General features: G+C 43.9%; 1 protein-coding gene across 1 annotated transcript; it reads left to right on the top strand.

Moving 5' to 3' along the window:
- The first annotated feature begins 28,297 nt into the window (after positions 1-28,297).
- On the top strand, positions 28,298-33,529 carry LOC127300715 (bZIP transcription factor 1-A). Its single transcript, XM_051330874.2, has 13 exons — positions 28,298-28,478; positions 29,632-29,758; positions 29,849-29,917; positions 30,271-30,357; positions 30,783-30,863; positions 30,966-31,025; positions 31,094-31,278; positions 31,404-31,458; positions 31,631-31,670; positions 31,770-32,002; positions 32,617-32,694; positions 32,795-32,920; positions 33,011-33,529. The coding sequence occupies exons 2-13, from the start codon at positions 29,702-29,704 to the stop codon at positions 33,089-33,091; spliced, it is 1,152 nt and encodes a 383-aa protein (XP_051186834.1). The 5' UTR covers positions 28,298-28,478; positions 29,632-29,701; the 3' UTR covers positions 33,092-33,529.
- Positions 33,530-72,089: the final 38,560 nt, after the last annotated feature.

Genomic DNA, 72,089 nt, shown 5'->3' with positions numbered 1-72,089 from the left:
TAAAGAATAGGACCGGGGTCCACAGTTCACTAGAGGTGTCTCTCCCATAAGATAAAAGCATGTTGGGTGAACAAATTACAGTCGGGCAATTGACAAATAGAGAAAGGCATAACAATGCATATACATGATATGATAAATATAGTGAGATTTAATTGGGCATTACGACAAAGTACATAGACCGCCATCCAACTGCATCTATGCCTAAAAAGTCCACCTTCAGGTTATCATCCGAACCCCATTCAGTATTAAGTTGCTAAGCAACAGACAATTGCATTAAGTATGGTGCGTAATGTAATCGACAACTACATCCTTAGACATAGAATCAATGTTTTATCCCTAGTGGCAACAGCACATCACAACCTTAGAACTTTCTCACACCGTCCTGTGTGTCAATGAAGGCATGAACCCACTATCGAGCATAAATACTCCCTCTTGGAGTTAAGAGTAAAAACTTGGCCAGAGCCTCTACTAGTAACGGAGAGCATGCAAGATCATAAACAACACATAAACAATAGATTGATAATCACCATAATCATAGTATTCTCTATCCATCGGATCCCGACAAACACAACATATAGTATTACAGATAGATGATCTTGATCATGTTAGGCAGCTCACAAGATCCAACAATGAAGCACAATTAGGAGAAGAAGACCATCTAGCTACTGCTATGGACCCATGGTCCAGGGGTGAACTACTCACTCATCACTCCGGAGGCGACCATGGCGGTGTAGAGTCCTCCGGGAGATGAATTCCCTCTCCGGCAGGGTGCCGGAGGCGATCTCCTGAATCCCCCGAGATGGGATTCGCGGCGGCGGCGTCTCTGGAAGGTTTTCCGTATCGTGGCTCTCTGTACTGGGGTTTTCGCGACGGAGGCTTTAAGTAGGCGGAAGGGTAGGTCAGGGGGGCTCACGAGGGGCCCAGGGGACAGGGTGGCGCGGCCAGGGCCTGGGCCGCGCCGCCCTATCATCTGGCCGCCTCGTGGCCCCACTTCGTTATCTCTTCGGTCTTCTGGAAGCTTCGTGCAAAAATAGGACCCTGGGCGAAGATTTCGTCCAATTCCGAGAATATTTCCTTACTAGGATTTCTGAAACCAAAAACAGCTTAAAACAAAGAATCGGCTCTTCGGCATCTTGTTAATAGGTTAGTTCCAGAAAATGCATAAATATGACATATAATGTGCATAAAACATGTAGGTATCATCAATAAAGTAGCATGGAACATAAGAAATTATCGATACGTTGGAGACGTATCAGAGGGCAAATAGATCTCGAAGGTTTCAGCCGAAAAGTACTCGACGATTGTAAAACTAGGGTTGTGCTGACAGTAGATTCGATCCTCTCTTTGTCCCTCGACTCCCCCTTATATAGGAGGCGGAGCCGAGGGATTCGTAATACACAAGTTTACAGAGTCCGGGAGGGTTTCTACCCCGTCCCGTAGAATTACAAGTCTCTATATTTCCTAATACAACTTTAACTTTCCTTAATACTAACTGGGCTTCCGAACTTCATATTCTTCGACTCATGGGCCTTCAGTAAAACCCCGGGTAGCATCTTTGGTAGGCCCATTGGGGATGCCTATGTCACCCACGACACAGTGAAGTGATAGGAGTCGTGGCTTCCCAACGTAAGCATCGTGGTTATCGTCAGCAGCGACGTCACACCATAAAGTTTCGACTGCATTATGAAGGTATAGCGGCAAAGAAAATATTGGGTGTTCCAAGAAACAAAAATGGGAGCCTATGATCAAATGCAAGCATCTGTTTATATGCTCGGGGGCTACTCTTATCAAAAGTATTGTTTATACTTCTGATAAGAGGATTATGAGGAAGACAAAAACATAGAGTTGTTCAAAAGTAACAAAAGTTGAGCCTACAACCAAGTATAAATACTCGACTGTAGCCTCGGGGGCTACTCCCATCGGGAGCGCTAGTCGCGCACCCGATGAAATAAAGAAAGAGAAAGAGAGCAACAAGTCTGATTTAAAAATATAGAGTGAAGGAACAATACAAATTGAGCCTACACCCAAGTGCAAACACTCGGCTGTAGCCTTGGGGGCTACTCCCATTGGGAGCGCTGGTCGCGCACCCGATAAAATATGTGAAGGAAAAGAAGGAAGAGAATGACAAGACAAAACATAAGGCGAGGAATTATCGCCGTACATCTACGAGTTACATATAACTCGTCATGTACTACCATCGGGAGAACAAGATATTATCATTAAGTGATTCGAAAAAATTGGCAATTCCAACAGCCGATAAAAGTACTCGACAATATATTCCCAGAGCGTGTCCGCCGCGGTGAAAACTCTGGATGCCGTAATACTTTACGAAGGTAAGTCCCCAGGATATGTCCTGTGTGGCGTGGTATCGCACCCGAATGCACTCTGCTACTTTATTCGTATCAACAAATGCGAAGAAAAATCCTAGCGGATGCGCTACTGATCTCATATATATGTCTAGAATTCGGTTCATGATTAAGTCCTTAAACGGCGCATGTCGAATTACGCCAGTATCCCGGGGTCGTGTCCAGGGACTTGACCTTGAAGTAGGTTTTTGCGGGTTTGCCACGAGAGCAGTTAACTGGTACCTGATCCGTCAGATGAACCAGCCCCATTTACCATTATCCCTGTACAAAATATATATATCCCGAGTAAAATGTTATGATGATCCGAAGAATTTATGGATTGATTGTACGGCGGAGATTTTACTCGACTCTACGATTCAAGCTAAATCTCGGAGGCTACTGACATAAGCATCCCGAATGGGCCTGCCGAATAAGGTACCCGGGGATAACTGAAGGACCACAACCCGAAGATTACAAAGTCCGGAAGCCCAGTAAACATCGATATGGAAGATAGAGATAGATTAGGAAGTAAAGAGTTCTGTATTGGTACGGGACAGACTCAAAGAGTCTCTCGAAATTTTTAACTTGTACGATACGTAAACCTTGGCTCCACCTCCTATATAAAGGGGAGACGAGGGAGAAAGAAAGGATCGATTCATTGTCAACACAAACCCTAGTTTTTAGCAGTCGAGCATCTTTTCGGCTGAAACCTTCGAGATCTACTTGCCCTCTACCTTCCGTGAAACCCAAGTATACAATCTGTAGGCATTGACAAGTTAAACTCTTGTCAACGGCTCTAGGAGGAGAACCAGGCGGTGCCATGGCCGAATGCGAGCGGCGCGCACTTTGTAATGTTCCCTACCCCCGCACGCCCGGTACTGGCAACACCGGTACGTGCCTTCGTCCCCGACGCGTCCCCGGGCCTGGCAAGCTCGGACCGGCGCCTCGTCTTCATCGGCATCGCCTCTACGACTGTCTTGACCGTGTCACCGCCGAGTTCTTCTATGCGTACTCGGTTCTGGCAAAACCAGAGTATGCCTTCGTCCCGACGTGTGCCTGGTTCTAGCAAAACTATGGTTGCACTTCGTCCTCGACGGCTCAGACTGCATCAACTTCGGCATCGACCATCTCCACGAGTGCCTCGACGCGTCTCCGTCACTCTCCTCGCACACCACCTCGCCTGCGGCTACATCAACACTGGCAGCCGGCCACGACATCGACTACGGCAATCCCTCACGAGGCTCCCTCGACCAAGGTTGCAGCACCCACACTCTCAGCTACCTCGACATCGGCACAATGGGCTATCACCTCGCATGAGCACCTCGGCTTCTTCTACAGTCCAAGCATCCGCGACGCGACATCGTCCACGACGCTCATGCTATGACTGCGGGGGAGTGTAAGCCCGTTGGTTCCTACCTTCGGCTTCTCTCCAGTCTGACCGTCCGCGACGTTACTGTTGTTCACGTCACTACCGTTACGACTGCGGGGGAGTGTTAAAGATATATTTGGTATATGTGTATTTGGTAGTATATGATTTTTAATCATCTCCTGCCTTATCTCTAGGATAGCCTTCTTGGCTCCCAAGACTTGTACTCCTATATATACTCGCCCGAGAGGCTCAATACAACATAAAAATCCAGAGCAGCAGCGGCGATGGCGATGACAGCCAGGCCACCTGCGGAGACCGCGACGGTAGTCGGGGCTCACCTCCGATCGTGTGTTCACGTGCCCGGCCGGGGGCACTGTCAAAGGGGCCGAAAAGCTGCGGGAATTTCTTCGCGCCGCGGTGCACGCAAGGAATCCATCCATCGAGGAAGGGAGCAGAACGAATGGGAAGGAAGGGTTCATATTCCAGCTGGGCCTAGGGTGCGTGCCCATACACGCGGAGGACGGACAACGGAGACAGCCGGGAGGCGGAGGCGGCTGACAAAGGATTAACTTGTCAATGCCTACAGATTGTAGACTAGGGTTTTGCTAGAAGTAGAGGGCAAGTAGATCTCGAAGGTTTAGGCGAAAAGTACTCGACGGTTATGAAAACTAGGGTTATGTTGACAGTAGATTCGATTCTTTCTTTGTCCCTCGACTCCCCCTTATATAGGAGGTGGAGCCGAGGGTTTTCGTTTTGTACAAGTTACAGAGTCCGGGACGGTTTCTAACTCATCCCGCCAGATTACAAATAACACTTCCTATTACAACTCTAGCTTTCCTTAATATATCTTGGGCTCCCGAATCTTCTTATTCTTCGGATAGTGGGCCTTCAGTAAACTCTGGGTACTATCTTCGGCAGGCCCATTTGGGATGCCTATGTCAATAGCCCCCGAGATTTTGCTTGAATCGTAGAGTCAAGGGAAATCTCGACTGTTTATATTTATTCGAGAACTTTTATTTATACTTCTTCACATAAAATTCTACTTAACTGCTCATCTGACGGATCAGGTACTAGTTAACTGCTCTAGTGGCAATCCGCAAAAACCTACTTCAAGATCACGTCCCTGGACATGATCTCGGGATACTGGTGCAAACTTCGACAGGTGCCGCTTAAGGTCTTACCATTCTGTCGAGTCCCAGTCAAATTTATCGGGTACCTAACGCGTCCGTTAGGATTTTTCTTCGTATCTGTTGATACGGATAAAAGTAGCAGAGCGCAGTCTTTGGCGATGCCACGCCCAGCAGAACGGATCTGGGGTCTTACCTTCGCAAATTTGCGGCATTCAGAAATTGATCGCAACTTTGGCGTTCTGAGAATATATTGTCGAGTGCTTTTCGCCTTTGGAATAGCACATTTTATCGAGTCATATTTGATGACTTATTTTGTCTTCCCAATGGGAGTATTTGTAGAGTTATCTGTGTAACTCGAAATATACTCACTTCTGTTTCTTTATTTTGATAAAATTCATCGGGCACGCGAACAGCGTTCCCGATGGGAGTAGCCCCCGAGGCTACATCCAAGGACTTGTGCTTGGATGTAGGCTCCACAGATTAGTATCCATTGCCACTATATTTATAATCTTTCTCGATAGTTTTATATTTATCGGGTGCGCGACCAGCGCTCCCGATGGGAGTAGCCCCCGAGGCTATGAAAAAATGCTTGCATTTGGTCATAGGCTCTCGCCATTTCTATCTTGTCATACTCGAAATTTTCTATTTTTCCAAAGTAGCCCCCGAGCGTTTGGGCAAAAACTTGTATTTGATCAAAGGCTCTCGACATAATCTTTGTGTTGTCGATAAACTTCTGAAACCTCATAGTCGAATTTTTCTTTTATCTTGATGACGTCATTACTGATGATAGCCACGATTTTTATTTTGGAAACTGACCATTACCGCTTGTTTCGCTGCCTTGTGGGTCCCAATTCCTTATCTGACGGATACGTCGTGCAAGTGGGGGACACATGTTCTCCCCTTTTTCTGGTACGTTCTGTAACCTCGTCGATGTAGAAATACTTTTTTACCCTCGTCTCCACGTGGCTATCATCTCCTTCACACTTTTTCCATCCAACGGTGCAATGCTTCGCGTGATTCCTATATAAACCTTTCTTCAACCTCGGTTCACTCCTTCGCTTGCGCCGCACATTTGTTCCTCTTTGCAAAAACTTCCCCTGCGCCCAATTCTCTTCGATCTGCCGCACGCACGAGCATTGCTTTTCCAGTGCCATTGATGCCACCGCGCACGCGACTCACACGCCACAGTACTCCAGAGTCCGAGATGGCCGCTGAAGATCTTGAATGGGAGAGATCTAAAATCTCCAACCAAGACCTCAACATGATGAAGAAGCTTGGCCTGATGAAGAAAGAAGACGCCATCCGCTTTCCCAGCGAAGAAAGCTACCCCAACCCTCCAATGGAGTACCGGGTTAGTTTCGTTGATCACCTCATCCGCGGCCTTTCTGCCCCAATTCACGATTTCCTCCACGGCCTTCTTTTTGTTTATGGGATTCAACTGCACCAGTTGACCCCCAATTCCATCCTCCATATTTCCATTTTTATCACGCTGTGCGAATGTTTCCTTGGAGTCCCTCCTAACTGGGCTCTTTGGAAACGCATTTTCCTTCTCCGCCGCAATGCCTCCCGCAATGCCACTTATAACATAGGCGGCGTTGTTATCTGTGTCCGAATTGACGTTGATTACTTCGACGTCAAATTTCCTGATTCTGTCCAAGGGTGGCGCAAAAAGTGGCTCTACATTCACGAAGAAAGTGCCAACTCTGTGGAACACAACATAATCCCCTTCGACGGAAATGCCAAAATTCAGCGCCGCCGCTTCTGGGATGCTGAAGCTTCCGAAGAAGAGAAAAAGGCGACAGAAGCACTTATGTCTCGTATTCATCAGCTTCAAAATACTCGAGGCAAAGAGCTATCTGGTGTTCAAATCACTGCCTACTTTCTTAGAATTAGAGTGCAGCCTCTTCAGGCTCGCAAAAATCCCCTTTGGACATATGCTGGTGGAAACGACGCCAATAGGCTCTCCAGTGATCTTTCTGCAAAGGACTTGGAGAAGCTAATTCGAAGAATTTCCCGTTTAAACAAGAAAGATCCTGTTCCTTCCTCCTGTCGCGTGGAACCATACAGCTCCACCAATCCTCTCCCCGAGGTATTTTGTCTTCTCGAATTTTTATCTTGTTCCGAATGTTCCCTGCATCTCATTGTATTGATATCTCGCTAATTTTTCTTTTGTCGCTATTTTTTGCAGAACCATCCTACTATGGCTTCTCTTCCTCCCCTTCCTGAGGATGGAGAAGTCGAAGAACAAGCTATCGTTGCCGAAGACAATCAAGGTTCTTCTCTTCATGAAAGTGAAGTCGCAGGTTCTCACAAATCTGCGGCTTCCCATGAAAAAGAAGTTGAATCTGAAGCCAGCGAGTCGACGCAATCCCTTCCTCCTGCTGTTTCCCCAAAGAACAAAAGGAAAAGGGATGACGCCGAAGCTTCCGGCACCTCCAAACCCGAAGAAGCTGTTCCTTCTCATCCGAAGTCAGCTTATGATCCATACCTCGAGACTCTCATCAGTTCGTAAGTACCATCTCCCTGTTTTTTTGCACTTTGAGGATTTTTTGTCTATCTTGCCTTTTATGTTGTCGACATTTACTCGTAGTGATGATGAAGTAGTACCAAATGTTGATGTGGCTGCTCGAACGAGTACGTCACATACATTAATCGCCTCGGAGACGCCAGTCGAAGGAGAAGAAACGTCGCCTCCTCGACAAAATGTCGGCACTGCGACTCCTCCGTCAAGCCCCCTTGTCCCTTCACCAAAAAGGGCAAGGGTTGAAACAATTCCGGAGCCTACTCTTCAATCGAGTAGCTCTTCTAACCCTCTCTTGGATGATGTAAGTTTGTCGATATCTATGTTTCCTCTATTTTGCTTTTTTACGCCTTCACTTTTTTTTATGCCGATGCTTCTCTTGCTTTGTTCTTTTTTGACAGCCTATGATCAAAGATCTTATCCGCATCGGATCTCAATTCATTGGGTACCGAGAATATGCCGGCAAGACTGAAGGTAACAATCTTTATACTTGCCGTTCTTTCTGACTTTTTGCTCCTGTTATTTGTCGCAATTTTTGATCTTTCCTCTTTTTTTTATCTCAACAGAGAAACTCGCAGAGGCCAATAATCGTGCCGACGCACTTATTCAAAAGCTGGAACAAAGTGAGGCGGCCCGCCAGAAAGCCGAACTTGTTGCTAGCGAAGCCAAAACCGAGGCTGATGAAGCCAAAGCAAAAGTCGCTGGTGTCGAGGAACTGCAGAAAAGACTTGAGGATGCTGAATCTGCTTTAAACGAGCATAAAACTGCACAAGCTGCTCGTGAGGAGGTGATCCTCAAGCGTCTGAAATCACAGATTCGACGTACTGAAAGTAATATCATCGATCCATTCTATTTTGTAATAGGCTTCCTGTTTCTTATTTTTTGATTGATGTTTTGTTTCCTGCGGCAGCCCAAACGAACCAAGGTTTTGATCTGGAGAATCCCGTCAATGACCCTCTCCTTGACACACTTTCTTATCTGGAGCTTCATGGGTCCGAAATTCGTGAAGGCGTGGCAAATGCTAGTGCAGGCTTGTCGACGCTGTTCCCCTACTTCTTCCCGAAGAAAGAGGAGCCCCCGACTTTCCTTACCCTTGCCAAGAGCTTCAAATCATCAGAAGACCTTGGACTGAAGATGCGCCAGGAAAACATGAAGGTTGTTGTCGAAAGCACTGTTGCCCTGGTTGCTGACAGCCAACAGACTGTTGATTGGATGAAAGTTGGCGACACCGATCAAATAGAGCAGTCAAGGTGGAGGTCGCTGATTAAGGCAGCCAAACCCAACACGAAGAAAATCTTGGCATATCTCGGGATCAAGCCATCTTCGACTCCCAGCTCATCAAGGCCGGAGGTCTAGTTTCATATTCTTTTGCTTTGTTTTTAGTTTCCCTCCTCCTTTTGGTATTGTCGCTACAGTGCTCCTGGAGATGATTAGGTCTTCTAGAGGTCCTTTTTTTGTAATAGACATGTATATATTATAAGAATGAATGGAAATCGAACTTTGTCTCAATGATTGATGTCGACGTTTTTCTATTTTTCAGTTGATTTTTGACAACTATACGTCAATTCCTGGTCCTCCCGAAGTTTTTCCTTCGTCTCTTTCGAAGAAGTCTTCTGTCCCTGTTAACCTTGATGATTCTTCGAGTATGGATCTGACAGAGGAATTGAAAGAACTTCGAGTACAACTCCAGTCCGTGAAGAAGCAGTCGCTTATGCTTATGGAGCAATCTCGAGAATCTTCTCAAAGGGAGAAAATTGCGCTCCAACAAGCTCAAGATGCCATGACTGAAAAGGATGCCGCTGTTGCTGAAGCTGCTGCAGCTACGTCTCGAGAAAATTCTATGCTCCAGCTACTAATAGATGCTAGTTTGGATATGGCGGGTAAGTTTCATTGTCTTTGCCTTGCTTCTCCTTTTCCTTTGCTGCTGGCCTCTTTACTACCCCCTGACTTGTTTTATGAAACAATAGGTGCTTTTTTGGATACTGCAACTGAAGATGAACGTGTCGAGGCTCGTTCCAATGTTCTTCTTCGGCTTGCACGTGAACATGGGTCAACTTTTTGGGGCACACCTGAACGGACTCACCAGATCGTGAGATTTCGAGATCGCGCACTTCAGGTTCGCGAGTATCTTGACTTCTGTACAAGGACTTTGTCACTGGTTTATGGTACCATGTTTCCTCGCAATAAGATGCCAGACACCCTTCCTGCGTTGATGGACAAATTTCGAGATGCTCCTCGCATCCACGGCTTTGTACGAGCCCAACTAGCTGCTGGCGCAAGGTTTGCGATGATCATGATAAAAATCTGCTACCCGAAGTTAGACGTAGGGCAAATTGTCCCAAAGTGCTTGGAGAAGATGTCGAAGAAGAAAAGAAACTTCGGCAAATATGATGACATTGTTACTCCTGTTGCTGAAGATATGATGGATGAACTTCTCCGGATGGATTCCGAATTCTTCGTGAAGGGTAGCTACGCTGAGCATAGTACTCGCGCTGTAAATAATGAGCGCTTGACCATAGACAATATATTGGGAAATCCTTGAAGACGAACTTATTCCAAAATTTGTATCCTGTGTATACGAGCTATATTGTAAAGTCATTATATTTTATTTTTGTCGCCAAGCCCCCGGGCGTTTTGATTGCAATATTTTTTGTTTATTATAATGCGAGGTTGTCCCAAGGCAAGATAATATACACTGTGTACTATTTTTTGCGGGTGCAAGCCCCCGAGCTTTTTGTTGATCACTATTTTGTCGATATCTCTTTTTACTTTGGCGAGGTATTTTTCTACCAAGGCAGGATGCTTCTTTTGCGTTCATCGACAGTGTGTGTATATATATATTGTATCTTTTAGGGGGAATCCCCTGATCCTGTCGAGAAAAAGATATATAATTCCACTATCTTTATTATATTGCAGCACCGCGAGCCCGCCTCATTAAAAACCTTCTCCGGCCCCACTCGGTGCCCCGAAAAAGGAAAAGAGTGCGTCTGAAAACTCGCGGGCGTTTCACTACATTGTATGTTTACAGAGGAGACTATATTTCAGCATCTAAGCGTAAAAACGCCTGAGCTGTGCCACGTTCCAGGGATTTGGCTCAACAATCCCTGTCTTCTTGTCTTTGATTCTGTATGCTCCTCCTTCGATTACCTCTGTGACGATGTAGGCTCCAAGCCATGGTGACTCGAGTTTTTCGTGACTTTTTTGGTTGAGTCACAGAACTAAGTCACCAACTTGAAAAGACCTTGGGCGCAATCGTCGACTGTGGTAATTCTTCAGGTCCTGTTGATATTTGGCGACTCGTGACAGGACTTCATCTCGAGCTTCGTCAAGTGCATCGACATCGTCCTCCAAGGCTTTTCTCGAGGTTTCTTCATCATATTCTGTGACTCTTGGAGAATCGTGCTCTATTTCTATCGGCAGGACTGCTTCGGCGCCATGGACCAGAAAAAACAGCGTTTCCTGTGTCGCCGTATTTGGTGTTGTTCGGATACTCCATAATACACTTGGCAGCTCCTCCGGCCAAGTATGCCGAGCTTTTTCCAGTGGTCATAGCAGGCGTTTCTTGATGCCATTGCAGATAATGCCATTGGCTTTCTCGACTTGTCCATTGGTTTGTGGATGTGTGATGTCTACGGGTGCTTCTATTCTTGTAGACAGTGTTGGGCCTCCAAGAGCAGAGGTTTGTAGAACAGCAGCAAGTTTCCCTTAAGTGGATCACCCAAGGTTTATCGAACTCAGGGAGGAAGAGGTCAAAGATATCCCTCTCATGCAACCCTGCAACCACAAAGCAAGAAGTCTCTTGTGTCCCCAACACACCTAATAGGTGCACTAGTTCGGCGAAGAGATAGTGAAATACAAGTGGTATGAATGAATATGAGCAGTAGTACGGCGCCAGAAAAGTGCTTGGCGCGTAGTTGATGAGGGAGGAAAAGTGCTTAGTTGCCGGGCAGTTGATGGTAGTAATATTGCGGGAAGTAAACATGTAGTAGTAACGCGACAGAGTAACGCAAAGAAACAAAGAATAAGCAAAGTGATAACAGTATTTAGGAACAAGGCCTAGGGATTAGACTTTCACTAGTGGACACTCTCAACATTGATCACATAACAGAATAGATAAATGCATACTCTACACTTTTGTTGGATGATGAACACATTGCGTAGGATTACACGAACCCTCAATGTCGGAGTTAACAAGCTCCACAATAATGCTCATATTTTAGTAACCTTTAGTGTAAGATAGATCAAAAGACTAAACCAAGTACTAGCATAGCATGCACACTGTCACCTTCATGCATATGTAGGAGGAATAGATCACATCAATATTATCATAGCAATAGTTAACTTCGCAATCTACAAGAGATCATGATCATAGCATAAACCAAGTACTAACACGGTGCACACACTGTCACCTTTACACACGTGCAGGAGGAATAGAACTACTTTAATAACTTTGCTAGAGTAGCACATAGATAGTAGTGATACAAAACTCATATGAATCTCAATCATGTAAAGCAGCTCATGAGATCATTGTATTGAGGTACATAGGAGAGAGATTAACCACATAGCTACCGGTACAGCCCCGAGCCTCGATGGAGAACTACTCCCTCCTCATGGGAGCAGCAGCGGTGATGAAGATGGCGGTGGAGATGGCAGCGGTGTCGATGGAGAAGCCTTCCGGGGGCACTTCCCCGCTCCGGCAGGGTGCCGGAACAGAGACTCCTGTCCCCCAGATCTTGGCTTCGCGATGACGGCGGCTCTGGAAGGTTTCTGTGGGTTTCGTCGTCCGTAAGGGTTTTCGATGCAGGGGCTTTAAATAGGCGAAGAGGCGGCGCAGGAGGGTCGAAGGGGCGCCCACACCATAGGGTGGCGCGGGCCCAGCCCTGGCCGCGCCACCCTATCATCTGGGGCCCACAGGGCCCCCCTCTGGCGGCTCTCGGGTGTTCTGGATGCTTCCGGGCAAAATAGGAACCTGGGCGTTGATTTCGTCCAATTCCGAGAATATTTCGTTACTAGGATTTCTGAAACCAAAAACAGCAGAAAACAGGAACTGGCACTTCGGCATCTTGTTAATAGGTTAGTTCCAGAAAATGCATAAATATGACATAAAGTGTGCATAAAACATGTAGATATCATCAATAAAGTAGCATGGAACATAAGAAATTATCGATACGTTGGAGACGTATCAGCATCCCCAAGCTTAGTTCTGCTCGTCCCGAGCAGGTAAAACGATAACAAAGATAATTTCTGAAGTGACATGCTATCATAAACTTGATCATATTGTAAACATATGTAATGAATGCAGCGATCAAAACAATGGTAATGACATGAGTAAACAAGTGAATCATAAAGCAAAGACTTTTCATGAATAGTACTTTCAAGACAAGCATCAATAAGTCTTGCATAAGAGTTAACTCATAAAGCAATAAATCAAAGTAAAGGTATTGAAGCAACACAAAGGAAGATTAAGTTTTAGCGGTTGCTTTCAACTTATAACATGTATATCTCATGGATATTGTCAACATAGAGTAATATAATAAGTGCAATATGCAAGTATGTAGGAATCAATGCACAGTTCACACAAGTGTTTGCTTCTTAAGGTGGAGGGAGATAGGTAAACTGACTCAACAATAAAAGTAAAAGAAAGGTCCTTCAAAGAGGAAAGCATCGATTGATGTATTTGTGCTAGAGCTTTTATTTTGAAAACATGAAACAATTTTGTCAACGGTAGTAATAAAGCATATGAGTTATGTAAATTATATCTTACAAGTTGCAAGCCTCATGCATAGTGTACTAATAGTGCCCGCACCTTGTCCTACTTAGCTTGGACTACCGGATATTTGCATGCCATGTTTCAACCAAGTGTCACAAAGGGGTACCTCCATGCCGCCTGTACAAAGGTCTAAGGAGAATGCTCGCATTTTGGATTTCTCGCTTTTGATTATTCTCAACTTAGACATCCATACCGGGACAACATGGACAACAGATAATGGACTCCTCTTAAATGCATAAGCATGTAGCAACAATTATTATTCTCATATGAGATTGAGGATATATGTCCAAAACTGAAACTTCAACCATGATTCATGGCTTTAGTTAGCGGCCTAATGTTCTTCTCTAACAATTTTGCATGCTCCAACCACTAAGGTGATAGATCCTTCAGACAAGACGGACATGCATAGCAACTCACATGATATTCAACAATAGTTGATGGCGTTCCCCAGAAGCATGGTTATCGCACAACAAGCAACTTAATAAAAGATAAAGTGCATAAGTACATATTCAATACTACGATAGTTTTTTAGGCTATTTTGTCCCATGAGCTATATATTGCAAAGGTGAATGATGGAATTTTAAAGGTAGCACTCAAGCAATTTACTTTGGAATGGCGGAGAAATACCATGTAGTAGGTAGGTATGGTGGACACAAATGGCATAGTAGTTGGCTCAAGGATTTTGGATGCATGAGAAGTATTCCCTCTCGATACAAGGTTTAGGCTAGCAAGGTTATTTGAAGCAAACTCAAGGATGAACAGGTGCAGCAAAACTCACATAAAAGACATATTGTAAACATTATAAGACTCTACACCGTCTTCCTTGTTGTTCAAAACTCAATACTAGATATTATCTAGACCTTAGAGAGACCAAATATGCAAATCAAATTTTAGCAAGCTCTATGTATTTCTTCATTAATGGGTGCAAAGCATATGATGCAAGAGCTTAAACATGAGCACAACAATTGCCAAGTATCACATTATCCAAGACATTTTACCAATTACTACATGTAGCATTTTCCAATTCCAACCATATAACAATTTAACGAAGAGGAAACTTCGCCATGAATATTATGAGCTAAGAACACATGTGTTCATACGAACCAGCGGAGCGTGTCTCTCTCCCACACAAGGATGAACTTATTCAGAGAACTAAGATAACAAAACAAAAATAAAAGCACACAGACGCTCCAAGTAAAGTACATAAAATGTGACCGAATAAAAATATAGTTTCAAGAGAGGAATCTGATGATGTTGTCGATGAAGAAGGGGATGCCTTGGGCATCCCCAAGCTTAGACGCTTGAGTCTTCTTAAAATATGCAGGGGTGAACCACGGGGGCATCCCCAAGCTTAGAGCTTTCACTCCTCTTGATCATAGTATATCATACTCCTCTCTTGACCCTTGAAAACTTCCTTCACACCAAACTTCAAGCAAACTCATTAGAGGGTTAGTGCACAATTAATAATTCACATGTTCAGAGGTGACACAAACATTCTTTACACTTCTGGACATTGCATAAAGCTACTGGACATTAATGGATCAAAGAAATAAATCCAACATAGCAAAAGAGGCAATGCGAAATAAAAGGCAGAATCTGTCAAAAACAGAACAGTCCGTAAAGACGAATTTTAAGATGGCACCAGACTTGCTCAAATGGAAAAACTCAAAACTAATGAAAGTTGCGTACATATCTGAGGATCACGCTCGTAAATTGGCAGATTTTTTCGAATTTTCTACAGAGACTTGTGCCCAGATTCGTGACAGACAGCAATGCTGTTTCTGTGCAGCGATCCCAAATATAACATCAACTTTAACATAGAAACTTTACTTGGCACAAAAACATGATAAGGAGAGGTTGCTACAGTAGTAAACAACTTCCAAGACTCAAATATAAAACAAAGTACTGTAGTAAAAAAAACACATGGGTTATCTCCCAAGAAGTTCTTTCTTTATAGCCATTAAGATGGGCTCAGCAATTTTAATGATGATGCTCTCGCAAGAAATAGTATTTGAAGCAAAAGAGAGCATCAAGAGGCAAATTCAAAACAAATTTAAGCCTAACATGCTTCCTATGAAAAGTAATCTTGTAAATAAACAAGTTCAAGAAGCATAATGCAACAAGCATAGAAAGATAAAACAAGTGTAGCTTCAAAAATTTCAGCACATAGAGAGGTGTTTTAGTAACATGAAAATTTCTACAACCATATTTTCCTCTCTCATAATAACTTTCAGTAGCATCATGAGCAAACTCAACAATATAACTATCACATAAAGCATTCTTATCATGAGTCTCATGCATAAAATTATTACTCTCCACATAAGCATAATCATTTTTATTAGTTGTAGTGGGAGCAAATTCAACAAAGCAGCTATCATTATTATTCTCATCAAGTGTAGGAGGCATAGTATAATCATAATAAAATTTACTCTCCATAGTAGGCGGCACCAAAAGACCACTATCATTATAATCATCATAAATAGGAGGCAAAGTATCATCAAAGTAAATTTTCTCCTCAATGCTTGGGGGACTAAAAATATCATGCTCATCAAAACCAGCTTCCCCAAGCTTAGAATTTTCCATATCATTAACAACAATGGTGTTCAAAGCATTCATATTAATATGTTCCATGGTTTTTTTAATTTTCGCATCAAACCATCCATGTCTTAAATCAGGAAATAGAATAAAAAGCTCATTGTTGTCCATTATGCTTAACTAGTGTAAACAAGAAACCAAATGTCGCAATTGCAGAGTCTAAAGGAAATAGCTTCGAGCACACACACAATGGCGCCAGAAAAGTACTGTTACCTGGAACCGGAGTATGGGTGCCTTTTACCTTTCCTCCCCGGCAACGGCGCCAGAAAAGTGCTTGATGTCTACGGGTGCTTCTATTCTTGTAGACAGTGTTGGGCCTCCAAGAGCAGAGGTTTGTAGAACAGCAGCAAGTTTCCCTTAAGTGGATCACCCAAGGTTTATCGAACTCAGGGAGGAAGAGGTCAAAGATATCCCTCTCATGCAACCCTGCAACCACAAAGCAAGAAGTCTCTTGTGTCCCCAACACACCTAATAGGTGCACTAGTTCGGCGAAGAGATAGTGAAATACAAGTGGTATGAATGAATATGAGCAGTAGTACGGCGCCAGAAAAGTGCTTGGCGCGTAGTTGATGAGGGAGGAAAAGTGCTTAGTTGCCGGGCAGTTGATGGTAGTAATATTGCGGGAAGTAAACATGTAGTAGTAACGCAGCAGTAACGCAAAGAAACAAGAATAACAAGCGGTGATAATGTATTTAGGAACAAGGCCTAGGGATTAGACTTTCACTAGTGGACACTCTCAACATTGATCACATAACAGAATAGATAAATGCATACTCTACACTTTTGTTGGATGATGAACACATTGCGTAGGATTACACGAACCCTCAATGCCGGAGTTAACAAGCTCCACAATAATGCTCATATTTTAGTAACCTTTAGTGTAAGATAGATCAAAAGACTAAACCAAGTACTAGCATAGCATGCACACTGTCACCTTCATGCATATGTAGGAGGAATAGATCACATCAATATTATCATAGCAATAGTTAACTTCGCAATCTACAAGAGATCATGATCATAGCATAAACCAAGTACTAACACGGTGCACACACTGTCACCTTTACACACGTGCAGGAGGAATAGAACTACTTTAATAACTTTGCTAGAGTAGCACATAGATAGTAGTGATACAAAACTCATATGAATCTCAATCATGTAAAGCAGCTCATGAGATCATTGTATTGAGGTACATAGGAGAGAGATTAACCACATAGCTACCGGTACAGCCCCGAGCCTCGATGGAGAACTACTCCCTCCTCATGGGAGCAGCAGCGGTGATGAAGATGGCGGTGGAGATGGCAGCGGTGTCGATGGAGAAGCCTTCCGGGGGCACTTCCCCGCTCCGGCAGGGTGCCGGAACAGAGACTCCTGTCCCCCAGATCTTGGCTTCGCGATGACGGCGGCTCTGGAAGGTTTCTGTGGGTTTCGTCGTCCGTAAGGGTTTTCGATGCAGGGGCTTTAAATAGGCGAAGAGGCGGCGCAGGAGGGAAGGGGCGCCCACACCATAGGGTGGCGCGGGCCCAGCCCTGGCCGCGCCACCCTATCATCTGGGGCCCACAGGGCCCCCCTCTGGCGGCTCTCGGGTGTTCTGGATGCTTCCGGGCAAAATAGGAACCTGGGCGTTGATTTCGTCCAATTCCGAGAATATTTCGTTACTAGGATTTCTGAAACCAAAAACAGCAGAAAACAGGAACTGGCACTTCGGCATCTTGTTAATAGGTTAGTTCCAGAAAATGCATAAATATGACATAAAGTGTGCATAAAACATGTAGATATCATCAATAAAGTAGCATGGAACATAAGAAATTATCGATACGTTGGAGACGTATCAATGTGCGACAGACGCAAAACTTAGCTTAATGCCCACTTCTGCACAATATGCTTTGAACTCCTTGGACGTAAAATTGCTGCCGTTGTCTGTAACGATGCTGTGAGGAACTCCAAATCTGAAGACGATGCTTTTCACGAACTTAATCGCCGACGCACCGTCCGGTGAATTTATCGGCTTTGCTTCTATCCATTTTGTAAATTTGTCGACAGCGACCAGCATATACTCATATCCTCCTGGCGAGGCTTTGTGTAATTTTCCCACCATGTCGAGACCCCATTGAGCAAAGGGCCAAGACAATGGGATTGGCATAAGTTCTGCTGCAGGAGAGTGAGGTCTGGCGGCAAATCTTTGGCACGCGTCGCAAGTTCTCACTATTTCCTTTGCGTCTTCAATTGCTGTTAGCCAATAGAATCCTGCTCTGAAAACCTTAGCCGCGATAGCTCGGCTGCTCGCGTGGTGCCCGCATATTCCTTCGTGCACATCTTTCAGGATGATTCTTCCTTCTTCGGGTGTGACACATCGTTGTAGCACGCCCGAAATACTTCGTTTGTACAGCTCCCCTTTTACCACAGTGAAAGCTTTTGATCTCCTGATTATTCGCCTTGCTTCGACTGGGTCGTCGGGTATCGTTTTTCTTAGGATATATTATATGTAGGCCTGCATCCATGGAACTTGCACCATCATGACTAGCTCTTGCTCTTCTTCTTCTTCTGCTGTATCTTTGGTGATACTCGAGGTTTTCTCTTTCTTCTCCTTCTTTGTTTTGGCTGGCTTTGTTGATCTCTCGCTTATCTCTTCCCAAAACACACCTGGGGGAATCGCGAGACACTGTGACCCGATGTTTGCGAGAACGTCGGCTTCATCATTGCTCATCCTGCTAATGTGGTTTACCTCGCAACCATCGAATAACTTCTCGAGCTCATTGTACACCTCTTTGTATGCTATCATACTTTCGTTGACTGCATCGCATTGGTTCATGACTTGCTGTGCCACCAATTGCGAGTCGCCGAAAATTTTCAGTCGGGTTGCACCACAAGCTTTCGCCATATTCATCCCGTGTATGAGAGCTTCATATTCTGCTTCATTGTTAGACGCGTTTGGGAACGTCATCCGCAGAACATACTTCAACTTGTCGCCTTCAGGTGATACTAATATCACGCCTGCTCCAGCACCTTCCAATCTTTTGGACCCGTCGAAGTTCATGGTCCAAGTTCTCGATAAATCTGGGGGTCCCGTGTTTTGTAGCTCCATCCACTCTGCAATGAAGTCTGGTAAGACCTGCGATTTTATTGCTTTTCTTTTTTCATACGTGATGTCCCGAGGAGAAAGTTCTATTCCCCAAAGGGAGACACGTCCTGTAGCTTCTGGATTGTTCAGTATATTTGATAAGGGAGCCTCGTTGACCACTATTATCGGGTGCGCCGAAAAATAATGTCGCAATTTTCTCGCTGTCGTGAATACTCCATATGCTAGTTTTTGATATTGCGGGTACCGCTGTTTTGAGGGTGACAGTACTTCACTGATGAAATATACTGGCCTCTGAACTCCATGAAGCTTGCCCTCTTCTTCTCTCTCGACTACTAGGGCCGTGCTGACCACCTGAGGTGTGGCTGCAATGTACAAGAGGAGAGGTTCTTTCTCTTTCGGTGCCACCAGTATTGGTGGTGTCGAAATTGCTCGCTTGAGGTTCTCGAAGGCTCTGTCTGCTTCCTCGTTCCATTGAAATTTTTCCCCTTGTTTGATCAATGCATAGAACGGCAGCGCCTTTTCTCCTAGCCTGGCGACGAATCTGCTTAAAGCTGCGACTCGCCCCGTTAACTGTTGTATCTCCTTCAACTTTGTTGGCTTTCTCATAGTAACGATGGCCTGTATTTTTTCGGGGTTAGCTTCAATCCCCCTTGCTGATACTAAAAACCCGAGAAGTTCTCCTGCAGGAACTCCAAAAGAGCACTTTGTCGGGTTTAGCTTGAGGCAGAACTTGTCGAGGTTTTCGAAGGTTTCCTTCAAGTCTTCGATCAGAGTCGACCCTTTCTTTGATGTTATTACGACATCGTCAATGTAAACTTGTACGTTTTTTCCAATCTGTGTTGCTAGGCACTTCTGCATCATCCGCTGATATGTTGTTCCCGCGTTTTTCAGACCGAAGGGCATTGTTTTGTAGCAAAACACGCCATAAGGTGTGATGAATGCTGTCTTGGCTTCATCTTCTTCTTTTAATCTTATCTGGTTATAACCAGAATATGCATCCAGGAAGGAAAGACGTTCGCATCCTGCCGTGGAGTCGATGATTTGATCGATCCTTGGGAGGGGGAAGTGATCCTTAGGACAATGTTTATTGAGACACGTAAAGTCGACGCACATGCGAAGGACTATTGTGTGTTTTTTCGGCACCATTACTGGGTTAGCTACCCACGTGGCTTCGGTAGATATTTCCCTGATGAAACCAGCATCTTTGAGTCGATCTATTTCAGATAACATGGCTTTGCGACTAGGCTCCGAAAAACGCCGCAAAGGTTGCTTGACTGGTCTTGCGAGAGGATCCAAATTGAGGTGGTGCTCGGCAAGTTCCCTGGGTACTCCTGGCATGTCAGCTGGACACCATGCGAAGATTTTCCAGTGCTCACGGAGGAACTCGACGAGCGCGCTTTCCTATGCGACATCCATGTTTGCGGCAATGGACGTCGTTTTCTTTGGATCTGTCGGGTGGATCTGTACCTCTTTTGAATCCTTAGTTGTATTGAAAGTTGGCTCCTTAGAAGATCTCCCTACCTCTGGCAAAGACATCATAATCGTGAACCTTGGCGCCGCATATTCTGCTTGCATCCCGAAAGTTTCTGACAGTCGATGAAAATCTTTGTCGCATTTATCGGATAATGCAAAACTTCCTTTGATTGTGATAGGTCCCTTGGGCCCAGGCAACCTCCACAACAGATATGTATAATGCGGCACTGCCATGAACCTGGCATACGCTGGTCGTCCCAACAGAGCGTGATATTGCGACGGGAAATCGACAACTTCGAACTCCAAATTCTCTATCCTGTAGTTTTCTCGGGTTCCAAACTGAACGTCGAGGTTAATCTTGCCCAATGGGTAACTTGGCTTCTCTGGTGTGATCCCATGGAAACGTGTGTCAGTTGGTTTCAGATTTGCTAGGGATATGTTCATCTTCCTCAATGTATCTGCATACATGAGGTTTAAGCTGCTGCCTCCATCTATGAAAACTCTCGACACGTCGAAACCAGCGATTACTGCGGGTAAGATGAGTGCTGATTGTCCTGGTCGAGGAACTTGCTGCGGATGGTCTGCGATTGTGAAACCAATGTCTTGCCCCGACCAATTTAGGTACTCGACTGTTGGTGGAGGCATCTTCTCTGCCATGAACACTTGTCGCGAGATTACCTTCTGCGCCCTGTTTGATGGCCTGGCTTTCTGAATCATCGAGACCGCACCGTTAGAGTTGGGGTCAACATATGGAGGTGGATGTGGTGCTGCCGCAATTCTAAGCTGGTGTCGATTTTCTTCGGTAATTGCGGGAGGAGGTGGAAGGTGGATCTCGCTCCTTGGCTCCCGAGGGTTTCTGTTATTTGCTTGGGCATTTGCAATTCCTGCGGCTCGCAACATTGCCTGAAAATTACGGCAGTCTTTCTGGAGATGTCCTGACTGTCTCTTTCCATTGTTGTCGAGGTAAAAGTGCATTTGACACGGACCGTTCATCATCTCCTCGGGAGACACGTAAGGTCTTTGAGTCCTTGGTCCACTATTTTGCCTGTTGCCACGAAAATCACCTCTATTGTCGCCTTATTGCTCATTACTCCTTTGATAATCATCTCGACTATTTCCTCCAGGATTTCCTCGAAAACCAGCCGATATATGGCCGGGAGCATCGTTGTTGTAGAACTGGCGAGAAAATCGCCTTCTATTTTGATAATTTTGACCGCGATCCTCTTCTGGCGACCTGTGTCGCTTGTTGTATATTGCGTCTTCTCCATCTGCCCATTTATTGGCTATCTCCATGAGTGCTGATATGGTCTTAGGGTTGGTTCTCCCTAAATCCTCGACAAAATCTCCTCGCCGGATTCCTGCCACGAACGCATCTATTGCCCTCTCGTCAGATATATCTTCTGCCGAGTTCTTTATGATGTTCCACCGCTGTATGTATTTCCTCATCGACTCGTCGTGTTTCTGTCGACACGCTCTTAACTCTTCCAATGACGCAGGTTTTTTGCAGGTGGATCGGAAGTTTTTCACGAAGATGTCCTCGAAGTTATCCCAGCTGTCGATGGAACTTGGGGGGAGTTTCTTTATCCAAGATCTCGCGGCACCGCTCAAATGAACTTGGATACTTTGCATAGCTGTTGCTCTGGTTCCTCCTACCAGCTTTACCATCTCAAGATAATCCACGAGCCAATCCTCAGGATCTTGCAGACCGTCGAATTTCTTGAAATTTTCGGGTAGCTTGAACCCTTTTGGAACTCGAGTTTTTCGGACTCTTCTCGTAAAACACGGGAGTCCACACATATCTTCGTCGGCGACTTCTGGTGAGTGCTGACGCTCCCTTCTTTCTTGTCTTGCTCTGTCCACCCTTACTTGGACTGCTGTGTCTCTTGCTCCACTTGTTCTTGGGGGGTCTTGAACTGCTGTGTTGGGTCGTGGACTGTTTCGCCTAGGATTTTCTTCGGGAGGCGTTGTTGCAAACGCTGTTCCCATTACTCCTACTCCAGCCATCGCCATATTGAACAATGGTTCTCTCGGGTCCCCAGGAGGTGGTCTAGACGCAAGGATGTAAGCTTGTGTTGCCATGTAACCTGCTTCTGGAGTTTTTGGGATGATGTTTCCTCTTTCATCAATCGACATAAAGGACATGTCGAGATTTTGGATTATGCTTCCTCTTTCTGCTTCAGGTATGTTTTGGAGCCGAGACATTGCTCTCCTCCGAGCTTCTCTGTGACTATCTCCCGAAGTTCCTGAAAGTCGACTTAACTCCGCTCGGCGTCTGCTTGATGCAGAAGCTGCTTCTTTCCTCCTGTTCAGGGATGCTGTCTGTTTTTCCAACTCTCTGCTTACCCGAGCAAGTCTATATTGATATGCCTGTAACTCTTGTACGGTAGCAGTAGTATTCATTGGTTCTGATCCATCCATGGCTCTCGCAGCCCTATCCCACGCAGCTTGCGGGAGTTGGACTTTTGCGCGAGTTGAAGATCCGGCATATTTAGTGCCTAGACCTGTCCTGAGATCAACGGGATCGACGTATGGATTTCCCAAATCGTCGAAAGCCTCTGACGTTTGTGGTTCTGATGTTCCTGCTTCTTCTATCGCACAGATCTGGTGGTATTTTGTGTATTGATTTTTCTCAAGGTTGGTGACACCATCATATAGAGTGGTGAAGACCTTTCCGATGGCGACAGATTTGTCGATGAAGTTGAAGTTGTCGACGCTTTCGGAGTCGCTGCTTATAAAGGAGTCCGCAGACGACTCGAAGGATGTGTTGCTGAAGATCTTGGCGAGCTTTCCGCTTGCCTTGCTGTCGACGAACCGTGGCGACGAAAACTCCTCGTCACTCGACGAAAAGTTAGAATCGACCTCTGAAAATTCCGACGGGATCGGAACTTCGAGACGGTAGGATCCTTCCTTGTTGACGCCAAATCGGAATTCTCCGAACGTCATGATGATGGGCTCCTCCAGATAGGCACATGCATCCATACGGGAGGGCGGGTGAGGAATAAAATTGAATAGATCAGTTTTTTCCTTGTTACCTCGATCCATCGCGTTGCTTGCTGTCGATGAAGTCGAAGATCTTGAACGTGCCATCGAGATCAGCTCCTTGCAACCTCTAATTCCCACAGACGGCGCCAATTGACAAAGGATTAACTTGTCAATGCCTACAGATTGTAGACTAGGGTTTTGCTAGAAGTAGAGGGCAAGTAGATCTCGAAGGTTTAGGCGAAAAGTACTCGACGGTTATGAAAACTAGGGTTGTGTTAACAGTAGATTCGATTCTTTCTTTGTCCCTCGAGGTGGAGCCGAGGGTTTTCGTTTTGTACAAGTTACAGAGTCCGGGACGGTTTCTAACTCATCCCGCCAGATTACAAATAACACTTCCTATTACAACTCTAGCTTTCCTTAATATATCTTGGGCTCCCGAATCTTCTTATTCTTCGGATAGTGGGCCTTCAGTAAACTCCGGGTACTATCTTCGGCAGGCCCATTTGGGATGCCTATGTCAGCGGCGCCAGGTTTGATGAGGAAGTTGGGAACAAAAGGTATACACAACCCTAGATCTTAGAAATCTCTCTACCTGCTTCTTTGTTGCCTTCCGCGGCGCCCGGATTAGGTCGGTAGGTTTAACAGGTGGGCTTGGGTGGCTGCCGTCGCCGCCAGAGTGATCATCCTGTGGTTCCGACATGAGCTACGGGTGGAGGACATGTTTCAGTTGTCAGATCCGCTTTGTCTAAGGGATTTGGACTTCTGGCACCGGAGTTCGTCTCACGCCAATCTGGGGGCCTCTAGCTGTTGTTCTCTGCATCTGCCCTGCCGGAAAGAGGTGCTCGTCGGGAACAGATTAATCCCATGAGTTTATGAAATGATCATTTGGTCCAAGGATGGTTTGGTGAATAAATGGATGATGATGAGCATCTCAGAGACGTGGTAAAGATGTGGTGAGGTTGCAAAATATTAGGTGAAGTAGACATGATGATCATCATTTGAAAGTAGGGTCGATCCAACAATTTCTAGAAGTGTCATGTGATGATAGATCATAGAGGTATATTTCTTGACCAAACATTGACATTTAAATTTAAATGAAATTTGAGTTGGTAGTCTACTTCTTCATCATTAGATTTGGTGATGGCATTAACTTCGGTATTTTCTTTACCCTTCAAGATATTTAAAAGGTCATCTACCTTTGAAGTAAGCTCTTCATTGTTAATTTCGGTGATTGAATTCACCTTTTTTGAGGAGGATCTTTCTACATGCAATCTGGTATGGTTGCTTTGCATATCATCTAAGAGTCTTCTAACAACTTCAACTTGCTTCATCGTGAATGTTCCTCCAACTGCAGTATCAAGCTTAGACTTTGATATTGGGTTAAGGGCATTATAAAATAAGTGGATAATTAACCATTCCTTCATTTCATGACTTGGATAGCTCATGTTGGCTCCCTTCATCCTTTACCATGCAAGCGCTAGTGGCTCGTGGTCTTCTTGTCTAAAACCTATAATATTAGATCGTAGCTGCGCAGTCTTAGTTGGCGGGAAAAAACTTATATATTAGTTCATTCAACCCATGAAAAATAGTGCCTTTACGCAAAGCTAGCAACCAATATTTTGCTTTTTCCTCTTAATGAAAAAGGAAACAAGCGAAGTTTTACAGCATCAGGGTTGACATCTTTAATGCGCATCATATCACATATCTCAATAAATATATTCAAGTGCATACCTAAATCCTCAACGGCTGAGCCTCAAATTGATTGTGTTGAACCAAACTTAAAAGGTTAGGCTTAATTTCATAGTTCTCTGCTGTGACAACGGCTTGAGTAATATGTGCACGAATAAAATCATCATTGGGGATAGCATATTCCCCAAGCTTCGTTTGTGCCATGGTTCATATCTTTTTGGTATTTTGATTATAACAAATAAAAGAACAACTAAATTTTTTGGGTTCTCAAATAGATAATAAAAGGTAAAATAATTAAAATAAATAAAACTAAAACGAAAATGAAACTAACTAACAAGGTCTCTAGTAACCTTACCGGAATAGAGAAATTGCTTACACGGCAACGACACAGGAAAAAGGGTTGATACCTTCGATCCGGATTATGGAATGTAGTATTGTAACCTTTTTCCCTAGAAGACCTAGGTTGAATGGAACCTTGGAAAGCTGCTAAAGTGGTGTAAAGGAAACATCTACAAGACTTGCTAGTTGATTTAATTTTATATTTACATGACCTTTATAGTTTACTTTGTTTTATGTTGTGTTCAACGGATGGAAATAGGACAACGTCAAGGATTCTCCCGCAACAATGCATACATATATAAATGAAGTACATATGTGTAGTAAATAAAATAGTGATAAGAGATTTATGAGCAGCACATCCGTAAATACTATTGCCCCTAAATCTAGAGGTGACAAGAGTCTCTTGGTCTAACCATTGTTCCCACAGTCGCGAATAACAACAATTATTAAGTAAATGAATAGAGACCAAAGCATTAAGATAGATTATTGTGTCGTTGATCCTGAGTGAATCACTAAACGTGTACATTTACTTTCCCCTTTATGTCACCAAGGTTTCGTGATAGCACGCCGTTATCCCCTCATCCCACCTCTTCCCTTGATCGATCCGATAGACATGGGTACCTGCAGATCATCGAATCGAGGCAAAGAGACAATGATACAAGATTGAAAATCTCCTATTAAATTCCTTCACATATTCATGAGATTAGATGCATATAAACGCTGCGAGGATTCACCCCAACCCGCAGCCCGTGAGGACTACTCACACATGATATCAAGATCAAAGATATAAATCATTGTTGCAAATACTTGGTTTGAAATCACAATATTCTTACAATGGTCGCCAATTCTCAAGAAGATCTCTATTACAATGGTGATGTCTATGACTATGGAGGAGATGGAAGATGGAATGGATGTACTATGGTAGTGGATCTCCTTCGGTGTGGTGTAGATGGATCTGATGGGTGGCGGCTCTGTTTGGCGACGAATGTCTCTCATTTTGGCATGTCTCCCTTCATAGAACTTATAGGGTTTGACATTGGGAGTGCTGTGGCGCACCGTACGGGCGGACGGTACGGACGGTGCCCGCTAAACTCCCTGGAACTGACTTTTGACCTCTGGTCGATTTTGTTGCACTTGTGACGAGATTTTCTTCAGTAATTGCAGACTCATTTGCCATTATAACCTGATTTCTGCACACCATTCAAAGATAGAAAAGATTGCACACCTTTGCAATAACTAGTCATAGCTAAGGGTTTAAACGTGAGGAAAAGTGGGCGTATTTCACAACCATCAGCAATGCGTCCATGGATCGATCGGAGCCGGAGTGCAGCTAGGCAACGAGCTGGAGGAGTGGATGATCGAACCTAGAGTATAACTAGGTAATCGACCTAGAGGTGAACGAGCTCGGCGGATCGATCGGACCTGGACTGGAGTTCAGCTGGGCGATGAGCCAGTTTATCGATCGAACGATCAGAGCTGGATGCGAACGCGTGGAGAAGTCACACGCACCTCCCGGATGGGGAGGATCTATTCCTCCTGGGGGAGGAGTTGGCTAGGGGAGAACATGGTCGGGGAGGATTGATTTCGGTGGGGATGAGAAGCTGGCTGGTGGAGAAGATGGCCGGGGATGAGCGATTCTGGTGGGGGACGACGTGGGATGTCTTTTCGTACCTTTTTCACCTGGTCGGAAAAACTCCCCAGCGTCTTATATTCTGCACGGAGGGAGTAGACTTAATTTTGTAATAATTGGAGACAGGTTGGTATTGATTTTAAAAAAGATAACGTCTAGGCCTAAATGGACAGATCCACACACACGCACTGTGCTAGGCATTGCCGCGCTAAGGGCATCTCCAACGGGCCGACAACGTCCTTTGCGACCGCGTAGTCGAAAAATGCGTATGTACCCCAGCCCAGCGGCCCGACGCATAGTGTCCGACCTGACATGTCCGCCCATACGCAAACGCGGCCCAAATATGCTCCGCGAATGCTTCTTGGCGGACGCTACACGATCAACATGGGCGTCCACGCGCTTCTCACACGGGCCCGCCTGGCATCAACACAAATGCTTCGTCTTCAGCGCGGCATAACTGATGGGCGGCGCGTTGCAGCTTTCTACGCCGCGTTAATAACACGCCTCGCATTTCGCGCGCCTACGCTGGTGGGCGGCGTCGCACCGGCTTCCATGGTAGTGTATTGAAGGCGAGTTGGCGTCCGAGGATTTTTGAGGACAGCTGGCGGCGCCCATTTTCTGGACCACGCCATTGCCAGAGCCCGACATATCCACACGACCGACGCCATGGGCAATGGCAGATCTTGACCATAATTGTAGAAGGGGAAAAAAGACATTAGATGAAAGCTGAGGGGGCAAATCTTGCTGTTTTGTATGGTAAAACATGGCAAATAATAAGTAGTATTGTGCAAATTTTCATTGAGTTGGGGGGGGGGGGGGGGCATGGCCCCTTTTGGCCTCCTCTAAGATCCGCCACTGGCCATGGGAAAGGTTGGCCGTACCGCAAGACGAAGAACGACTACGAGGCCGGCGGCTCGCGGTGCGGTAAAAAGCCGTGGGTAGGGCGGTAGTCCGCGTCGACTTCGTGCGACGGCTCTAGGAGGAGAACCGGGTGGTGCCATGGCCGGATGGAAACCTACCGGGAGGAGACTGGTGTCTGAACTCTAGGCGCGTGTCGATCCCTTCCGTGCCACGCGAGGGGCAAGAGCGTCTCAACGAGGTGCGCCGCCGCCGAACCATCTTGCCGGTGGACCTGCTAGACGATCCCTAAGTGCAAACGGACTAATGAATTTCAACCATTTCTCGGTTCGACACAAAGGGGCAAGGAGGTGAGTTTTGGCGTTGAATTCAATTTGCGTCGACCCACCGTAACAAAGTAGACAGCGACTCGAAGAGGAAGCACCATCCGCAACCAACGAACGGTACGGCTGACTGAGCTGGCCTGCCTAGCTAGCTAGCGCAGAGTACAGCACTGTATCCACCGAGCCTAGTCGCAGCTGCATCCTTTCCATCGTGTCCTCGTCGTCTTCCTCTCCCCGTCCGCCCTCGCGCCACGCCACACCCGCTCACACTTTACCCTCCCTCCCGCCGCTTTACTCCAGATCTCGAGGTCTCCCGGCCGTCCCACCACACGGATCCACTTGCCGCCTGCCCGCCCGGCCTCGCTGTCGACAGAGGTACCTGCCTGCCAATTGAATCCCCCATCTAACCGGATCTAGCCGCCGCTATTTTGAAATTTGTACGCGGTGTGTGGTGATTTCCCGGGTTTGGGACTCGGGAGCTTGGGATCGAGGAGGAGGAGGAGAGGTTGTTAGGGTTTAGGTAATAATTGTTAGCGCTTTAGTGGCTGACCTGATGCGAGATATTTTTTCCAGGAGCACAGCCCTTTCCAGATTAGGCGTTGGATTTTGAATCTACGATGCTAGGGTTTTGTTAGTTGTAGCTTATGGTTAGCAACTGGCCTATATAAATAAATATAGTAGGAAGCCTGACAGCTTCTGTGATGCAATGGAGTCCAAACTTGGGATTCGGTTAGGTTAGCATCCGCTCTTCCTTTGAAAGAAATATAATGTAACTTGCACCAACTGGAGGAGGAATGTGGCACGGGCGTTTTAAGCGGTTGCAGCGAGATTCTCTGTATGTAGTTCATGATAATGCATCACTCTCTAACTGTGTTTTCACATCGTCATGTTGGGCTTCTGAGGCGTTTCGTGTTTGGTTAACTTACGCTTTTGGACCTATTGTGATGGAGACATGTTTTACGCTTTTTTTAGGTTTTGGGTGGCATAATGCACTACTCTAGTGGTGGAATAATAATAGTTGGGTTTATGGAAATTTACTGTTGCTGAAAGATTGTTTGGTCCATGGGATTTCTAGTGATTTACTGTTCGTTTAGAGCTCTTTGTCTTGTTTCCATGTTACAAAGGACATGAACCACATACTTGTGTGATTTGAAGCTAACTCGGCCTATACTTTGTGATAAAAGGGTAATTTAAGTTTCAGATTGTGTTGCTTTTATGTTGGAACTATTAAGATTCTGTGTTTGTTCTTGACTCTTGATTGGTCAACTTAATCAAAATTTAAGCTAATGTTTCAACAAAAGAGGTTTCTACTTGTTTTGAGCAGTTAAATTGACCGTCGTTTGCTATAATTTTTTATTTTAGTTAGTTTTGTACACTACTATCTCTTGGATCCTATTTTGGTTCTTCCCAACTGTTGGATGCCGATGAATTTGGTATCAACAGATAGATGGATCTTGCGAAAGTGGTTGTAGTAATGCAATTTTCGTAGATTTTAGCTTAATTTTGCTCTTTTGTGTGGCAAATTCAGGCTTCATTTTATGCCACTTCACGTGTCTGTGGACAATGGAATGATTGCTGTCCTGTGTCTGTGAGTTGCCATGGGAAGCAGTGGAGCAGATGCACAGCCTAAAGCAAGCAAGGCATCTACACCTCAGGTTTTAATGCTGGAACTGTCGCATTATCTTTCTTCTCCATACCAAAACTAGTAAATGCATCTTTCTAAATTTTGTCTTTTCCTGTAACAGGAGCAGCAGCCACCTGCTACTTCAAGTGCTGCAACACCAGTTGTTTACCCAGATTGGACCAACTTTCAGGTGAGAAAGTTCTCTTTCTTATTTCCAGGATCGATTACTCAAAACATGCATTCCCTCTTGGGTGGAAACACATAAAAAGCGGGAAAGTATGTAGGCAGAACCTATTGTTTCCATAATGATTGCAAATACAATTCCTCACCCTCAATGGTAATAATTGGTAAGGACTGTTACTGATTTTCGTTTGCATTTCTGTGGGAGATAAAACAAGATAGGGAATTATGTTAACTTCTGCTTTTCTTCCTTTTGTAGTTCTGGTTACAAGAAACAGAAAAAGTTCCTCATGTGTCGTATTACATCACACAGATATTATATACTCTAGGTTGCTGATCATGTTTTCTACTGTTACTTTTCAGGGATATCCTCCAATTCCACCGCGTGGTTTTTTCCCCTCTCCTGTGGTGTCAAGCCCACAGGGTCATCCTTACATGTGGGGACCTCAGGTAGGGTTTTACATTCTCTTACTATTCTATGGTTTTGTTTCTTATTCTCTGTCTATAATATTACTTCAGAAGGTAGAGGTCTAAAGATATATAATACTTCATAGCCACAGATCAAGTTAGGTCAAACTTATAGCAATATCCTTAGTGGTTGAAAATAGCTGTCCTATAGAAGCAGTTGCTCTTATAACTGTTTATGTAAATTTTTGACTTCAGGAATGAATTGCAGAACCACCTATTTTTCTAACAATATTTGTTGTTGAAGAGCTGCTTCATTAGAAGGCAAAAATTTAGAACACATTATGCTGAATTTGAAGATTCCTGTAACAATGTTAAACTTCTCCCTGGATCGCTGCTCCTGGTTTAAAAATGCATTAGTTGTTGAATACTGTATGCATGTATTTTATGAGCCTGTGTCCTTTTTTCAGCCTATGATGCCACCATATGGGACTCCGCCATATGTCATCTACCCTCCTGGAGGAATATATGCTCACCCATCAATGCCCCCGGTATGTTTCAACACATTGCTTGTGTTTTACTGTTTTAGGTATATAACTGAAAATGTACTGCTTGGAGGCTGACATTTGCTGCATCATTGCATAATCCTGCAGGGTACACACCCATTTGCTCCCTATGCTATGGCTTCTCCAAATGGCAATCCTGATGCTACTGTAAGACAATACATCCCTAGATTGACTGTTCTCTCTCTCGTGGAGTCTAATGCATCTAATATTTCCAGGGAACTGCCACTACCACAGCTACTGCTGGTGGTCAAACAGATGGCAAATCATCTGAAGGAAAAGAAAAGAGTCCCATTAAAAGATCCAAAGGAAGTTTAGGTAGCTTGAACATGATTACAGGAAAGAAGTCTGTCGAACATGGTAAGACCTCAGGCGCATCAACCAATGGAGCCACCTCTCAAAGGTTAGTGTGTGGTCATCTTAAGTAATAACTAGAATTCTTCCTCCTTGTTTACAGCGTTCAGTTTGTATTGGTAAAATCCACACAAAAAAATTGTGTTGGTAAAAGTATTATATCTGTTGTTACAGTGGGGAAAGTGGAAGTGAAAGTGAAAGTGAAGGAAGTGAAGCGAATTCTCAGCATGTAAGTTCTGACACTCGGTACTTTTCTCAGCGGATTTGTGTAGTACCCTAGGCAGTATGTGCACTTTGAGTTAAAATTAACATGGTTTAGAATTTCAGACATTACTACCATTTTGTATCTGTTAGCGTGTGAGAAGTCCTAATGTCTTTTCATCATTGAGCAATATTAACAGGATTCACAGCATAAGGAAAGTGGACAAGAACAAGATGGAGGTATGCAGATGGAAATATCTACGCTCTCTGATTTCTATGGCTACCTGCTGTCCTTTTTGCACTTTCTGAAAGCTTAAACTATGTCCTGCTTGCTGTCAGAGATTCGAAGTTCCCAGAATGGTGTGTCAAGATCACCATCCCAGGCGCAATTGAAGCAAACTCTAGCAATCATGCCAATGCCATCAAGCGGTCTAGTGCCTGGTCCAACTACAAACTTGAACATTGGAATGGAATACTGGGCGAATACAGCAAGCTCCTCTCCAGCAATGCATGGTAAAGTGACACCAACTGCAGCTCCAGGGGCCGTGGTCCCACCAGAGCCGTGGATGCAGGTTTCTTCTTGGACCTTATCTTGTTATAATTCTACCCTTCTTTGCTTTCTGTAGCTTCAACTTAGCTCCACATTTAGCATGTTCCCAATCTTTTCCTTGTAAATAGGTGTGTGCATGTGTGGTTTCCGTTTCATCTGTGTGTACCACTTAATTGAGCCAAGAAGTTAATTGTTGTCTATACAGTTATCATCTGAAAGAAATCTCTGTATTTAGTATGAAGTTCATTCATGCAATGCAACTAATGTTACACTTCTGTATATTTACTTCAACGTTCTACAGACCGTCCACTGTAGGAGGTTTATCCACCTTTTCTCGTGTCTTGGAATTGGTTCTGATAATTATATGCCCTTTTGTGATTATCTAAGATACGGACTGTTCTTCAGTACTTATTTCGAAATACTAGACACATTTGATTTTTAGTCTAACGGCCTTCGTATGTGTAGGCGGTTTTCTGCAAAAATCTGCCATTTTGGTATGAGGCGTACAATCCTTGTGTCAAATGTAGAGACCATGGAAGATGCACCTAATTTTCAATAACTTTGTAGATACAATCTGAAGCTTTTGTGTATTTGGCAAGAAGAGAAATTAATCATTTTGACTATCCAATTTTGCAGGACGAACGTGAACTCAAAAGGCAGAAAAGAAAGCAGTCAAACAGGGACAGTGCTCGCAGATCTAGGCTGCGCAAGCAGGTATTCTGTTTTTTGATCATGAGATATACTGAATAATGTTATCCTTTTTGTCGCCTCCAGTTGATCCTCCAGTTGATGAAGCAACTGTAAATTTTTGCAGGCTGAATGTGAGGAGTTGGCTCAACGTGCTGATGTTTTAAAACAGGAAAATGCTTCTCTTAGAGATGAGGTGAACCGGATCAGAAAGGAGTATGATTTACTTATATCAAAGAATAGCTCACTAAAGGTTTGTCTTGCACACTTTCTCTGTCTTAATATCCTGAAGTATATGTATGTTGACATATGAGTTGTTTTCTTTCTATTTTCTGCTCTGTAGGATAAACTTGGAGACAAACAATACAAAACTGATGAGGCAGGACTTGACAATGAGCCACAACATTCTGGCGGTGACAGCTAGAAGGAAACTAATTGAGCTATCATGCAATGCTACCAGAGCATAGCCCTAACTAGATTATTGGCTGGCGCAATTGTAGTATGCTTATTGACTCCATACTTTATTGCAGTTAATTTTTACCAGTTCCTGGTAATGTTAATGCCAACCTTGTGTGGCTGGTTCCTGTTTCAGATATGTCTTGACTTATCTTTTAGAAGTCAAGATATGACTGGAAATGTAGTTTGTGACCCAGTTCACTGTATCTGTTAGAAATAGTTGATAAACTCAAGTTTACAAATATGTATTGCTGACCGTTATTGTTATGTAACCTTAAGAAAGAACTGTATCTTTTAATAGTCAGGCTGCCATTTGGCTAGGCTTGACTGGTGCCTTGGTTTGTATGGTTCAAATTTTTGTACACACTGGATATTATATAATGAACACATGGAGGACCTTTTGCTTGCTGCATGCGTCAAATGTTCTCACAATCGAACAACTTATGCACTGCTATATTTTAATGCAATTTTGTTTCTTTCAAGTTGCTTGAGTTGTGCTAATGGATGTGCTAATTTTTTTAGCAGTGCACAGATTATTCGTTTGTAGCAAACTGCCTGCCATAGGCTCTATTGGTAAAAGAAAGGGGTTCTTTGTTGCAGTAGACAAATGGTATTTAGTTTTTCATTTTGCTTGGTCTGTAGGATTGCTCTGATTAAAATAAAATGTTTGTCATTCAGCACCTCTAATTAACAGTTTTGTTCAGTTTGTGTACAGGAAGGAAGTTCTGGGATAAGAATATGATAAAATGTCTCTTAAAGGAATAAGCTGTGCACAGCCCTAGGTACGTATTATCCACAGTGAGTTACTCCCTCTATCCCGTGAAAATTGTCTGAGATTTGTCTACATAGCACCTAGATACATCCAAATTTTGACAAATCTAAAACAAGTTTTATGAGAGGGAGGGAGTATTGCATTTGCAGTTCTATTTGTCAATTAGGTTTTCTTGCCTAATGCTTTATTACAAATGCTGGTACCATATGTCTGACATGGTACTTCAGAAAGATTTTTAGCCATAACAAGCCAAAACGCTACTAGTAGGAGTAAATATGTTTCCTCTTTTTTATCGGATGCTTTATTACAAATGCTGGTACCATATGTCTGACATGGTACTTCAGAAAGATTTTTAGCCATAACAAGCCAAAACGCTACTAATAGGAGTAAATATGTTTCCATTGACCAAGGATCTACCCTGGGGACATATCCGGTGAAAACGCATACATTCTGCAAATTTTCAATCTGAGCCATTCAATTATATATCAAGGGCAAGATGGCACACCTCACCCACCAGGCCATCACCACGTGCTATGTCAGAACAACTCATGACTATTTTGCAAAATTCACCCCTGTAGTCTGTTTGCTTCATCTACTGATTCGGACCAAGAACAGATAAATCACATCATATATACGCAAGCGAAACCCACTGATTCGTATCAAAAACTCCTCAATCAAGTAGATGGGTAAAATCCAAGAAAGATCTTGGCCAGATCTGAGTAAGGGGTATCGTAGTATCCTTGATGTTGCTTGCGGGCCTGCAATGTCAAATTAGGCGCCAGCTGAATGGGCGACTTCAACGATGTTGTGCTGCAGGGAAACTAGACTTGAGAGCGTCGACGAGAATGCGACTCGCCATGGCCGCTTTTGGTCTCGTCAGGAGATCATCTCCAGCGTCGGCGACGCAAATGGACGTTGAGCGATCGTTTTCGTCCGCCTTGATCGAAAATGCATTTGGACTCTGCTCCAGCGGGGCGATGCAAAGTGATCGGGCCGTCCGCGGCGACGCAAACCTAGCCCAAATATGCGTCAGGTTTGCGTCTCCGCGGACGCTCCGCGGTCGCGCCGAGCGTCCTCCTTTTCTTACCCGGTCCTGCAAGTCAGGGACAGCGAAATCAATCGATTCGATTTGCTTCTTTTTCCCCTTCTTTGCTGCCCTAGTGCGACGCCACCACCCCAACCCCACCTGTCGCCGTCCCGCCGCAGTACTCGCCGTCGGCTCCGTTGTCGCCGCGCGGGAGAGCAGGATCGTACTCGGGGTTTGCTCCGGCGCGTACCTGCCGGCTGTTTTGGGGCCAAACGTTGCCGGTTGCGCCGCCCTTCCGCGCCGCCCACGGTCAATTGCGTCGGTAGGTTTCTTCTCCTGTTTTCGGCGCACATGTGCGCGGCCATTGATCCACAGTTCGTACCCGCGCAGATGGACATTTGGGATATGGTGGAGAAGTTCCGTGCGAAGGTCGTTGACTCCTCTTCCGACGAGGAGTCCGAGCAGTCGACGCACACATTGGCAACTACTGCGGCCTCCATGATCCACGAGTTCACCTCAAACCCGGGGCTGGTGCACCGGGGCTCTGTCAAGGGGCGCTCCAAAAACCTGCCGCCGCGCAACAGAGTGGAAGGGCAGCTCCGGCTCCACAAGGACTACTTCCACCTCACCAATCCGCTGTTCCCGAAAAAATTGTTCGAGCGCCGGTCCAGGATGTAAGGGACCTGTTCATGGTCATTCTACGGGGCGTCAGAAACTACGACCCATACTTCCAATGCAGGCCAGATACAACAGGTGCGCTAGGTTTCACCTCCTACCAAAAATGCTTTGCGGCTATTCGCATGCTCTCATATGGAATGGCTGTTGATATCGATGAGTATCTTCGAATCGGTGAGAGCACCTGCCTTGAGGCTATGTATAAGTTTTGCCGAGCCGTGATTGTCGTGTTCGGACAGTATTACTGTAAGGAGCCAAATGTTGAGGATACAAATGTTGAGGATACAAGGCGGCTCATGTCTATCAACGAGTCTAGAGGGTTTCCAGGAATGATTGGCAGCATAGATTGCATGCACTGGGAGTGGAAGAACTACCCATTTGGATGACAGGGTCAGTACAGCGGGCATGAGGAGGGACGGACTGTCATTCTTGAAGCTGTCATATCTCAAGATTTATGAATTTGGCATTCATTCTTTGGCATGGCTGGTTCCAACAATAACATCAATGTGTTGCACCGATCACCGGTTTTCGACATGCTCATGCAAGGCAAAGCTCCCCGAGTGAGCTACGAGGTCAATGGAAATGCATATGACAAGCCATATTATCTTGCTGATGGCATCTACCCTGACTGGGTCACACTCGTGAAGACTATCCGTAATCCAAATCCCGAGAAGACGAGGAGCTTTGCCAAGATGAAAGAGGCTTGCAGGAAAGATGTGGAGCGCGGATTTGGTGTGCTCCAAGCTCGGTGGGCAATTGTCCGTCACCCGGCAAGAATATGGTGCTGAAGACCATGCATGAGGTGATGACATGTTGACCATGCATGAGGTGATGACATGTTGCGTGATCATGCACAACATGATCGTTGAGAACGAGCGTCCTGATGGCCGCAATGAAAACCATTGAGAATTCCAAGGTGAGCTGGTTGCGCCACTTCCTGGAGCTTTATCTTGGGAGGACTATCTACATATGAATGTAGAAGTCACTGACGAGAACGTGTGCAAACAGCTGCAGATGGATCTGATTGAGCATCAGTGGACATTGGCTGGCCATGAAGACCATGCCTAGACGAATACTATCTTATTTTCTTGTAGACTTTTCAAAATTCGAATGTAATAACTATGACTTCGTTCAAATTCTTTATTTTGTTGTTTGAAAACTTCATAATTCATGCAAACGCGGAAATGCGTCGTGCCGCTGGAGCCACCCCAGACGCAACGGACGCGCGGACGAAAACGATCTTTCTCGCGTTCGCCGCGCGACGCAAATGGATGCTAGCGGATACCGAAAGCATCGCGCCGCTGGAGATGCCCTCAGTTTGAATGGGGAAGAAACACAATGAGAGAGCGCCTGGTGGCCTGGGTGAGTGAGAGGATGGTCATCTTATTTTCGTAATATTAGGGGCGTTATCAGGAAATGGACAGAGCTCGAATGGTGCTGCCAATCTGACCATGGGGATTCAATCCAACGGCACAGGTTCCCATTTTCACATTCGCAGAATGTAGTGTGTTTGCACATGAAACGTTCCCGATCTACCCTTGTATCCTAGAAAATGAAAAGCATCAAGCCTATCACCAAGGTAGTACAAAATAATCTATGTAGTGACGCAGAAGAGGGACAGAGATTTGGTGCACATGAGGGATAACGCGTATTCTGAAACGCTCTCCCCTTCGTCCTCCCTCTCCGTCCCCCATCCCCTCTTCTGCCCGTTGACCCAAGGAGACCGGGCCGAACCCGACCCTTCTCCGACGGCGCTGCCGGCCGAAGATGGGAAGGGGGACACGTCGGTGATGTAAATAGGGCTAGGTTTAGAGTGTTCGGCGGGATGTCGTGGTATTGGAGTCAAGCTTCAGATCTTGTGGGCAAGATCCGGTGCGCTTGGTGGTGGCGACGGCGCGGCAAGGAGCTCCGGCGGTCGGAGACGGCGGCGTTCGACCTTCCCCCATGGATCTCCATCAATAAGCCCAAGGTTTGCTCTCTCTCTCTTGGATTTCCATCTCTGCTCTGTTCGTCCTCTTCCCACTGGCCGGCCGTGGTGGTGAGGGGTGGGGAAGACGGACGGAGGATGCTGGAACGCCGGAGAAGAGTAGGGGCTCTCTTTCCTTGGTGTCTTGGTGCGACACCGGTGAATGTCCGAGGAGCTGTGATGTTAAGTCCATAAGGTGGGGGATGGAATCATATGCTCCTCCTGCGAAGCCTCTCTTCAATAAGCACAGGTGGTTGCAAAGATGCGCCCTCGACATCCTTGACATCGACCTGGCCAGCCGTGACGGCGAGGAGGAAGATGAAGACGGTGATGACGGTGTGGTCTTTGGTGACCATATTGTGTTGAGTTCTTACTGCTCCAATCATCTCTGCCTGCCTTCTCCCACCCGTGGCAGGAGTGTCGTGATTGAGGGCGGGCTAATCGACATCGAAGGAGCTGGCGAGAGTTCATTTGTATGGGCTTTCGGAAGCTTGGAAGCAATTTCGGCGAGCTTCATCTTGACGGCTGCGTGCCGTTTGTTAACGCCGGTGAGCTCCACATCCTATCAACCTCCATCGGAGGCCTACTTCCAGGTCAGCGGCCGCGCTCAACGTCGACATTGCAGCAAGTGGTTTTGTCCCCGCGGCGACGCTCGACGGCGGTGCAGCTGACCTCTGGCTCGGCAGAGGAGAGAGGGAGGGACCTGATTGCTTTTTACATCTTTCAGCGAGGTCTCCTCCATATATATATTGGGGACTCATGTTTTACTTTACTTTTCTTTTGGGGTCCTCTGTAATAATATACACCTCCACTGTTTAGATATTAATGTAAGCTTCCAGGCCCTTCAGGGCTCTTCTTGTCCCAAAAAAAAAGATTTGGTGCACATGTGCACCACTGATCTCGTTTTTTCAAATAAATAAAATATTATATTTTTGAGTTTCAAAAAATTCTGAAAAATAATCTACATATAGCCAATAATGTATACCACAAACGTGCAAAATATCAATTTCAAATACTTTAAATTTTAAGCTACACAAAAATGAAAAAGTGCAGATCTAAGTAGTTATTTTCAAATATTCAAAAACATGTCAGATTTTGTTTTTTTTTCTAGCACAAAGTAAAAAAGGAATTTTAGGTTGAGATTTTGCATAATTGTTAGATGTATCACTGATAATATCCAGAATTATTTTTCAGATTTTTTAGTAACTTATAAACATTTTTTAATTTTTTTAAAATGACGAGAGCATTGGAGCCCCCAAGCCAAACGCACTTTTCGCACGAATGAGTTCGACTTTTGTGGGCTTTATTCCAGAGCAGGACTTGTTGCAGAACCCACGCTGGGAGATGTTAGAGAAGACATCTCCGATGATTGATATGCAGTTGAAGCAGGCTCTGGTGATACGGTTGTTAGAGCATTTTCACCGGCCGCCCTCTAAATAGTCGCCGGCACCTTCGTATGAGGGACGCGGACACTACATTCTCTATTTTGGGGAGTTGTTCCTACACTGGCGGTCCCGATAGATGTTTTGAATTAAAATCACAAATAAATTCATAGGAAATTGAATAAAGAGAAGAAACATTCTATTCCACAAACTAATACATAACTGAAAACCATGAAGATATAGTTTGGAACATGGTTTTCCATAAACTAATACATAGTTTTAGTTTGAACCATGGTTGACACAAATATAAAACATTGCAAAAAAAATAAACCTAACTAGACCGGTCATCGCAGGTTTCGTGTGTTCGTTGCCAAAAAAGAATACTCGAGGGCACACACAGTCACCTAAACTGGAAAATCCAGCTGGTGAGGGTGTCCCTGTTGGTTATTTCGAGGAATAACATCCAAAAACATGGTTGCCGATATTCGCTGCGAAGAAACAACAGTCAGTCGTTGTCCTCCTCGGCGCTGTCGCCGTGGTAGTGGCGGCGGCAACGCGTCTCGTCGAACACCTTAAAGCTCATGTCCTCTCGCCAAAGTAGGAGAACATGAGCACGAAGCCGGCTTCGAGGCGGTGGTAGCGCGCGAACTTCTCCCAGCCGATGTGGAGGTACGTCTTGCCGCGTGCGTCGTAGATCACGTCGACGATCCACCGGCAGCAGCCGCGGGCAGCCTCCCGCAGATGCAGCGAGCCCGGGCGCTCGTCGCCGGCGACGAAGTCGGAGAAGGTGTCCGGCAGCCTCTGGATGGCGTGTGGGTCGCCCTTGAGGACGACGACGAACTTGAACAGCACGGGCCCCTCCTCGTCCTGCATTTCCGACGATGAAGACGACGGCGTCGCAGGCGACGGTGAGCGTGCATCTCCGCCGCGGCCACGACCACGACCACGACCGCAACCTCGGCCTCGACCAGACATGGCATCGTCTCTTCAGATGGTAGCGGCTAGGATTGGGGAGAGAGGCGCTAGGGTTTGTGTGTGAGAGGAACGATGAGAGGCGGCCCTTTTTATAGGCCGAAGGGAGGTGGGGGAGCGGTGGCGCTCATTAACGCCGGCATGAACAACAAGGCGCGCGCGACCGGACGGTTCGCTGCGCGTCTGCGGAAACTGCATCGCCGATGCGCCCCAATAACTCCCATTCGGGAGGTAGGCTACGGTTAGGTTAAAATGGAATGAGCCGCTGACGTGTCGGCCCCGCCACTCCCCGCTGGCGTCGACTTTTGGGATGTGTGGCTGACAGGCGGCTCCCACGCCCAAAATTTTCAGCCTCGCGAGGCGCCGACGCGCTTGATTCGTGCCCTTGGTGAAGGGGCCGGCACGGGGTTGCCGGCGATTCTATTGGGCTTGAAAATTGGTCGGCGTCGTTTAGGGCGCGCCGGTGCGAGGCCATTTTCGCTCCCGGCCCCCAAATCTCTATCGGGGCCGCTATGGGGGGCGCCGGTGGAGATGCTCTTAGAGCAGCCAAGGGGGACATGCTGAACCTTTTCCTCTTCGTGTGACTGTTTGTAACATCCCAAATTTTAAAACAAAGAAGAAATGAATTTCCTTTTTCAAAATTTGGAACCAACAAAAACTTTATTTTAATAAATTAAGATGCATAGTGCTAATGCATATGTGTGATGATCTTTGCCAGGATTGTTTAATTATTGTTTGAAACATGACCTAAAACCCTAAACCTTGCTCTTTGAAGTCCAAAGGAAATAAAGCAAAATAAAAATAAATGAAAAGAGAAAACATATGTAAGCCTAAAATCCTAATTTGCAAATCTTGACCTTTGCCCTAGCCACTTTTCCAAATAGTTGTGAACCATGGTTAAACCCCACTAAACCCTAAGCCATGATCATTTGGATCAAAGTGAGACATATAAGAAAAAGAGAAAATGCAAATAACTTCACATATGAGGCTATGGCCATTTTTGTAAAACTTTAACCTAGACCCTTCTACCTTGATTAGATGATTTGAAAACATTAATCAACACTATCTAGTACTTAACAAATCAAATCCTAGGTGAAACAAAAAGAAATAAAAATAAAATAAAACTATACCTAGGGGTATATGAGAGTAAATAGCCAAATGGTGAATCTGAGAATTGACCCTAAGACTTGGTGTGAATGGTTGGATCACTCCTCTATACCATTTCAACACTCAACAACATCATTTGGGTCAAGAAAAACCAAATCAAAAATCAAAGAAATGAAAATTACTTGTGGCATGTGATAATGGTCACATGTGACATTTTTAATATCTTACCCACTTTGAGCCCTTTTATTGAGAGATTCTTAAACCAAACCCTCACAACTCTTTGCACCTCATCCAAGACCTCATCAAGATGAACAACTTTGGTGTTGACCACTTTGACCAGAGCTTTGACCATTGCTCAAAATAGTCAACCCAAGATGCTATGTTGAAACAGATTCTAGATTCCTACACTTTTTAGAAATTTCATCAAACCTCTCCAAATTTCAAACCAATGCCACACATTGTTGCCCAACATCATTTAGAACACAACCATGCAAAATTTTGGTCAAAATTACACACAAGAGAGACCTTTGCTTGTCACATATGAAGTTCACATAAAGTGAAATGGAGGTACAAGTCACTTTACCCATCCCTTTTTGCTTTTTACCCTCTCTCTCTTGTCCTCTTTGATAGTACACTTTGTACCCTAAAAGCACCTCAATGAAGTGACAGAACCTTGTCATGATCATCATGCTCAAGCATGCCACATCATTGCATGTGTGATGGCGTGTAACTCACACGTTCGTTGGGAACCCCAAGAGGAAGGTATGATGCGCACAACAGCAAGTTTTCCCTCAGAAAGAAACCAAGGTTTATCGAACCAGGAGGAGCCAAGAAGCACGTTGAAGGTTGATGGCGGCGAAATGTAATGCGGCGCAACACCAGGGATTCCGGCGCCAACGTGGAACCTGCACAACACAACCAAAGTACTTTGCCCCAACGAAACAGTGAGGTTGTCAATCTCACCGGCTTGCTGTAACAAAGGATTAACCGTATTGTGTGGAAGATGATTGTTTGCGAAGAAAACAGTAAAACAAGTATTGCAGTAGATTGTATGCGATGTAAAGAATAGGACCGGGGTCCACAGTTCACTAGAGGTGTCTCTCCCATAAGATTAAAGCATGTTGGGTGAACAAATTACAGTCGGGCAATTGACAAATAGAAAAGGGCATAACAATGCACATACATGATATGATAAATATAGTGAGATTTAATCAGGGCATTACGACAAAGTACATAGACCGCTATCCAGCATGCATCTATGCCTAAAAAGTCCACCTTCAGGTTATCATCCGAACCCCTTCCAGTATTAAGTTGCAAGCAACAAACAATTGCATTAAGTATGGTGCGTAATGTAATCAACAACTACATCCTTAGACATAGCATCAATGTTTTATCCCTAGTGGCAACAGCACATCCACAACCTTAGAACTTTCTGTCACTGTCCCAGATTTAATGGAGGCATGAACCCACTATCGAGCATAAATACTCCCTCTTGGAGTTAAGAGCAAAAACTTGGCCAGAGCCTCTACTAATAACGGAGAGCATGCAAGACCATAAACAACACATAGGTAATAGATTGATAATCACCATAACATAGTATTCTCTATCCATTGGATCCCGACAAACACAACATATAGTATTACAGATAGATGATGTTGATCATGTTAGGCAGCTCACAAGATCGAACAATGAAGCACAATTAGGAGAAGACGACCATCTAGCTACGGCTATGGACCCATAGTCCAGGGGTGAACTACTCACTCATCACTCCGGAGGCGATCATGGCGATGAAGAGTCCTCCGGGAGATGATTCCCCTCTCCGGCAGGGTGCCGGAGGCGATCTCCTGAATCCCCCGAGATGGGATTCGCGGCGGCGGCGTCTCTGGAAGGTTTTCCGTATCGTGGCTCTCGGTACAGAGGGTTTCGCGACGAAGACTTTAAGTAGGCGGAAGGGCAACGCGGGGGGCCACACGAGGGCCCCACACACCAGGGCCGCGCGGCCAAGACCTGGGCCGCGCCGCCCTAGTGTGGCGGCGCCTCGTGGCCCCACTTCCTTCCCCCTCGGTCTTCTGGAAGCTTCGTGCAAAAATAGGACCCTGGGCGTTGATTTCGTCCAATTCCGAGAATATTTCCTTACTAGGATTTCTGAAACCAAAAACAGCAGAAAACAGCAACTGGCTCTTCGGCATCTTGTTAATAGGTTAGTGCCGGAAAATGCGTAAATACGACATATAATGTGTATAAAACATGTAGATATCATCAATAATGTAGCATGGAACATAAGAAATTATCGATACGTCGGAGACGTATCAGCATCCCCAAGCTTAGTTCTGCTCGTCCCGAGCAGGTAAACGATAACAAGGATAATTTCTGGAGTGACATGCCATCATAACCTTGATCATACTATTGTAAGCATATGTAATGAACGCAGCGATCAAAACAATGGTAATGACATGAGTAAACAAATGAATCATAAAGCAACGACTTTTCATGAATAGTACTTCAAGACAAGCATCAATAAGTCTTGCATAAGAGTTAACTCATAAAGCAATAAATCAAAGTAAAGGTATTGAAGCAACACAAAGGAAGATTAAGTTTCAGCGGTAACATGTATATCTCATGGATAGTGTCAATGTAAAGTAATATAACAAGTGCAATATGCAAGTATGTAGGAATCAATGCACAGTTCACACAAGTGTTTGCTTCTTGAGATGGAGAGAAATAGGTAAACTGACTCAACAATAAAAAGGTAAAAGAAAGGTCTTTCAAAGAGGAAAGCATCGATTGCTATATTTGTGCTAGAGCTTTTATTTTGAAAACATGAAACAATTTTGTCAACGGTAGTAATAAAGCATATGAGTTATGTAAATTATATCTTACAAGTTGCAAGCCTCATGCATAGTATACTAATAGTGCCCGCACCTTGTCCTAATCAGCTTGGACTACCGGATCATCGCAATACACATGTTTCAACCAAGTGTCACAAAGGGGTACCTCCATGCCGCATGTACAAAGGTCTAAGGAGAAAGCTCGCATTTTGGATTTCTCGCTTTTGATTATTCTCAACTTAGACATCCATACCGGGACAACATGGACAACAGATAATGGACTCCTCTTTAATGCATAAGCATGTGGCAACAATTAGTGTTCTCATATGAGATTGAGGATATATGTCCAAAACTGAAACTTCCACCATGATTCATGGCTTTAGTTAGCGGCCCAATGTTCTTCTCTAACAATATGCATGCTCCAACCATTAAGGTGGTAGATCTCTCTTACTTCAGACAAGACGGACATGCATAGCAACTCACGTGATATTCAACAAAGAGTTGATGGCGTCCCCAGAAGCATGGTTATCGCACAACAAGCAACTTAATAAGAGATAAAGTGCATAAGTACATATTCAATACCACAATAGTTTTTAAGGCTATTTTGTCCCATGAGCTATATATTGCAAAGCGAATGATGGAAATTTAAAGGTAGCACTCAAGCAATTTACTTTGGAATGGCGGAGAAATACCATGTAGTAGGTAGGTATGGTGGACACAAATGGCATAGTGGTTGGCTCAAGGATTTTGGATGCATGAGAAGTATTCCCTCTCGATACAAGGTTTAGGCTAGCAAGGTTATTTGAAGCAAACTCAAGGATAAACCGGTGCAGCAAAACTCACATAAAAGACATATTGTAAACATTATAAGACTCTACACCGTCTTCCTTGTTGTTCAAAACTCAATACTAGAAATTATCTAGACCTTAGAGAGACCAAATATGCAAACCAAATTTTAGCAAGCTCTATGAATTTCTTTATTAATGGGTGCAAAGTATATGATGCAAGAGCTTAAACATGAGCACAACAATTGCCAAGTATCACATTATCCAAGACATTTTAGAATTACTACATGTAGCGTTTCCCGATTCCAACCATATAACAATTTAACGAAGAAATTTCAACCTTCGCCTTGAACATTATGAGTAAAGCCTAAGGACATATTTGTCCATATGCAACAGCGGAGCGTGTCTCTCTCCCATACAGTGAATGCTAGGATCCATTTTATTCAAACAAAAACAAAAAAAAAAAACCGACGCTCCAAGCAAAGTACATAAGATGTGACTGAATAAAAATATAGTTCCAGGGGAGGAACCTGATGATGTTGTTGATGAAGAAGGGGATGCCTTGGGCATCCCCAATTTTAGACGCTTGAGTCTTCTTAAAATATGCAGGGATGAACCACGGGGGCATCCCCAAGCTTAGAGCTTTCACTCCTCTTGATCATAGTATATCATACTCCTCTCTTGACCCTTGAAAACTTCCTTCACACCAAACTTCAAGCAAACTCATTAGAGGGTTAGTGCACAATTAAAAATTCACATATTCAGAGGTGACACAATCATTCTTAACACTTCTGGACATTGCACAAAGCTACTGGACATTAATGGATCGAAAGAATTCATCCAACATAGCAAATACGGCAATGCGAAATAAAAGGCAGAATCTGTCAAAAACAGAACAATCCGTAAAGACGAACCTGAAAGGGGCACTAGACTTGCTCAAATGGAAAAACTCAAAACTAATGAAAGTTGCGTACATATCTGAGGATCACGCTCGTAAGTTTGCAGATTTTTTCGAATTGTTTACAGAGACTTATGCCAGAATTCGTGACAGACAGCAATGCTGTTTCTGCGCAGCGATCCTAAATATAACATCAACTTTAACATAGAAACTTTACTTGGCACAAAAACATGATAAGGAGAGGTTGCTACAGTAGTAAACAACTTCCAAGACTCAAATATAAAACAAAGTACTGTAGTAAAAACATGGGTTGTCTCCCATAAGCGCTTTTCTTTAACGCCTTTCAGCTAGGCGCAGAAAGTGTAATTCAAGTATTATCAAGAGATGAGGCATCAACATTACCTTGGGCCTTACCCTTACCTTTCTTGTTCTTTTTCTTACTCTTTGGTTTAGGGAATACATGTCTACCCCCAGGTGTAGAGGTGAACTTTAGGGTGCCTTCTCCCATATCTATGACTGCTCCCAATAGTTTCAGCAGGGATCTTCCGAGTGTGATTTGTCCTGTTCCTGCACATTCAATAACAAGATAATCAATGGATATTGTTCTACCAAGAATGGTTGTATGCACACCCGCAGCTATTCCTTTAGGAATTATAACAGAGTTATCAATAAGAGTTATTCCTTCTCCCCCTTCAACGAATCCCCAAAGTTGCAAAGATTCATGAATACTCTTAGGCATTAAGCAAAATTCAGACATAATATCACAATTGGCATGAAGAGTTTGGTCACCGATAACAATTTTAACAGTAGGATCCCATAATGAAGGTTCAGAGTTCACTAAAACTTGATCAAGACGGTTACGAACATATCTATAATTTTCATTCAAGCGAGATGCACTTGTCTCAAGAGTGTTTAATCTATTATAAATGCTAATAAGGGCTGAATCAAAGTTATTAGCTGAATCATGTGATGCAACCAACTTCTTTATGGCATTAAAAGCTTGATCCCCATTACAATGAAGGAAATCTCCCCCCACTACAGCATCCAAGGCATATCTATAGCGAATCATAAGACCAAAATAAAAATTACTAAGGAGCAAACTTAGAGTCATTTGAGGTTCAGCTTTACGATAAGACGTAAAAATCCTGGACCAAGCATCTTTAAAACATTCCTCATCCCCTTGTTTAAAAGTAAAAACTAATTCCTCAGGTGAAGAAGTAACAAGTACAGAGCTAGACATGATAACAAAAGTAAACTAAATGCAAGTAACTAATTTTTTTTTTGTGTTTTTGATATAGAGAGCAAGACAGTAAATAAAGTAAAGCTAGCAACTAATTTTTTTGTGTGTTTTGTTTAGGTGCAGCAAACAAAGTAGTAAATAAAATAAAGCAAGACAAAAACAAAGTAAAGAGATTGGGAAGTGGAGACTCCCCTTGCAGCGTGTCTTGATCTCCCCGGCAACGGCGCCAGAAAAAGAGCTTGATGGCGTGTAACTCACACGTTCGTTGAGAACCCCAAGAGGAAGGTATGATGCGCACAGCAGCAAGTTTTCCCTCAGAAAGAAACCAAGGTTTATCGAACCAGGAGGAGCCAAGAAGCACGTTGAAGGTTGATGGCGGCGAAATGTAATGCGGCGCAACACCAGGGATTCCGGCGCCAACGTGGAACCTGCACAACACAACCAAAGTACTTTGCCCCAACGAAACAGCGAGGTTGTCAATCTCACCGGCTTGCTATAACAAAGGATTAACCGTATTGTGTGGAAGATGATTGTTTGCGAAGAAAACAGTAAAACAAGTATTGCAGTAGATTGTATGCGATGTAAAGAATAGGACCGGGGTCCACAGTTCACTAGAGGTGTCTCTCCCATAAGATTAAAGCATGTTGGGTGAACAAATTACAGTCGGGCAATTGACAAATAGAAAAGGGCATAACAATGCACATACATGATATGATAAATATAGTGAGATTTAATCAGGGCATTACGACAAAGTACATAGACCGCTATCCAGCATGCATCTATGCCTAAAAAGTCCACCTTCAGGTTATCATCCGAACCCCTTCCAGTATTAAGTTGCAAGCAACAGACAATTGCATTAAGTATGGTGCGTAATGTAATCAACAACTACATCCTTAGACAGAGCATCAATGTTTTATCCCTAGTGGCAACAGCACATCCACAACCTTAGAACTTTCATCACTTTGTCCTGCATTTAATGGAGGCATGAACCCACTATCGAGCATAAATACTCCCTCTTGGAGTTAAGAGCAAAAACTTGGCCAGAGCCTCTACTAATAACGGAGAGCATACAAGATCATAAACAACACATAGGTAATAGATTGATAATCACCATAACATAGTATTCTCTATCCATCGGATCCCGACAAACACAACATATAGTATTACAGATAGATGATCTTGATCATGTTAGGCATCTCACAAGATCCAACAATGAAGCACAATTAGGAGAAGACGACCATCTAGCTACTGCTATGGACCCATAGTCCAGGGGTGAACTACTCACTCATCACTCCGGAGGCGATCATGGCGATGAAGAGTCCTCCGGGAGATGATTCCCCTCTCCGGCAGGGTGCCGGAGGCGATCTCCTGAATCCCCCGAGATGGGATTCGCGGCGGCGGCGTCTCTGGAAGGTTTTCCGTATCGTGGCTCTCGGTACAGAGGGTTTCGCGACGAAGACTTTAAGTAGGCGGAAGGGCAACGCGGGGGGCCACACGAGGGCCCCACACACCAGGGCCGTGCGGCCAAGACCTGGGCCGCGCCGCCCTAGTGTGGCGGCGCCTCGTGGCCCCACTTCCTTTCCCCCTCGGTCTTCTGGAAGCTTCGTGCAAAAATAGGACCCTGGGCGTTGATTTCGTCCAATTCCGAGAATATTTCCTTACTAGGATTTCTGAAACCAAAAACAATGAAAACAAGAATCGGCACTTCGGCATCTTGTTAATAGGTTAGTGCCGGAAAATGCGTAAATACGACATATAATTTGTATAAAACATGTAGATATCATCAATAATGTAGCATGGAACATAAGAAATTTTCGATACGTCGGAGACGTATCAATGTGCCACATACACAATTTGACTTGGATTAAATGTGCACACTCTAGCCTTCCCCAACCATGCTCACTAGGTCATACACACTCCTCTCACCCCTCTCAAGCTTGCAGCACCTTTGTTACACAAGAAGTAGGCACACAAGGCCAATGTCAAGCTCATGCCATGGATTTAGAGATCACCATGCCAACCCTACTCCCCTGCCCTCTCTGGTCACCATCACCTTGCCAAACCAACTCCTCTCACATCACTGAGCCCAGCCATGCAGGAGTTGACCTAAGAAGAGGCCCAAAGCATCCCCATGCCACTCCATGCCATCCACTTGATCACCACCAAGTCACCACCTGTCCCTGGACCCTCCTCCTACTCAAGTGCTGTAGGGATACTACTCTTCATCTGGAAGGGTAGATTCTTCGTCTTCATGGGTAATGTGCTTGGCGAAATGCGAGGGCGTTGTCCAACTCCTTGCGGGTCTTGTACAACATGAAGTCCAGGTATGCCACATAGTGGTTCATCTCCGGGTGCAGTGGCATGTTTATTGGTCTTCCCATGGGGTCATGTCTTGGGTAGTAGACAAAGCGAGTGTCCTTGATCTTGTTCTCATTTTTCCCACACAGACGGGCGATTGCTTCTTGCATGGCTTTGGCTATTCCATCCTTCCAAGTGTTTCCCGTTACAGAAAACCATATGGTTTCCCATATTGGGGCTCCAAGCTTTCCTCTCAGATCTGCAGTAACTTCCCACCGAGGTTGTCCTCCTGATTGATTGTTGAGTGGCACTCCAAAGAACTCGGGATACGGGCGTCCTAGATATTCAACTAGTTGCTTCAAGTCCTTCTCGAACATTAGGTCTCCTTCGTGGCCAAGCTGATAGGTCTCACATTGGTACTCCATCTATGAACAATTAGGATGAGTAAGTTAGAGAAGTGATCAAGTGTGCAAAATTTTATGTAGGATTACAAGGAAAAGTAGAGTATGGATTTCTTATTTTGGAAAACATCTCAAGGATAAGAGTGAGCATAAGTTTTCATAAATATTCACTTCATTTGTTTTCGAAACTAGGTTTTTCATACGTCCATTCTAACTAGGGTCTCCTAAGGTCAAACAATGGCTCTGATACTAACTTGTCAACACCCGTATTTTTAAGTCCAAATGCCTATTATGCCATACATCGCAATCCCAGGAAGATTGTTGTTGCGAGACATAACAGTTGATATCATAAGTCATCATTCATTACAAACCATAATCGTCTTACAAAAGTAGATCACATGATCCAATATTACAATAATAGTTGATGTATTGATCAACGAACATCACAAATAGCGGAAGCGAAGTAGTAGTGGTTTATCTAATCCACATGCCAACGCTTGACGTCAGGAGCAGTCCTAGTTGTCGTAGACGTCCTGCTGTCCATCTTTCGGGTTCTGGTACTCCTCTTCATAGTCTGGCCATTTGAATAGCCTGGGACACAGTCGTGAGTACTTTAAAGTACTCGCAAACTAATACAAATGTAAGTACTATCAATTTTATTAAGGGGGTGCTAAGCTCTAGGTTTATTTGCATAAAGCCAATTTTATTTCATAAGCATTTAGTAATCAAAGACCCATAATTTGCCTAAATTAACTCAAGTGGGAACATTAGTGTCATTCCCACAACTCTTGTTGTGATTCAAGTCAAAGTCATCTTTCACCTTTCAATTTCAATTCATAAGTCATATGTCACATTTTTGAAAATGGTCTGATGACGGAACAGTATGGCCTTCCCAATCGTCCGTAACCGTGGACACGGCTATTCGAATAGTTCTACACTCTGCAGAGGTCACACACTTTTGCCACAACATTTGCAATAATCCGTCAGGGTTAACTGGCCCTGATTTATCACACTCCGTGTGCGGACTACCAACCATAATCTTTCACTTACATACCCTAGTATAGGCACCTCTCCCCATGAGCTGGGCCTCCCAGTGAAGACAAACCGTCAGCCTGGGAACTGCACAGGGCTTGGGCCGGACATTCACCTCATTTCACGTCATTTCACATCAATTTACTTTCAACGGAGGCAGCCTCAGCATAACCCCTATGACGCTTGTTTAGAGGGAACCCATACTAAAGCACATAAACTTCTACTTAAGCCCTTGCCCATGTTGGGTATTGTGGGGGTACTTTCAAATTGGAATGGTATCGCATCCGAACCCAACCATCAGTTTTTGTAAAGTTCACCGTGTCATTCACAATTCATATTCACCTTCAAAATCTTTCAATAGAATGACTCATCATTCCAAGGTTTTCAAAGTCATTTCATTTCACATGTTCCCATCTAGAGTAGTCAATTTTATTTGTTAGCACTAGCAACTAGTCATGAGGGGTGCTAACTAGCTTTGATTGCTCTAGGCTAAATTTGATACTCTTGTACTACTCCATATCTAGACCAAGTGAATCATAAATCCAAAAAGGAAACTTTGATAAACCAAAGTCAAAAACTTGTAAGGTAAAAACTTGGGATAGGATCATTAATCATCAAGGAATATGTAATGGTGCCTTGCTCTTGTAGAGCTTTGCACTTGGGTAACTTGCAAGAATATTAGCTTGCCTTGGTTGGGGTAGTGATCAAAATTCTCTTCTTCTTCTTCAAAGTAGACTCAATTAGACGCGCTCGACCTGCTGCCGTCGCCATGATCAAAGTCCTCTGCCACCGTACCGCAAGGACGGCGACCTCGCCCGCACGCCTCAGACCACCTTTCGCTGTGCAGTCACGCTCACCAGTACCGCCATGATGTCGCCAACCTCACGCGCACCTCGCCTTGCCTCTTCGCGCCTCAGAGACGCCGCACCATGGTCGACCCGACGCACACCCCCGCAGCACCCCTCCACCCTATAAATACCAGCCCTCCCTGGACGATTGCTCCACACCATCTCGCTCCCCATCTTCTTCTCGACCTCCTCCACCCCTTGCTCCTCCACATCGTCGCCGGTAGCCACCCAATTCGTCGCCGGAGCCCGCGGCGGTGCTGCAGAAGAAGCCGACGATTGCCGCCACCTCTGGAGCCGCCGTCTGTACCAGCCGCTTCCCCATCCTCGACAACCTCCTCCTGCACCTCGCCAACCCCTCGCCGGAGCTCAAGTGAGCCGTCGGACCCAAACCCTCGCCGTGCCAGTCCTGCCTCTCGTCAACGTAGGCGACGACTGTGCGTCCTTAGATCACCTTTTAATCCTACGGTCCAAATCAGAGCTTACCGCTTCGGCGTTTAAACCTCACTAACGCCTGGGCCCCACCTTGTCAGGCGGCCTGCTCGCACTGGACGCGTAGTTGGGCCAGCCCATCTCTTTTCCCCTCTCCTGGCCCATTTCTCTTTTCCGCGCAGGCCCACCCTTTTGAATTCGAATTAAATCTTTCAGTCAAATTGCTTGCAGATGCTTTACTCAAAATCAAATAACTTCAAATCTGCTCAACCAAATTTAGTGAAGTTGATGTTGTTGGAAAGCTTATGAAAAGCTCCATCCAACCCCACTGGTTTCAAACCAAGATCTGTTGTATAATTTGAATAGTAAAAATAACAAGTCAGAGAGTTTTCAGAATTCAAATAAATTTATAAAATCAACCATGATGAGTTTTGAGGTGATTCCACCTCTCATAATTTACTTTTCAAGTACCCTAATTGTTTATGTAAAAACATAGCCTAGTTGTTTGCATGATCATGGGCTAGAATCAAAAATTGGCTATGTAGTCAATACTAGCCCATTTAAATCATTTTCAAAGTTAGGATTTTAAAACTACTCATGGTTTTAAACCCTTCCCCCTTCCCCCTTAAACAAATCTCGTCCCGAGATTTTAAGAAAATTTAGGTTCCTAAGAGAGATTGGGCAATTGAGTTAACAGGAGGACATACTTGGCATGGCCTGGGGTGCTTCCTGCACTTCGGTGGCACTTATGTGGTAGAGGCGGCCGTTGCGGTTGTTCGGGTTCCTTTTAGCTGCACAGCGGCGCTATTGCTGGGCAGGTGCAACGGTATTGGGGGCAGTCTTTGCTAACCTTTTGGGGCACTCATTGGAGTAGTGACCCAGAATTCCACATTCATAACAAGTTATTGTGGACTTGTCCTTGGGGGTGACGGGAACAGCGTTGCTTCCAGTCCTTGGGGCAGTATTGAGGTTGTTGTTGTTACCATTGGGGTGGTTGTTGTTGCTGTTGTGGTTGTTGTTGTTGTTGTTGTTGTTGTTGTTGTTGTTGTTGTTGTTGTTGCTGCTGCAGTTGTGGCCTCCGGACTTCGGGTGGCCTCCGTTGCTGTTGGTGTAGTTTGAGCGGTACATCTGAGCAGGGGGCTTGTTGTATCTTGGGGCAAATCCTCCAGTTGAGTTGTTGTGGTGCTTCTGTGCATGGTTGGGTCCAGTCTGGTGCATCATTCTTCGCTTGCGGTTCTCATTGGCTTGATGCAGTTTTCCTTCCATCTGGATGGCTGAGTCCACCAGGGCTTCTAGGTCAGCAAACGGGATGTTCACTAACACAGTCTGCATCTCATCATGCAGTCCGTTCAGAAATCTTTCCTTCCTCTTCTCATTTGTGTCGGTCTCATCCGGGGCGTACCTTGACAGAGTGAGGAATCTGTCGCGGTATTCCACCACGGACATTCTTCCTTGCTTGAGTTCCCGGAACTCGTCTCTCATCTTCTTAATCAATCCTTGGGGCACATGGTACTTGCTGAACTTGAGCTTGAAATCTGGCCAAGTCATCATTTGTCCTGCATTCATGGCTCGGGCACTTGTCCACCAAGCTCTGGCAGGTCCTGACAGGTAGTGGGTGGCAAACAGTACTTTCTCTGCGGCTTCTACTCCCGCAACTTCGAGGTTGTTCTCCATTGTCTGGAGCCAATCATCTGCGTCAAGTGGCTCTTCGGTCTTGCTGAACATCGGAGGGTTGGTGTTCTGAAAGTTCTTCAGCTTCGATCCAGGGTGATCGTGGTTTCCATGGCCTTGATTGTTCTGAGCTATTTGCTGTAGTGCTGCGATATTGGCGTGGCGTTCAGCTCTCTCGGCTTCCCTGTCTGCCATCATCATCTGCAGCATCTGCATCATTGCATCCTGGTTGGTGCTGCGGGTTGGTGGGGCCATCTGAACATTGCGGTAAATGATAAGATAAGAGGGAAATTTCTATGGTTTGTTTGAGTTAAAGTTCAAAAAGTTTCAAAACTTGAGGAGTGTTGAGGGGGTAAAACCAACAACACTTTTTCATTCATACCAAGCATCACATATTACAAAGCTAACACACCGTTGGTTTTAAGAACCATTCATCGCTCTACGATACATGGGGATCCTAATACAAACTCACACCTACTCAAGTGTTGTAGGGATACTACTCTTCATCCGGAAGGGTAGATTCTTCGTCTTCATGGGTAATGTGCTTGGCGAAATGCGAGGGCGTTGTCCAACTCCTTGCGGGTCTTGTACAACATGAATTCCAGGTATGCCACATAGTGGTTCATCTCCAGGTGCGTGGCATGGTTATTGGTCTTCCCATGGGGTCATGTCTTGGGTAGTAGACAAAGCGAGTGTTCTTGATCTTGTTCTCATTTTTCCCACACAGACGGGCGATTGCTTCTTGCATGTCTTTGGCTATTCCATCCTTCCAAGTGTTTCCCATTACATAAAACCATATGGTTTCCCATATTGGGGCTCCAAGCTTTCCTCTCAGATCTGCAGTAACTTCCCATCGAGGTTGTCCTCCTGATTGATTGTTGAGTGGCACTCCAAAGAACTTGGGATACGAGCGTCCTAGATATTCAACTAGTTGCTTCAAGTCCTTCTCGAACATTAGGTCTCCTCCGTGGCCAAGCTAATAGGTCTCACATTGGTACTCCATCTATGAACAATTAGGATGAGTAAGTTAGAGAAGTGATCAAGTGTGCAAAATTTTATGTAGGATTACAAGGAAAAGTAGAGTATGGATTTCTTATTTTTGGAAAAGATCTCAAGGATAAGAGTGAGCATAAGTTTTCATAAATATTCACTTCATTTGTTTTCGAAACTAGGTTTTTCATACGTCCATTCTAACTAGGGTCTCCTAAGGTCAAACAATGGCTTTGATACTAACTTGTCAACACCCGGATTTTTAAGTCCAAATGCCTATTATGCCATACATCGCAATCCCAGGAAGATTGTTGTTGCGAGACATAACAGTTGATATCATAAGTCATCATTCATTACAAACCATAATCGTCTTACAAAAGTAGATCACATGATCCAATATTACAATAATAGTTGATCTATTGATCAACGAACATCACAAATAGCGGAAGCGAAGTAGTAGTGGTCTATCTAATCCACAGGCCAACGTTTGACGTCAAGAGCAGTCCTAGTTGTCGTAGACGTCCTGCTGTCCATCTTCCGGGTTCTGGTACTCCTCTTCATAGTCTGGCCATTTGAATAGCCAGGGACACAGCCGTGAGTACTTTAAAGTACTCGCAAACTAATACTAATGTAAGTACTATCAACTTTATTAAGGGGGTGCTAAGCTCTAGGTTTATTTGCATAAAGCCAATTTTATTTCATAAGCATTTAGTAATCAAAGACCCATAATTTGCCTAACTTAACTCAAGTGGGAACATTAGTGTCATTCCCACAACTCTTGTTGTGATTCAAGTCAAAGTCATCTTTCACCTTTCAATTTCAATTCATAAGTCATATGTCACATTTTTTAAAATGGTCTGATGACGGAACAGTATGGCCTTCCCAATCGTCCGTAACCGTGGACACGGCTATTCGAATAGTTCTACACTCTGCAGAGGTCGCACACTTTTGCCACAACATTTGCAATAATCCGTCAGGGTTAACTGGCCCTGATTTATCACACTCCGTGTGCGGACTACCAGCCATAACCTTTCACTTACATACCCTAGTATAGGCACCTCTCCCCATGAGCTGGGCCTCCCAGTGAAGACAAACTGTCAGCCTGGGAACTGCACAGGGCTTGGGCCGGACATTCACCTCATTTCACGTCATTTCACATCAATTTACTTTCAACGGAGGCAGCCTCGGCATAACCCCTATGACGCTTGTTTAGAGGGAACCCATACTAAAGCACATAAACTTCTAGTTAAGCCCTTACCCATGTTGGGTATTGTGGGGGTACTTTCAAATTGGAATGGTATCGCATCCGAACCCAACCTTCAGTTTTTGTAAAGTTCACCATGTCATTCACAATTCATATTCACCTTCAAAATCTTTCAATAGAATGACTCATCATTCCAAGGTTTTCAAAGTCATTTCATTTCACATGTTCCCATCTAGAGTAGTCAATTTTATTTGTTAGCACTAGCAACTAGTCATGAGGGGTGCTAACTAGCTTTGATTGCTCTAGGCTAAATTTGATACTCTTGTACTACTCCATATCTAGACCAAGTGAATCATAAATCCAAAAAGGAAACTTTGATAAACCAAAGTCAAAAACTTGTAAGGTAAAAACTTGGGATAGGATCATTAATCATCAAGGAATATGTAATGGTGCCTTGCTCTTGTAGAGCTTTGCACTTGGGTAACTTGCAAGAATATTAGCTTGCCTTGGTTGGGGTTGTGATCAAAATTCTCTTCTTCTTCTTCAAAGTAGGCCTCCTCCTCTCGATAGTCTCCGGTACTAGCGTCTATAAACGAATACGAGGATACAATCACCAAACAATACTTAAGTAGACTTAGTTAGCCTTAATGGCTCACAAAAATGATCTAGCATCATCACTTAACATTGCTACCCAAAATTATGCTAGGGTTTCCTTACTTAGTGTTAGGAAAATAATTTCCTCTCATTGAAATATGGATTTGGGTTTCTATTTAGTTTGGAGAAGTAATTTCCTCTCATTGAATCTTCTTAAGATTTAATCTCCTCAATTCATGAATGTGAGATCATGTTGACCAAGGTCAATACTTCACATTTATCATTTGAGAAAAAAGATTTAAATGAGATTCATCATCTCATGTAATTTAAATACTACATTGATTTAAGTTCCACAAGTGAGCAAGTATGAGACCATGCAACAAGGGTCATCACATTACTTCATAATACTTGGGAAGATGATTTAAATGAGGGCTCGTGGCACATCGGTTTTTGCGGGTGGGGCCACCTTGGCAGCGACTCGAAGCGATGGGTGCATCATAAATGCGACGCCTTGGCTGAAGCGCGGCCGGCTCCTGATGAAATCACCGGTCCACGCGCAGACGCCACCGTAAATGTGACGCCTCGGCTGTTGTGCGGCTAGTTGGCACCCCTATTTAGTATGCCCTGCACCGGCGCGACGCTATCCTCTACTCACCACCGCCGCCACGCTATCCTCTCTCATCTCTACCACCGCCGTCGCGCTATCCTCTCCTCTCCACCACAACAATGTCGCGGCGCTATCCTCTACTCACCACCGCAGTCACGCTATCCTCTCTCATCTCCACCACCGCCGCCACGCTTGATGGGATTCGTAGCATAGAAAACAAAAAAATTCCTACCGCAAGAACGAAACACAGCCAAGATCTAATCTAGTAGACGGTAGCAACGAGGAGATCAAGAGACTAACCCTCGAAGATTCGCAAAGCTTAACGAGATTAGATCTCGGGGTGGATGTAGACGATCACTTACCGCTTGGAAAAGCGCGTAGAAGATCTTGACGGTGCCACAGTCGGGCAGCACCTCCGTACTCGGTCACACCTACGGTGTTGATGAAGACGACGTACTCCTCCCCGTTCCAGCGGGCAGCGGAAGTAGTAGATCCTCCTCGGAATCCCGGCAGCACGACGGCGTGGTGGTGGTGGTGGTGGAGAACTCCGGCAGGGCTTCGCCTATGCGCTGCGAGAGTATTACGTGGAGGAGGAGCGCTAGGGTTTGGGGAGAGGCTATGGTTTGGGGCGCCGGCCTCAAGGGGGTGCGGCCAATTGTGGCTTGGTGTGTCCGGCCCCCTCCCCTTGCTCCTCATTATATAGGTGGAAGCCCCCAAGAGTTGTAGTCCAAGTCTTCGAATAAGACTCCAACACCAAAGCTTGCCATAGGTGGGAAACCTACTCAAGATGGGAGTCCTACTCAAGGTGGGACTCCCACCTTTCCTTGGAGGGGGGTGGCCGGCCACCTTAGGTGGAGTCCACCTGGGACTCCTCCCCCTTAGGGTTGGCCGGCCATGCTAGTGGAGTCCCTCCGGGACTCCGCCTTCCATAGTGATTTCTTCCGGACTTTTCTAGAACCTTCCATAAATGCACCAGATCATTTTCAAACTTATAAAATGACTCCTATATATGAATCTTATTCTCCGGACCATTCCGGAACTCCTCGTGATGTCCTGGATCCCATCCGAGACTCCAAACAAAACTTCGAACTCCATTCCATATTCCATATCAACTTAAACGACATCAAACCTTAAGTGTGTCACCCTACGGTTCGCGAACTATGCAGACATGGTTAAGACTTCTATCTGACCAATAACCAATAGCGGGATCTGGAGATCCATAATGGCTCCCACATATTCAACGATGACTTAGTGATCGATTGAACCATTTACATATGATACCAATTCCCTTTGCCACGCGATATTTTACTTGTCCGAGGTTTGATCATCGGTATCTCTATACCTTGTTCAACCTCGTCTCCGACAAGTACTCTTTACTCGTACCATGGTATGTGATCTCTTATGAACCATTCATATGCTTGCAAGCTAATCAGATGACATTCCACCGAGAGGGCCCAAAGTATATCTATCCGTCATCGGGATGGACAATATCCCACTCTTGATCCATATGCCTCAATTCATACTTTCCGAATACTTAATCCCACCTTTATAACCACCCGTTTACGCAGTGGCGTTTGATGTAATCAAATTACCCTTCCGGTATAAGTGATTTACATGATCTCATGGTCGAAGGATTAGGTAACTATGTATCGGAAAGCTAATAGCAACTTGAACTTAATGACGTGATCTTATGCTACGCTTAATTGGGTGTTTGTCCATTACATCATTCATTAATAACATAACCTTGTCATTAATAACATCCAATGTTCATGATCACGAAACTATGATCATCTATTAATCAACAAGCTAGTTGTACAAGAGGCTTACTAGGGACTCCTTGTTGTTTACATAACACACATGTATCAATGTTTCGGTTAATACAATTATACCATGGTATATAAACATTTATCATAAACACAAAGATATATAATAACACTTTATTATTGCCTCTTGGGCATATCTCCAACAGTCTCCCACTTGCACTAGAGTCAATAATCTAGATTACGTTGTAAGGTACCTAACACCCATGGCATTCTGGTGTTGGTCATGCTTTGCCCTAGGGAGAGCTTTAGTCAACGGATCCGCTACATTCAGATCAGTGTGTACTTTGCAAATCTTTACTTCTCCATCTTCGATGTACTCGCGAATCGAATGAAAACGTAGCTTGATATGCTTCAGCTTCTTGTGTGACCTTGGTTCTTGTGCATTGGCGATGGCGCCCATGTTGTCACAATAGATGACTAGTGGGTCCAATGCACTAGAAACCACACCGAACTCAACAATGAACCTCTTCATCCATACCGCTTCCGATGAAGCCTCCGAAGTCGCTATGTATTCTGATTCAGTTGAAGACTTCACCACCGTGCACTGCTTGGAGCTGCACCAGCTTACTGCAGCACCATTCAATATAAACACGTACCCAGACTGAGACTTAGAGTCATCAGGATCAGTGTTCCAACTTGCGTCGGTGTAACTGGTTACAACAAGCTCTTGGTCACTGATACGTCTCCGACGTATCGATAATTTCTTATGTTCCATGCTACATTATTGATGATATCTACATGTTTTATACACATTATATGTCGTATTTACGCATTTTCCGGCACTAACCTATTAACAAGATGCCGAAGAGCCAGTTGCTGTTTTCTGCTGTTTTTGGTTTCAGAAATCCTAGTAAGGAAATATTCTCGGAATTGGACGAAATCAACGCCCAGGGTCCTATTTTTGCACGAAGCTTCCAGAAGACCGAGGGGGGAAGGAAGTGGGACCACGAGGCGCCGCCACACTAGGGCGGCGCGGCCCAGGTCTTGGCCGCGCGGCCCTAGCGTGTGGGGCCCTCGTGTGGCCCCCCGCGTTGCCCTTCCGCCTACTTAAAGTCTTCGTCGCGAAACCCTCTGTACCGAGAGCCACGATACGGAAAACCTTCCAGAGACGCCGCCGCCGCCAATCCCATCTCGGGGGATTCAGGAGATCGCCTCCGGCACCCTACCGGAGAGGGGAATCATCTCCCGGAGGACTCTTCATCGCCATGATCGCCTCCGGAGTGATGAGTGAGTAGTTCGCCCCTGGACTATGGGTCCATAGCAGTAGCTAGATGGTCGTCTTCTCCTAATTGTGCTTCATTGTTGGATCTTGTGAGCTGCCTAACATGATCAAGATCATCTATCTGTAATACTATATGTTGTGTTTGTCGGGATCCGATGGATAGAGAATACTATGTTATGGTGATTATCAATCTATTACCTATGTGTTGTTTATGATCTTGCATGCTCTCCATTATTAGTAGAGGCTCTGGCCAAGTTTTTTCTCTTAACTCCAAGAGGGAGTATTTATGCTCGATAGTGGGTTCATGCCTCCATTAAATGCAGGACGGTGGGAAAGTTCTAAGGTTGTGGATGTGCTGTTGCCACTAGGGATAAAACATTGATGCTATGTCTAAGGATGTAGTTGTTGATTACATTACGCACCATACTTAATGCAATTGTCTGTTGCTTGCAACTTAATACTGGAAGGGGTTCGGATGATAACCTGAAGGTGGACTTTTTAGGCATAGATGCATGTTGGATAGCGGTCTATGTACTTTGTCGTAATGCCCTGATTAAATCTCACTATATTTATCATATCATGTATATGCATTGTTATGCCCTTTTCTATTTGTCAATTGCCCGATGATACGTCCAATTTGCATCACTATTTTCTATCGTAATTTGCTGTTATTCATTGATATATTTCATATTGGGACACAATACTTATGTTATTTCATCTATTTTGCATGTTTCATCATTATTGGAGGATCAAGCACCGGAGCCAGGATTCTGCTGGAAAAAGCACCGTCAGAACGCAATATTTCGGAAGATCAACTGTGGAAGGAAATTACACGTAAATTCCTATTTTTCCAGATGACGAAGGAAGCCAGAAGGGGGAGCCAGCTGGACCCAAGGTGGGCCCAGACAACAGGGCGGTGCGGCCCATGGCCTGGCCGCGCCACCATGTTGTGTGGGGGCCCCACAGCCCCTCTCGCCTCCTTTTCTTCGCGTACTCCTTCGTCCCGAAAACCTAAGCCACAGAGGGTACCTCGCGAAGGGTTACAGCCGCCTCTGCGGGGCGGAGAACACCAGAGAGAAAAGAGCTCTCCGGCGGGCAGGAATCCGCCTGGGAAATTCCCTCCCGGAGGGGGAAATCGACGCCATCGCCATCGTCATCGAGCTGGACATCATCTCCATCATCATCATCATCTCCACCATCTACACCGCCATCACCACCGCTGCACCTCGTCACCGCTGTAGCAATTTGGGTTGGATCTTGATTGTTTGATAGGGGAAACTCTCCCGGTGTTAATCTCTACTTGTTATTGATGCTATTGAGTGAAACCATAGAACCAAGGTTTATGTTCAGATTGTTATTCATCACCATATCACCTCTGATTGTATTCCATATGATGTCTCGTGAGTAGTTCGTTTAGTTCTTGAGGACATGGGTGAAGTCTAAATGTTTGTAGTGAATTATGTTTGAGTAATATTCAATGTTATGATATTTAAGTTGTGGTGTCATTCTTCTAGTGGTGTCGTGTGAACATCGACTACACGATACTTCACCATTTATGGGCCTAGGGGAGTGCATCTTGTATTCGGTTGCTAATTGCGGGGTTGCCGGAGTGACAGAAACCTGAGCCCCCGTTAGTATATCGATGCAAGAGGGATCGCAGGATCTCAGAGTTTAAGGTTCTGGTTAGATTTATCTTAATTACTTTCTTGTAGTTGCGGATGCTTGCAAGGGGTATAATCACAAGTATGTATTAGTCCTAGGAAGGGCGGTGCATTAGCATAGGTTCACCCACACAACACTTATCAAAACAATGAAGATTAATTAGCTACATGAAGCGAAAGCACTAGACTAAAATCCCCGTGTGTCCTCAAGAACGTTTGGTCATTATAAGTAAACAAACCGGCTTGTCCTTTGTGCTAAAAAGGATTGGGACACTCGCTGCAATTATTTCTCTCGCATTTTACTTACTCGTACTTTATTCATCTGTTACATCTAAACCCCTTGAATACTTGTCTGTGAGCATTTACAGTGAATCCTTCATCGAAACTACTTGTCAACACCTTCTGCTCCTCGTTGGGTTCGACACTCTTACTTATCGAAGATACTACGATACAACCCCTATACTTGTGGGTCATCAAGACTATTTTCTGGCGCCGTTGCCGGGGAGTGAAGCGCTATTGGTAAGTGGAATTGGTAAGGAAAACCTTTGCTGTTTGTGCTGATTTTATTTCTGCCTGCTGCTATAAGTCATTATGGAGAGATCTTCTCTTCAATTTCTATTTGGGAAATCTACTACTACTGCAACGGTAGTGGATGAAGCGCCAGGTGAGGAAGTGATACCATATAAAATACCTATGAAAATTATTGAACGTGTTATGGATAACCGCTATGAAGGGGATGGAACTGTTCATCCTGGTGATCATCTACTGTTTTTGCATGAATTATGCGGGTTATTCAAATGTGCAGGTATTGCTATGAATGAAGTTAGAAAGAAACTATTCACTATATCGTTGTCTGGTAAAGCGGCGCACTGGTATAAATTGCTGAAGAATGGTGATTCTCTTGATTGGGAGGACATTGTGCCTTTATTTTATTCTAAGTTCTATCCTCCAAGTGAAATCCACAAGGATCGGAATCGCATATATAATTTCTGGCCTCATGATGGAGAAAGTATTGCCCAAGCTTGGGGGAGATTGAAGTCTTTAATGCTCAAATGCCCCATTCATGAGCTTCCTGGTAATGTTATTATTGATAATTTCTATGCAAGACTTTCTTTTCAAGACAAGACCTTGCTGGATACTTCTTGTTCTGGATCATTTACACGCAACAAAGAAGAGTTTAAAAGGGACCTTCTTGATCGGATCCAAGAAAATACTGAAGGATGGGAGAACGACAAAGATAGAGAATCAGGTATAATTTATGATTATAAATGCATTGAAGCTTGTATGGATACTGATGAATTTCGTAATATGAGTGCTACATATGGTCTTGATTCTCAAGTTGCGGCAAATCTTTATAAAGCTTTTGCCTCTCATTATGAATTGCCTAAGAAGAATTTTGATAAGTATCATGAACCGTATAAAGATAAAATTGATTCATCTATAAACAAATGTGTAGTGATTGAAACTGTTGATCATGTTATTCCTGAAGCTTATATTGAAAAAACTCCTTTCCCTGCTAAAATGAAGGAGTACTCTGTTATATCTAGTGCGGTTCATAAAAGTGAAAAGAAACCTATAGAACCCGAAGAACAAATTAAAATTGAACCTGCTGTTGCAATAGTTATAGATCTTGTGACTGAAAATTTGGAGGATGGTCATATTATTTTCTGTGAAGATGCTTCTAATATTGTTTCACATCCTAATAAACCCAAACAAGTTAGTGTTCCTATGTTATCTGTTAGAATTGGTGATCATTGCTATTATGGTTTATGTGATATTGGTGCAAGTGTTAGTGCTATTCCTTATGAGCTTTACACGGAGATTATGCACGAAATTGATTCTTGTGAACTTGAAGATATTGATGTGGTTATTCAGCTGGCTAATAGAGAAACTATTTCTCCAATTGGTATTGTTCGAGATGTGGAAGTTCTATGTGGTAAGATTAAATATCCTGCTGACTTTTTGGTACTTGGTTCTGCTGCTAGTGATCATTGTCCTATCATTTTTGGTAGACCTTTTCTAAATACTTGTGGAGCTATTATAGATTGCAAGAAAGAGAAAATTTTGACTAAATTTGCTGGTGAATCTTATGAGTTTAACTTCTGTAAATTTACCAAAACTCCTTATAAAGCTGATTTGCCTAGTGATGATTTTAAAATGGAGCAGTGTGCCTCTATTGTTCTTGTTCCTAATAATCCTTTGCAGCAACATTTGGAGAATAGCGAAAGTGAAGCTTTTAGGAAAGAAAGAGATGAGCTTGAGGAAATTTTTCTTCGCCAACCTATTCTCAAGCATGATTTACCGGTGGAAGATTTGGGTACAACACCGCCACCAAAGGAAGATCCTGTTTTTGATTTAAAGCCTTTATCTGATAATCTTAAATATGCTCATATTGATGATAAGAAAATATATCCTGTTATTATTAGTTCTAAGCTTTCAGAGATTGAGGAAGAAAGGTTATTGGAAATATTGAAGAAACATCGAGGAGCTATTGGCTATACTCTTGATGATTTGAAAGGGATTTCTCCTTCTATTTGCCAACATGCTATTAATATGGAAGATGATGCAAAGCCTGTTGTTGAACATCAGCGTCGTCTAATTCCGAAGATGAAAGAGGCGGTAAGGAATGAGGTATTAAAACTTCTTGAAGCTGGTATTATATATCCTATTGCTGATAGTAGATGGGTTAGTCCTGTGCATTGTGTTCCTAAGAAAGGAGGAATGACTGTTGTGCCTAATGATAATGATGAGCTCATCCCTCAAAGAGTAGTTGTAGGGTATAGAATGTGCATTGATTTTCGAAAAGTTAATAAAGTTACTAAGAAAGATCATTACCCTTTACCATTTATTGATCAAATGCTAGAAAGGTTGTCTAAAAATACTCATTTTTGTTTTCTTGATGGTTATTCTGGGTTTTCACAAATTGCTGTTAAAGCTAAAGATCAAGAGAAAACCACGTTCACTTGTCCTTATGGAACGTATGCTTATAGGCGTATGCCTTTTGGTTTATGTAATGCTCCTGCTACTTTTCAAAGATGCATGTCTGCTATTTTTCATGGTTTTTGCGAAAGTATTGTAGAGGTGTTCATGGATGATTTTTCTGTCTATGGGAATTCTTTTGATAATTGCTTGCGAAACCTCAATAAAGTTTTGCAGAGATGTGAAGAAACTAACCTTGTTCTTAATTGGGAGAAATGCCACTTTATGGTTAATGAAGGAATTGTATTGGGACATAAAATTTCCGAGAGAGGTATTGAAGTTGATAGAGCTAAAGTTGAAGCAATTGAGAAGATGCCCTATCCGAGGGATGTTAAAGGTATTCGTAGTGTTCTTGGTCATGCTGGGTTTTATAGGAGATTTATTAAAGATTTCTCTAAAATTTCAAAGCCTCTTACTAATCTTCTTCAAAAAGATGTACCTTTTGTTTTTGATGATGATTGTAAGGAAGCTTTTGAAACTCTAAAGAAAGCCTTAACAATCGCTCCCGTAGTCGAACCTCGATTGGAATTTGCCTTTTGAAATTATGTGTGATGCTAGTGATTTTCTTTGTAGGCGTATTTGTTCTTGGACAGCGAGTAGATAAAAAATTAAATGTTATTCATTATGCTAGTAAGACTCTTGATGCTGCTCAAAGAAATTATGCTACAACTGAAAAGGAATTGTTAGCTGTAGTCTTTGCTTGTGACAAGTTTAGACCCTATATTGTTAATTCAAAAGTTACGATTCATACTGATCATGCTGCAATTAGATACCTTATGACAAAGAAAGATGCTAAGCCAAGGCTTATTAGGTGGGTACTTCTTTTGCAAGAATTTGATTTACATATTATAGATAGGAAAGGTGCTGATAATCCCGCTATTTGATAATTTGTCTAGATTGGAAAATATTGCTTATGATCCTGTTCCTGTTAATGATAGTTTTCCAAATGAACAATTGGCTGTAATAAAGGTGAGCTCACGAGAGAGCCCTTGGTATGTTGATTATGCTAACTTTATTGTTTCGAAGTATTTGCCTCCAACCTTTTCATTTCAAAGAAAGGAGGAAATTCTTTTATGACTTGAGGCATTATTTTTGGGATGACCCACACTTATATAAAGAAGGAGTAGATGGTATTATGTGAAGATGTGTTCCTGAATATGAACAACAGGAGATATTGAGTAAATGTCATGGTAGTGTTTATGGAGGACATCACGCTGGAGATAGAACCGCACAAAAGGTTCTACAATCAGGTTTTTATTGGCCAACACTTTTCAAAGATGCAAGGAAGTTTATCTTATCTTGTGATGAATGTCAAAGAGTTGGTAATATCTCTAGACGCAATGAAATGCCTATGAATTATACTCTTGTTATTGAACCATTCGATTGTTGGGGATTCGACTTCATGGGTCCTTTCCCTTCTTCAGAAGGTAACACTCATATACTTGTCGATGTTGATTATGTTACCAAATGGGTAGAAGCTATACCCACAAAAAGTGCTGATGGTGAGACCTCTTTAAAAATGCTTTTAGATATTATTTTTCCTAGATTTGGAGTACCTAGATATATTATGACTGATGGAGGTTCTCATTTTATTCATGGAGGTTTTAGAAAAACTCTTGCTAAGTATGGTATTAATCATAGAATTGCTTCCGCTTATCACCCTCAAACTAGTGGTCAAGTAGAATTATCAAATAGAGAGATTAAATCCATTCTGGGAAAGACCGTTAATAAATCTAGAAAGAATTGGGCTAGCAAATTGAAGGAAGCACTATGGGCTTATAGAACTGCTTATAAAAATCCCATGGGAATGTCACCTTATAAAATGGTTTATGGAAAAGCTTGTCATTTACCTCTAGAACTAGAGCACAAAGCTTATTGGGCTGTTAGAGAACTAAATAAAGATCCGAAACTAGCCGGTAATAAGAGGTTGCTGCAATTAAGTTCTCTAGATGAATGGAGAAGTGAAGCTTATGAAAATGCTAAACTCTTTAAAGAAAAAGTTAAGAAGTGGCATGATAGAAGAATTATTAAAAGAGAGTTTAATATTGGGGATAAAGTCCTATTGTATCGGTCTCGTCTCAGATTCTTTGCAGGGAAATTACTCTCGAAATGGGAAGGACCATATGTTGTTGAGGAGGTGTATCGTTCAGGAGCAATTAAAATTAGCTCTCTCCAAGGCAATGCCACGCAAGTGGTGAATGGACAAAGACTCAAGCATTATATCTCGGGTGATTCTTATAATGTTGATGTTGATATTATTCAAGTGGAAACACCGGAGGCTTTCATCAAAGGACAAATTGACAATCCGCCAGAACTCGACTTTGAATAGGTAACAGTACAGGTAATAAAAAGTCCGTGTTTAGCTTTCCGAATAATATTTCTGCTGTTTTTGGAAAATATGAAAAATTACGGAATCGAAACGGAGTGGAAACGACGCGCGAGGGCCCGTCACCATAGGCCGGCGCGGGCCCCAGCCTGGCCGCGCCGACCTATGAGGACACCGCCTCGTTGTCCCCCTCCGACTCTTGTTCGACCTGGAACCTTCCTTTTGTTGTAAAAATTTTTGCTATATAATCCCCCGGACCCCTGGAGGTCCGTATATCGTTTTCTCGTCGTGTTTTGTTTCGAGCTGTTTTCTGCCAGATTTGTTTTGATCTAGAAGCACCATGGTCTCCAACAACAAGGACAAGGGACCTTTGGAGGAAGACATTCAAGACCCGGAACTGAAGGAAGAAGTCGCGAGTGAGGATGAGGAAGAAGTGGAGGAGGTTCCGCAAGTACACCAGCGTGCCACCATTGCAAGCATTGGTGTGATATCAAATCCATCCAACACCAAGAGGAGTGCACGAATCGCTACCGGAGGAGCAGTTCCACGTCATTACTTGGCTCCAAGGACATCTTCTCCGGGCAATTACCGCCCTTTCCGCAACCTAATCTACGATCGTCAAACTGAAAAAACCCCCAAGGTAGTGTTGCCAAGTGGTTGGGATATAGATCATTCTAACATTGCAGGAGAGATGAAATCTGAAGCTGAAGGATGGGGAAACAACTCTAGGAGCTGGGACTCACCACCTGACATGATTATGAGCCGCGTTGAGCACAACTCAGAGCTGATTCGCAACCTCACCTATGAGATCCAAGATTTAAAGGAGCTTGTTAAGAAGCTTGTCGAGAAGAATCCATCACCATCGCCACCGAAGGAGTAATTCATCATCGGTATTGGCATCCCCTTGGTTTGTTCCAAGCTTGGGGGAGTGCCGCGGTATCACATCATCACTACCTTTATCTTTTACTATCAAGTAGTGTCATATCATGAGTAGGGAAGTTATTATATGGAATAGTATGCAATGTGGAAGTATCTCTCTTAGTTGGTTATCTATGTATCCGTTGGTGTGAGTTATCGTTATGGAATATTAATGAGAAGTCTTATCATTTACTTTCTGCACACCTTATTTTAGTTTGCAATCTCCATTATATGATTACTCTTGACATTAGTATTGATATCACTCTGGGAGCATCAAGTAAATCTATTTGGTTTTCGCAAACTTAGCATTGGTCAGTAGCAACAACACCCTGATGTTTAAATAGAAGAGAGAAATACACTTAGATATATTACTCTATTATCTCTATGCTAATGAGTTTAGTATTCTGAAGTTAAAATTGCTTGTGCTTATGAGAAAGATGCATGATTGTTTCTATCATATGTATATTTGTTTGTTTCCTTCAACCTTTATGCTTGCTATCAAACCTTGCTAGCCAAAGACCTGTATTGAGAGGGAATGCTTCTCATACATCCATAACCTTAGACCAAACCCATGCCAATTGTGTCCACCATACCTACCTACTACATGGTATTTTCTGCCATTCCAAGTAAATACTTCATGTGCTACCTTTAAACAATTCAAAACTTTATTACTCCTTATTTGTGTCAATGTTTCATAGCTCATGAGGAAGTATGTGGTGTTTTATCTTTCAAACTTGTTGGGCAGACTTTCACCAATGGACTAGTGGCATATACATCCGCTTATCCAATAATTTTGCAAAAAGAGCTGGCAACGGGGTGCCCAGCCCCAATTAATTAACTTTCATTAATAATTCTCTTCACATATTTTGCCCTGATTTATCAGTAAGCAACTTAATTTTGCAATAGACACTACTCCACATGGTATGTGAAATGTTGGAAGGCACCCGAGGATTCGGTTAGCCATGGCTTGTGAAAGCAAAAGGTTGGGAGGAGTGTCATCTATAAATAAAACTAAAATACATGTGTAAACAAAAGAGAAGAGGGATGATCTACATTGCTGGTAGAGATAACGTCCTTCATGGGAGCCGCTCTTTGAAAGTCTGTTTGACAAGGGGGTTAGAGTGCCCACTACCATTCGTTGACAACAACAAACACCTCTCAAAACTCTATTTCTATGCTCTCTTTATGATTTTTCAAAATTTAAAAAGCTCTAGCACATGATTTAATCCCTGCTTCCCTCTGCGAAGGGCCTATCTTTTACTTTATGTTGAGTCAGTTTACCTACTTCTTTCTATCTTATAAGCAAACACTTGTGTCAACTTTGTGTGCATCATTTCTTATGTGTTTGCTTATTGCACTGAAACTTAAATCTTCCTTTGTGTTGCTTCAAAACCTTTTATTAAGAATCTATTGCTTTATGAGTTAACTCTTATGTAAGACTTTTTTATGCTTGTCTTGAAAGTACTATTAATGAAAAGTTTTTGCTATATGATTCAGTTGTTTAGTCATTATCTATTTGTTAGCAAACTATAGACCATTGCTTTGAGTCACTTCATTCATCTCATATGCTTTACAATAGCATTGATTAAGATTATGTTAGTAGCATGTCACTTCAGAAATTATTCTTTTATCGTTTACCTACTCGGGGGCGAGTAGGAACTAAGCTTGGGGATGCTTGATACGTCTCCAACGTATCTATAATTTCTTATGTTCCATGCTAGTTTTATGACAATACCTACATGTTTTGTTCACACTTTATAATGTTTTTATGCATTTTCTGGGACTAACCTATTAACAAGATGCCACAGTGCCAGTTCCTGTTTTCTGCTGTTTTTGGTTCCAGAAAATTACTTCAGCGAATATTCTCGGAATTGCGCGAAACAAAAGCCAAACCTCCTATTTTTCCGAGGGACGCACGGAGCCAGAAGGGCAAGCCAGGGGGAGGCCCACGGCCTCCACACCATAGGCCGGCGCGGCCAAGAGGGGGGCCGCGCCGCCATATGGGGTGGGACCCTCGGGCACCCCCTCGCGCCGCCCTTTCGCCTATATATTCCTTCCGTCGCGAAAACCCTAAAGAATCAAGTCATATTCCACCAAGGGTTCCGCAGCGCCGCCGCCATCGACGATAAGTTTCGGGGGACAGAATCTCTGTTCCGGCACGCCGCCGGGATGGGGAATTGCCCCCCGGAGTCATCTCCATCGACACCACCGCCATCTTCATCGCCGCTGCTGACTCCCATGATGAGGAGGGAGAAGTTCTCCCCCGAGGCTGAGGGCTCTACCGGTAGCTATGTGGTTCATCTCTCTCTCCCATGGTGTGATCTTTATGTGATCATGAGCTTTGTAATCTAGTTGAATATGTAGATGTTACTCTTGTCTATTATGCACTCTAGAGGTTACTTTAATATGAACTCTGGAGTCACTCTCCACGGTGTGATGGTGACAGTGTGCGTATCGTGTGTGATTCCTTTATGACGTTGTGGAGTTTGTTTACTCCGGCTTGAGGTGTGCTTTTGCAGCCCTACATAATGAATGGTGTTTGTTATCCAACAAGAGAGTGTTTGAGAGTAGCATTTATTTATTCAATTATGTGATCATTGTTGAGAGTGTCCACTAGTGAAAGTATGATCCCTAGGCCTTGTTTCTAAGCATTGAAACACCCTTTCCAACAAGTTTCTGCGCACCTTATTTTAGTTTGCAATCTCCATTATATGATTACTCTTGACATTAGTATTGATATCACTCTGGGAGCATCAAGTAAATCTATTTGGTTTTGGCAAACTTAGCATTGGTCAGTAGCAACAACACCCTGATGTTTAAATAGAAGAGAGAAATACACTTAGATATATTACTCTATTATCTCTATGCTAATGAGTTTAGTATTCTGAAGTTAAAATTGCTTGTGCTTATGAGAAAGATGCATGATTGTTTCTATCATATGTATATTTGTTTGTTTCCTTCAACCTTTATGCTTGCTATCAAACCTTGCTAGCCAAAGACCTGTATTGAGAGGGAATGCTTCTCATACATCCATAACCTTAGACCAAACCCATGCCAATTGTGTCCACCATACCTACCTACTACATGGTATTTTCTGCCATTCCAAGTAAATACTTCATGTGCTACCTTTAAATAATTCAAACTATACTACTCCTTATTTGTGTCAATGTTTTATAGCTCATGAGGAAGTATGTGGTGTTTTATCTTTCAATCTTGTTGGGCGGACTTTCACCAATGGACTAGTGGCACATCCGCTTATCCAATAATTTTGCAATAAGAGCTGGCAACGGGGTTCCCAGCCCCAATTAATAACTTTCATTAATAATTCTCTTCACATGTTTTGCTCTGATTTATCAGTAAGCAACTTAATTTTGCAATAGACACTCCTCCATGGTATGTGAATGTTGGAAGGCACCCGAGGATTCGGTTAGCCATGGATTGAGAAAGCCAAGGTTGGGGGGAGTGTCATCCATAATAAAACTAAAATACATGTGTAAACAAAAGAGAAGGGGGATGATCTACCTTGCTGGTAGAGATGCCGTCCCTCATGGGAGCCGCTCTTGGAAGGTTCGTTTGGCAAGGGGGTTAGAGTGCCCGCTACCATTCGTTGACAACAACAAACACCGCTCAAAATCTTACTGTTATGCTCTTTATATGATTTCAAAACTTGAAAAGCGCTAGCACATGATTTAATCCCTGCTTCCCTCTGCGAAGGGCCTATCTTTTACTTTTATGTTGAGTCAGTAAACCTATTTCCCTCTATCTCAAGCAAGCAATTGAGTTGTTGTGAACCAACCATTTATGTTATGATTCAGTTAATCATGTCTTTTATACTTTCTTGTTTAGTACAAATTTTACCTGAATGAATATGACTTTGAAGTTATCAATGATTATGAGGAGATTGTTATGATTGAATATGAAAGCCCAGCTATATAAATTCTAATATGAAAGCTTTGCTTAGAAGTACAATCCATTAGTAGTTCTCTGACCAAGAACAAAGTTTGCCATAACCATCTATGATTTCCTATGCACCTTTATTTGTGATCTCTCTTTACTTATTTCAAGTTGAGTTATATGAGGAAGTTGTTTACTAGAATGTCTTGTGTGAATGAATATGATGCTTCTTGTCCGTATTTTATTTATCGACTCTTCACTCCATAAACATGTGGTCTTGTTTATCGAGCTCAGTTTCGCTTGGGGACAAGCGAGGTCTAAGCTTGGGGGGAGTTGTGTCAACACCCGGGTTTTTAATTCCGGATGCCCTATTATATCATACATCGCAATCCCAGGAAGATTGTTTTTGCGAGACAT

Source organism: Lolium perenne, chromosome 5, assembly GCF_019359855.2.
Source record: "Lolium perenne isolate Kyuss_39 chromosome 5, Kyuss_2.0, whole genome shotgun sequence".
Classification (NCBI taxonomy): domain Eukaryota; kingdom Viridiplantae; phylum Streptophyta; class Magnoliopsida; order Poales; family Poaceae; genus Lolium; species Lolium perenne.
The sequence above is the reverse complement of the archived record's forward strand: the minus strand, read 5'-3'. Positions and strand labels throughout refer to the sequence as shown.

Coding starts and splice junctions, on each gene's coding strand:
- LOC127300715 (XM_051330874.2), top strand. CDS start 29,702: ATGGGAAGCAGTGGAGCAGATGCACAGCCTAAAGCAAGCAAGGCATCT. Junction 29,918..30,270: donor CAGATTGGACCAACTTTCAG/GTGAGAAAGTTC, acceptor GTTACTTTTCAG/GGATATCCTCCAATTCCACC. Junction 32,695..32,794: donor GATCTAGGCTGCGCAAGCAG/GTATTCTGTTTT, acceptor AAATTTTTGCAG/GCTGAATGTGAGGAGTTGGC.